Below are 72,089 nucleotides of genomic sequence, written 5' to 3' on the forward strand. Positions count from 1 at the left end.
GTCTTGTGCTGGACACCAACGTCTCCACCTCTGTTTACTTGGAGCAAATGGCTCCGGAGCTCAAAAAGGGGCTCCCTCTTAATGTTAATGTGAATGTTAAATGTTCTATTTAAGCGTTGGGTGTTCAAGTGCTATGACTTCACTGGCTCACGAGAGCAATAAACGGACATTTGATCTCTGAATCATGACATCATCGAAAGGATCGAAATGCAACATTGTGAAATATATTTGATTACTGATTTTGCTGGTTACTCGCTGAGCTTCTAGCTCACCCCAAAACTATTTTATTCCCCTCCACAGGGCTCGTGGCGAAGGAAACGTTTGTATTAAAGTTCTCCGTGTGAATGGTTGGTATCAAGGATCAGAGTGGCGCAGTGGAAGCATGGACGCTTCGCTTTTGATATGTAATTATTTATTGGAGCATTTGATGTAATATTTGAAGTTTTATCTTGTAATCTGTTTGAGGAATGTAGTGAAAGACTGAGTCCCGGCGAGAGCTGGGCTGGCGGCCCGCCGAACCCTCTGGTTCGCCTTAGGGGGAGGTGGGGCTGTCACAGTTGGTATCAGAGCTTAGGCTTCAGATCTCTGTAGTGTATCCTAGGCTTGAAGTTTAGGATGCCGGACTGTGGGTTTGATTTGACTCTTAGTGTCTGCTTGGAATGCTTGAGAGATTCTTGCGGGATATCTCGACTTGATTGGTACAAGATGGAATGTCGAGGACGACATTCTTTTAAGGAGGGGAGTTTGTGACGCCCCGAAAGAATGAGAGTGAGAACCCGGAAATTTTCTAATTTTCTAGGGTTTATTTTTTTTTTAATCACCCGCCTTTTCTACATTTCTTTATTAGAAAAAATCCCCAGATAAAGTTTATGAGCAAAGATAGTTTTAAAATGATTTTTCTAGTGTCGGTTAGTTTTTGAGAAATTAAGAGCGTATTTTGAACGTGGGACCCGCAAGTGCGGTAAATGCATGGTTCTTAAGGGAGCATTCTGTCCGTTTTTTTAGGTCCTAGATAGAGGCCGAATTGGCCTTATCTCAAAACATGAAAGTTGTAGGGAATGACATTTTAAAGGTGTCTACAAAATTTCAGATCAATCGGAATAGTGTGGAATGAGAAAAGTCGAAATTACTATTGCTGTTCTGGTTTTACCCGAATGTAAGAATTGCGCCTGTAATTGGTTGTTTTGGTCAGGATTGCTTCCGAATTGGTTGTTGAGGTCTTCTGATGAAATGTAACCCTATTTCTTAGATTTCAGCTGGTTTTGGAATTTCTGGATTTGGACTTGGCTAACCTGATTTATGATGTTTCCGCTAGAATGCGTTTTGTGAATCTGTTTTTCCGGTTCTGGTGTAGTTTCTTGCATGTTTGACCTAGTTACCCTCGAAACTGGACTGAGTGGAATTATTAAATATTGTAGCCTCTTATGTCCTGAATATATTTGCAAAATTTTCAGTCAAACGGATCTGTGTAGCTCGGGTTATAACCAAAACACTCGCACCTGTTTTGTACCCTGAAATTGTGTACGTTTTGAATTTCAGCCTCTGACCGTGCATTTTTCGGTTTTGATCCTGTACGATCTGGGTGTCGACTCCTTCATAAGAAATTTAGATCTTGGTTTTAGCTTCGAAATGGTATAAAGTACGTCGAATTCCGAGTTCCGTAGCTTCCGTTATGACCAAAACAAGATTGATCGTCAGAACTGCCTTTGATCTGGACAGTTCTGACGGGTACTTTGGCACTCAATTTTCGTTCTGTTCTGAAAGGATTCAGGTCTTGACCGAAACATCAAAGTTTTAACCTTATGTCTCATATTTCAAATGCCTTTGGAATTTTCTGATTTCGATTTGTGAGCTGGGAGTTATGGTCCAGCCAACATACCCTGTTCGTCACTCTAAAGTGCGAATTTCTTGAACGATTTTCCATACTTTCGACCTATTTCTGTTCAGATCCGGACTTAGGTGTCTTCATGAAAATAGTAGCCCTTCCTCTTAGCTTCTTAACGGTACCTCATGTACCTTGATCCGACATTCCTAGTCTAACTTTTGATCAAAACGGTTTGAGAAGGCAGATTTGACCATTTCCGTTTGCTGTTCCGCGCGGGCGCGTGCACCCGTTTTGCCGTTTCCGCACTTGCATGTGCCGATTTTGCCGTTTTGCTTGTTTTAAGTATGTTAGTAGCCGTTTGTGATATATTGTGACACAATCTTCAATTTCAGACGTTGGTGAGCTAGGTGGAGCCGGTGGGGCCTACTAGCTACTCCTCGCGGCACGAATTTCATACTTTTGCTCTTTTGTTCGTTGTGTAAGTATTCAGGCCGCTCTTATGTGTTAGTTGCTTATGTGTTTTGATATGTATGAAAAGGGTACCTAGGCGAGGGTGTACTTTATCGCACTCGACCTAAACCCTAATTTACGCACACATTTGTATATGGCATATGTATATGAATCATTTTGGAACTAAACCCCTTGAACTTGTGGCTCGGGGTGACTTTTGAATAATTTTATGAAGTTTGTGAGTTTGGGGTTGATCTTCCGACCGAGATGGACTATTCGAGCCGGTCAGGGCTTGGTCGAAGCCAGTCCAACTTAGTCTGAGGTCACCAAGTTTGTGAATCCGGTTCACTGAGAATGTGGACCAAGTTTGTGACCCGAGCTTGTGACTCAAGCTCAAGTTTGTGATTTCGTTTGCCCGGGCAAGTTTGTGAGGTGACTGGCCAGTGAGGGTGATAAGGTGTTCGGTGGGTGTACAAGTGAAGTTTCTACGGACCTTATTTATGGTCGACGGAGTGTCGACAGGAGATCACGCATGGCAAATGACTTGGCTTTGGAGCCACCTGTATCCTTATTATGTGATGTTACTTTTCTGCTTTTGCTTTACTCTTACTGTGCAATTGTTGTTACGTGAGATTTACGCTTTTGCCCCTGTTTACTTACTAAGCATATAGCTTACCCCTTTCCTTTTGTTTTCTTTAGCAGGGGCCGACGCGGGGACTTTTGACACATACACTAGTATAGTTAGGTTTGATTGTAACAGTCAGACAGTTAGGATGTTTGTTTTTGTTTTGGTGGTTTGTATAAGAACCCTCCATAGGGTCTACCTTCTGCTGGTTGTTATTCTAATGTATTAGAGTGGTTTGACTCGATACTTTTGAAGATGTAAATAGAACTCTTTTGGCGTTAGATATCTTGTGAATAGTATGCTTGTAGGTTTATTTAATTTTATTGTTTTAAAATTTTGAGTCCCGGCGAGAGTTGGGCAGGCGGCCCGCCGAACCCTTTGGTTCGCCTTAGGGGGGAGGTGGGGCCGTCACATCCTAAACTTTGGAAAATTTTATTTTTAACCCCAAAAGTTTTTTTATTTTTGCAATTTAGTCCCTAGTGAATTTTGACTCTCTTTCTTATGGTTTTTTTTTTCTTAAATAGCTAATTATGTTACTTTTGAATATATTTAATTTGTAATTTTTTTATCTGTTCTGAAATTTCTTTATGTTTGACGTATTAGTGTGAATTTAGTACTTTTATTATTATTTTTTTCAATTAAATTGGTGCCATGATTCTTTTGTTCATTTTGAGTATAAATAGAGCAATTTGACTCCATTTAGTCCCCACTTCAAAAGGGAAGTACCCCTATTATTATTATTTCAATTTCAATTATGTGCTCCTACGTGTTCCTATGTGTTTCTATATTTTTATATGCTTTATTTATTTGATTTAAATGTTCATTCAAATTTTCTTATATTTTTTTAGTTAATTTTTATAATTATTTGAGAGGCATTTAAATACCTCAAAAATGTAATAGATATGATAATTAGATTTGTTTTATTATATATTCCCATTTTAGATTTAGGTCTCCTATTGTAATAGATAGGGTAGATAGGATTTTTTTATTTATTTATTTATTTTATTTTATTTCCCCATTTTAGATTGTAGTTAGGTTCCCCACTGTAATAGATAGATTTTTGCGTGTTTATGTGCTTTATTCGCTTTTCTTAGGATTTTTGTATCTAGATATTATGCTTATGTGCTCTTATCTATTTATTTGTTTTAATTTATGCCCTATTTGTCTTACTATGTATTAAGAATGCATGATGTCACCACACCAGTTCAACGCTAGTTGTGGCTTCTCCCTCAGTTTACTTGCTAGTCCAATGCTAGTAAGGATTTTTAGAAGTAGGCTAGTTCAATGCTAAACCCTTAGATCGTTCGTGCGTTAGATTCATTTTTGTGTGATATTCATTACATTTTCATGCATATTTTTATTTTTAGGATCTTTTCTCATTTGCATGATATTGCCTATTATATTATCCCCGATCCTCTATATGTGTTAATCATATCATTTAGAATTGCATCTCATTTAAGAAATTGCAAAATAAGTTAGTTCATTTGCTTGTCTATATTAGGAAAATTATTCTTTGAACATAGAAAATGGGTGATTATAACTTTTTAGTTTAAATACCCATTAATCCCTGTATAAAAAAATTATGTCACGAGTTTTTGCCTCCCGTACCTGTGACAGCCCCACCTTCCCCTAAGGCGTACCAAAGGGGTCAGCGAACTGCCTGCCCAACTCTTGCCAGGACTACTAAGACGGTTATACACAACTCAAATCGTTCCGGAATACATTAGCGCGCTTAAACAAATCAACAATCACGAAATGAAAAAATGAAAATCAAAACGGAACGTGAATAGTGACTGCCACGTCACAATCCGGCCGGATTCTGGTCGGATTCCTGGCTGGATTAGAGGCAGTAGCTGAAATTCCATGGATTCAAAAATCCATGTCAATCCGGCCGGCAATCCGGCCAAGATCTGGCCGGATTTGCAGCCGGATTCTCCTGCACAGTTTCTCTCCAAAATTTTTCTTCTTCGTTCAAATTTCGAACCTGTCCGAAACCCAACTGAAAACAATTAACTTCATATAATCCTTGAAAATGGACATTTACAAACCCAAAATAACACATGAACATGACTAAACACTTTTATATACCATATTCGTACATTTACAAATCAAAAGGAAACATTTGGATCCAGGTACATTTAGGGTTTCCAACCACTGAGGAGCTATACAAAAATATCTAGACTAGCTCAACTCATTCTTCCAAAAATCACAGGTCCAAAAGGTTGTTCCCTATAAGGAAAACAAAATTAACGGAGTGAGCTTTCGCCCAATGAGATACCATCACTCAAGCATTCAAGGAGCACATAAACATGATGATACTCAATTCAAATACGTTCATCAAGTGAGCAAAACTAACACCACACAACAAATGAGAGTAAAAGGATACGGACGGCTCTCAAGAGCCATTTTCCTCTTTTTCCATACTTGATCTCACCTCATTGACTCTCCGTCAATGTATAAAGTGTAACCATAACCGTAGACTCCTCTTTACTCCGATTTCCGTCCACCACACATTCCTCTTACCGGGCCCGAACACCAAGCAGAACAAAAATGGTAATACTCGAGTATATCGGAATCAAGGGTCTCATACCCAAAGATTCCTCAAAACAGTCCCCATGGCTTGTCAATTTTCCTCGACCAAGTCCTTACTGGCTCGAGTCAATTGACTTCCAAAGAGGTTGAGCTCAGAGTTAACAGTAAAAGTCGTTGGATACACGTCCAAACAACATCAGTTCAAGTATAATCAAAAGAATTCCATGTGATACAGTAAACGGTCAAATAAGCCATAGAGTACGAGAGCGATCAAGTACACCCTCGTCTCATCTAGCATAAGCTGTAATCACAAACAGTTCAGTCACAGATTTCAAGTACCATAAAGCCACAAAATAACAATCATGTGAGTAGTACACTCACCAATTCAAGCAAAGCAAAGTCACAAATTTCCGCCCAACGTACGCCTTGAATCACTGGCACGTCCTATAACAATCAAGAAACACAATTGAGACTCGCACACGAGTCATAAACCTAATCAAAATGACTAATGCATGGCCAAAATAGAACGTGGAAACAAAATACGGAACATGTGGTGCCAAAGGTTTAGACAACCCCTAAAGTCACACATTTCCACACAAAACAACCCAATTCCAAAGAATCACATAGACTTAAAAGTTGGACAGCATTTCCCCTAAAATTTCAGATTCTCCATCCTACAAACAACCATTTATTTTCATCCAACACAACCACAAATACATCTACCATTCATAAGCCATTCAACACACCCTATTAGGGTTACAATACCCTTTAATCTTAGCCAATCAAGAGTTCCACAACAAACCCTAGAAAAGCCCCAAATTGAAACCCTAAAACTGAAATTTCCGCAAATAACTACAATTAACACACCAAAGTTCCACTTTAGACCATAACAAGCCATCATCCATGGCCAACCAACAATTATTATATAAAATCAGAAAAATCACTAATAAAATCAGAAATTTATCAAACTCCACTAAAAATCATGAAATCTTCCACAATACAACTTATTTAGCTACCACAAGTCACTAATAAACCATTATTAGGAACAAACAAGGAGTTTCTACACAACATACCTTGACACCTCAAGAAAGGTAGTAGCTTAGGTTTCCCTCTTCCAAAACAACTCCACCACCTTCTATAATCCTACCTAGCAAAGGATTTTTATGGAGTGATTTAAAGTTTTGGTGGTTGAATCACAAGATTTGTGCAAGAAATGGATTAAACAAGTTGAAAGTCTCTCTCTTCTTTCCTCTCAAGAAGCTCGGCCAAGAAGGATGCAAATGAAGATGATTTTTGGTCAATTTTGGTATTTAGTAAAGTTGAAGTAAGATGGTCAAAGTCCAAGGTTGAATAAGAATGTGACACATGTCACCTTTTGGGTTTAAACTTATCTTTCATGTCTCTCCAATGTTAATCCATCTAGGTAACCTCTAATTATCTTCTAACACCTAGTAATTCAATCCCTTTATGCAAAACTTAACCTCATTGGCCGAATTTATCACACTTAACGCATTAGCGGGTCCCACGTCCAATATACTCTCCTAATATCTCATGAACTAACTTATACTAGAAAAATGATTTAAAAACTATATTTACTCATAAAAATTATTTAGAAATTTTTCATAATAAAGAAAATATAGAAAATGTGTGCAAATAAATAAAATAATGGCTAGAAAATAAGAAAATTTCGGGTTCTCACAGTACCCATTGTGTTGCATTCCTATTCTTTGGCCACTTATATCTAGATATATAATTTAAGTTTTTTTTCTTTTCTTTGAATTTCATTCATGCATACTCGTGACCCCTTCAAGGAATTATTTTGGCTTTCGCAATTAATGTGATTGGTATCAATTAAACCCTTGAACCCTCTCGATATTTTTTTAGATTTACATCCATGTAGAAACATCCAAATATGATAAATTTAAGGATTAGATTAAGAAAATTTTTGACTAAACCTCGCAACTAGTTTAGACTAGGTTGAAAGGGTGCCTTAGATTCGAGTCAATCGAACATTTGCCTTCCATTTCTTCAACCGTGACTCCTGAACTCATTTTCTCTTATTTTTCAAAGATCTGGAGTTGTCGAAAAGGGTTTTATTATATTTTCATTTTTATCAAAAATATTTTTGGGTGACTTGATACACCTAAACTCAATACCAAGTGGCGACTCCTCTTTTTCTTAAAAACCCTTTTAGACTAAATTTTGGACTCAAACTGTCGCATTTTTTAAAGTCCCATTCTAGGTCCTTTTTCACTTATTTTTAAATAAAATCACATCTTTTATAAATATTTATTTTCATCGTAAAAAATGGGTCGCGACACACAAAAATTGAACTAACCTTGCAATTTGACAATATTTCTTTCCCAAACAAAACAATTCTATTAAAATTAAGAAGTCTCCTTTTATTGAACCATTTTTCCTGTATTCTCTGCTGGGTATCTAACATTTTGGACTGTTAAAAACCTGATTTAGAACTTTAAATGTAAGGTGGGCCAGTAAAACTGAAAATTAAGGTACAAAAATTGGCATACATTTTTAATTGGGTAAAAAGATGCATCATATGGAGAATAGTTATTAGCTACCAATATTATTAAAATGTGTCTAAAATAGTTTAGTAACTAGGGATAACCAGTCATACTCCAATCTAGATACCTTTGCTATTCAATCTTGCTCCATGTCAAGAACTCTTGCTCCAGCTGTTCCCAACTGTCGATGGACCCCGGAGTGAGATCGGTGTACCAATCAAACGCGTTGTCCTTCAAGGATCAAATGAACTGTTTGACTAGCAGGTCACCATAGGTTCCAGCGTTATTGTAGGTTTCGACAAAATGGGCCACATGTTATTTTGGACTACCTTTCCCATCGAACTGTTGAAACTTAGGCGGTTGATATCCCGCAGGCATTGCTAGGTGGTCAATTCTAGCAGTGTAAGGTTTGGAGTAGGTAAAACTTGACTTTGAACTACTCCCATTTTTTCCTTTGATCACGCCTTCAATAAGTTCTTTCAATTGTTCTACGGGAATAGTTCCCTCGGCGGTCACATATACTTCCTTCACCTTGTCCTTGTCTTTACCTTTGGTGCTCCTTAGAGTTCATATGGCTTCCTTCAGGAGCGTGATCTTTTTGGGTGAGCAGTTGAGCGATAAGAGCATTTGGTCCTTGATGTGTTTCATCATGGTTTCCATCATTTTGGACATGTTCGAAACTTGTTCTTCAAGGCTTAAAGTGTTTGTCATCATAGCAGGCATTGCAGCAGAAGAAGCAGCAAAATCTTCAATAGAAAATCTTGATTGAAGAGTTTCATGTGAAGAGGCTGATCAGTGCTTGATGAATCATCATCATGCTTAGAAAATTTGGATTCGGATCCAGATTCGAACATGGCAAGAGCCTTCTCAATCGAGGCAGGAACGTCTTGGATTCCCATCGTGGAAAAATAGCTCATTGGTGATGTTGAACCAAAGACGGGAGTTGGCGCCAATGGAGCTTCCATGCTACTTTGGGTGGAAGTTCTCGTCATATTCCTTGTCACAGGACCAATAGCCCGAGTATTGGTGGCAACATGTGCAGTTTCCTGAACAGGTTTGACATTAGCAGTTTTGGAACGATCAGTCATGGACTTGTTGTTCTTTGGTGCCATTGGTGATATATGTAGTTGAATATTCAAGGAGAAGAGATGGAAGGCAGAGATGGTCCCACTGGGCATACCAAAATTTTGTACACGATAAAATTTCAAGTCTGCAAAACGACAAGAGAAAGAAATACACGACAAATATGTAATATATAAATTTAAGAAAATATGTGGGTACAATCTCTGGAATTTTCTTGAACTTATAGAGAGTTTCCTTCGATTCTTCTCCTCGAACGCCAATCCAAGGGCTTCGCAGCTTGTACTTGGATCAACCACCGATTCCTTCAAATCTTGATATGAAAGATTTGAAGAATTTGAAAATATTTGAAGACTCAAGCCTTGATATATGGAAGACTTGGAGAGCTTGATGACCCAGACCTTCGTAACTTGGAGCTTCAATACTTGAGCGTATGAGATGCCTCCTGATGTGTCTCTGTGTGTCGACTTGGTAGAGAGACCCCTATTTATAGTTGTGGTATGAGGTAAAGGTTGAAACCATGTATACCACTCTACTTGTCTTGCAAGACGTGCAGTCATATTAGGACTGTGCCAGTTAAATATTATCTCTGCATTTTATATTTATTAATAAAGAGATAAGTAATTTCTCGATTGGCCAAACTCGTGGGGACACGTGACGTGGCGCCGTTTGACTGGCCAAGCTATTGTAGTATATAAGAAATATATGTGGATTAAACAATCCTAAATATTATCTCTTTAATACGAAATAAATATTTAAATATTTATCTAAAAATTTTTGAGTCACGTAGAATGATTTGGTTGGTGGAGACATCCTCGCAATTTCAATTGATTGGAACGTCCCAACTTGACACGTGACAAAATATAATTGGTCATTTAATAACCAATTTTTTTGCAAGTGTATGTGACATATGGCAATATCCGATTGGATAGAAATAAGCCACAAAAATAATTTATAGACCAATGGTAATTTTTTAGAATTTAATTAAAATTCCATTGTCAACAAAGATGCATCATATGGAGAATAGTTATTAGCTACCAATATTATTAAAATGTGTCTAAAATAGTTTAGTAACTAGGGATAACCAGTCATACTCCAATCTAGATACCTTTGCTATTCAAACCACCCCTAAATCTTTGGAACCTCAGGGTTCAATATTTCTAATCTAGTTCCTTAGTCTTTGATGTGTCTTTACAAACATAGTTGGTATTAAATAGTATGGAAGTGTGTTTACCCAAATCATTACACTAATAGGGACTGGTAAAATGATGTTATCTTTTATGCCCTATAGTTCCTGTAAGTGCTAACAAAATTTTTTGAATTAATATTCTTTTGAGATTTTAATAATAAACATTCACATGGCTATTGGCTACGTAGTTATATTGCTAAATACTAAATTCTAATAGTCAAAAAGAGACACAAAAACAAAACCTATTGTCCAATTAAACAAAGAATCCAACTATACAACTAACCATGTAAAGGAAAAAATTTTCTGCTATACAACTAACAATGTAAAGAAACAACTTGCAAAGTTAAGTTATAAAATATAGGATTTCTTTTGATATGCTACATAATAATTAAGTTTTAAATTTAGAGATCTTATTGTACATCGTGTACGTGTTGCTACCAATATGCATAAACCATCCATAATCCATCTTATGTGTGTTGGTAGGGCCTAGAAGGATAAATTGCAAAATAACGCGTTGCCAAAGAAAGCAATAAGTTCAACATCATGAGTTAAGAGCTGTAATAAATTCTCTCACGGATGATCTTTCAAAATTCTGAAACTAAAAAAAAATTCATCAATCCTATAACAATGAGTAATTCCTGATTCTAGAGCCAAAAAAACCATATAATAATCATGCATCATTTGTTGAATTCAAGGTGAGCCAATATTTTATATGTTCTGGTATGTTAGTCTTAGATTATAATAAAGCTCAAAAAGGGTAAAACTCTATGGAAACTTTATAATTTAATAGAAAAGAGATATGAACCTTAATATTGATGATGTTGTGGGGATGAATTCTTTGGAGAGAGACTCAAAGCAAAAGATCATCGAGTTAAAGGACATCAACAAGGCACATGAAGAGCAATTAAAGTGATTTTCTTAGATGGGACTTCTTCTTTCACCGATTTCTTGATTTTTTTCTAGTTGTTTATACTGAAAAAATAGAGAAAATAGAGAAACCCTGTATGCTTCACTTATGCCAGTTGACAAGTGAAAGAAATGCAGCAAAAGGTTTCTTACAGGCAAGACCCCAAAAGATGTTGTTCTTGGTTCAAAAGATGAGAAGTATGAATTTAGTTATTGTTGGTGTAATATGTTTTGGATGTGGTTTGTTAAAGAAGGGTTAGAAAGATCATAATCGTTTGTTTAGGAAGATTAGATTAGAAAGATTATTTTGGGGGACTACACAAAATATATAACAAATAATTATAATCTCTTTCAATCATTTGTTAAGGAAGATTGTAACCATGTAGGACTCAAATAGAAGCATTAGAAAGATTAGATTAGATGAGCATTATGAGGAAGGGTATCTTAGACATTACAAAAAAGGAAGAAACATCACTATATAATATGGTAATAGATATGAATTAATAATGAGATATGATCAGCATGAATAGGTCGTGCGAGGATCCGAAAATTTTCTTATTTTTGTCAAATATTATTGGTTTATTTAAATAGTTATTCACTTTTTTTTCTCTGAATTATTTAATTCGACTACTTAAAATCCATTTATATGGAAAAACACCTCTCTTATGTTTTTAAAGCGTTTTGTTAGAAAATTTACTTTTTGAAAACTCGTTTAGTTCGGAACAACGAGTACACGTTTTTTGAGGCTATATTTGAATTGAGAGTGTATTAATTTTGGAGAAGTAAGAATGATCAATAGTAGATTAAGAAAAATTAATTGGAGATTTGAGGAATTAAAACTCGACTTATGTGAGAACTCGCAAAATTTCCTATTTTAAGCCCCTATTACTAGCTTATTTCAATATTTAATTGCCCGTTTGCCTCGAATATTTTATTTCAACCTCTTTATACTCAATTACATGGAACTATGACTTACTTATATTTTTAAAATGACTCGTTTCAAAATTTAATTTTTGAAAACTCGTAAAGTGAGAATAGTGAATATGCGATTGGAAATAATAATCGATTCGAGGATACAATAAGTTTGAAAAATTGGAGACTTGTACATTAGTTTTGAATAGGTATTTTTATATTTAAGTGTTCAATTATTAGTAAGTGATACTATCGTTATAAGAATTTATTGGAATTTCCACTTTATCGCGCACAAATCGGAAGTACGCGTTTTTACGCGTGCGATTAATTGAGGGACTTAAGACCATTATTTTTAGACCATTAAGAGTGAATAATAATAGTACGAATACAAGTGCATTAGAGGTTTAGAGCACAAGGGAAACAAACTCGAGAGGAATCGAGCACGAAACGCGCGCGTACGTGCACTATCCTTAGTTGACTTTTGGAGCAATTTTGGCCACACATTCTTAAGCTTCTCATGGAAGCATCACACCAGATCAAAACCCTTCTTTTCTCACCTCAAGTGCACGGCTGAAACTCTCATTTCTCACCTCAAGAGCCGGCCAAAACAAGAAAGAAAAGAAAGGAAAGAAAACTCTTTATTTCTACCTCAAATCTTCCACCAAATCACACCAAATTTTAACCACACTTAGCTAATCACTTGGAGACCACATCGAGCTAGGAAAGAGGGCTGCTTTCCACTATTTTCTTGAGCATCTTAGGACCAAAAATTTCTGCTTGGCTCATCTAAGGAAGTAAGTGATGATCCACTACTCAAATCTTGTCTTATGGAAGTAATATAGCATTTATAAGCTCATGCATGCATGTGGGTAGTCTTATTTATGTTGACAATGTTGTGTGGGCTCTATGAATTCTCACTATGGTTGGATGGACTGATTTGATGAATTATGGTGTTATTAATGTTGGTTTAGTGCTTAATTTAGTGGAATAATGTTGTGTTGTTAGTGGAAACTCAAAGGATGTGAAGAGGGAAATTTTTTCGATTCTGCCCCTGTGAATTTCGTGCACTTTAGTGCAAATTTTTGAGGTTCTAATGACTTATTTCTGATGTATATGTGTAATATAAGTTGTGTACAAAGTTTCATCAAAAAATAACGTGATTTGGTTGGCCAAATGTTGTGTTTTCAGAAATCAGTAAAACTGGAAATTTTTCCCGTAACTGCTCTGGCAGTGTTCTTGTTTTGGCTATAACTTTTTACTCCAATGTTGAAATCGAGTTCCATTTGTAGCACTGGAAACTAGACATTCCCAAATTTCTAACAGTATAAAATGCACGTTCTGGTTCCACCTGAGCCGTCCATACCAATCGTTTGAACATGACTGTCCTGTTTCACGTCTACTCTGGGAGCTCTGTTTTGAGCAGCGAATTGATGCTCACATATGAGCTGGTTGTGGACAGATTTTGAAAACGATTTCTTCTAAGAACTTTTAGCATAATGAATCTAGTTTTCAACTCCAACACCATGCTCAATTCCGAGTTGAATTGAGTGATTAATGACCAGATTTCGAAACTGAATTTGTGGGAGAAAACCCTCATGTTGGACAGATTTGTAACCAATCTTGATTTGAGACTTTCTATTCGAAATTCTTGGTGTAAATCACCTACCAAATGTTTCTTGGATCCTTATTAGACCTGGTTATCATAAATGAGATATGTTTTAGGCATTTTATTAGCCAAAGGTTTGAGAAAAAGAAAATTAGAGGTGCAAGGCAGCTTTGCCTTGGAGATTTAGAAACTTTGAAGGTTTTGTTAACCAACTTTCCGAATGAATTTTCCTATGAAATTTGGTAGAGGAATAGCCTTTATATGGTAGGATAATATTACCAAACTTGGTACCATTCCGAGTGTATTTCGATGTTCAACCAACGTTCCAAAGTCAGCGATTTAAATCTGAAAAATTGACCCAACGGTCTCATTTTTCAGCAACTTTGAGCCGCCATATTTTGGTGCTCAAAACTCCAATTCTTGTTCCGCTTATTTTGTTTTAAACTTTGATTGTAACTCTATTTGAGTTTCAAATCTAAGAGGCTAGTTCAAAATCTGTGAATTTTGCCGAATTTCCAAACTTGGCGAAAAACTAACCTTAAAACTGTCTCGCAAGCCTAAAATAGTAACTTTGAGCCAATTTTTGAATGCTTTCCGTTGGGAATCATGGGAAAGTGTATTCTAGGAACTTTTAGTACTTTGGAATAAGTTTCCAACGGTACCAAATTTTCCAATTTTGGACATACGAAGAGTGAGATACGATTTTTCAAAAATTAAACCTCAAATCAGAAATTTTCAAACTTGACGGGAATTGAGTTTTTGAAACTCATCCCTAACCTTTGATACTTGTGATAGCCCCACCTTCCCCTAAGGTGAACCAAAGGGTTCGGCAGACCGCCTGCCCAGCTGTCGCCAGAACTCAGTCATTCACCTCAGATAAAATCGAAACAAAACCACAAGGCAAAGTATAATAACGATTCCAAGCTTAGAACATATACTTAGACATTTCTATCTCAAAAGGAATTACAAAATCAAATGTACAAAAGTTCTCAATTCTTCATACATCCAACTCTTGCCAAATGCTAGGGCGAGAACCATTACAAAAGGATCAAAAGAACTACACTAGGCTAGTCTATACAGAGCTCTCGTCCTTGCTCGCATCCCCTGTTAAGGAAAACAAAACTAACGGAATGAGTTAGAAGCTCAGTGAGGTTCCAAACACACAAACAAACAAACAGTTGAATACATTAACCATAGATAGCAAGTAATTCAAGAAACATGACAATATAAAGCGATAATAACATTCATTAAAAGGATACGGGCTCACAGGGAGCCATTCGTTCATTCTCCTTTCATTCCCTTATTCCTCCAATCATTTGAAAATACATTTCGATAAGTAAAACCATTATTTGAATTGACATTCATTCATTCATTTCATTCACCCCCTCCTGGACGTTGGCCAGGCTCCACCAGACTACAAGGTAATACTCGAGTATACCAAACGTTCACCCAGGGTCACTAAATCGCCCGACCGAGTCCGCTTCTGACTCGAGTCGATCAGTAACGAAGGGCAAGGACCCAATTCAGCCAAACGGCTTATATTCATGCGCAACTAGCATTTAATTATTTAATCATTGAAAATTTCACATTCATTTAGGTCGAGTGCAATAAAGTACACACTCGCCTAGAAAACTCATTTTAAGCAATCATTGAAAACATTTAACATGTTATCATTCGTTCATAACAAGTCATATAATCAAGAACAAGCCACATAGTCAATGAAAATATAACAAACAAGGAACAATCACCTATTTACGCAAAATAACGTCCAAAGTATCCTTTCGGATAACACCCTCAATCACCAAGGAACCCTAATATAATCAAAAGAACACATTATGCTTCAACCATCAAAGATGTAAGTGATTCAAAGAAAATTCAAATACGTACTAGTACAAGGTATAAATATGGTTTTGGTAGTGAAAAGAGTACATTTAAATCAAAGGACATAAGTAAAATATTTGTAGAACTTATGCTCATTCATAAAACTTTAAAATCTCCATTTAGTCGAAGTGACAAAGAAAACGTATTTCTATTAGTCGAAAATTTCATTTTTCCAAGGGTACAAGTTTCGGCCGAATTTTAACTTATGTACCTCAATAAAAGAAGACGCAAATACCCTAGATGGTTCACGTGGTATTCGCGCTCAAGCCTTACTCAAGTCACAAGTATATCTACCTAGTTCTTGAGCGTAAATTTGGGCAGCACGCCCTTTGTATTTACCCATTTTCCAGCCATTTATGGCTTCATTCTTTTCCTCAATCAATCCTAAATTCATACACAACATCATCTCATTTCAATAGCCATTCCATAGGCTCCAAGTCATACAAGTACAAAATCAAGCTAGGAGCATGTGCGGAAATGAAGGTTGAGTCAAGAAATAAAAGACAGATTTGACGTTGTTTTGCGTAACGGACACAACCGAGGCTACGCTTATCGGATTGGGGTGAAATTTATACCATTTCGAAGCTAAGACAAAGGCCTACAACTTTGATGAAGACAGTCAGTCTAGTTTGTAGTGTATCTAAGTCAAAATTGCCATTTACAGAACCAGAATCTCACATTCAGGCTAGTTAACCGCACTATGCGTAAACAACCATAACTCAGGCTTCTAAAGTCCAAATGAGATGATTCTAGGGGCGTTGGAAAGATAAGACATAGCACTGAAACTTTTGTGTTTTGGCTAAAGGCTAATTCAGTACACATCAGGGTTAACAGACACAGTTAGTGTTGTGAAATATCAAAATTGTCCATTGGACTAAACCTATGAGAGTTAGGGGTATGTTTGTCTTTTCACAGGCTACATTACTCCGATTGAGTTGAAATTTTGTAGAAAATTATAAAACATCATTCTCTACAACTTTCATGTTTTATACTAAGTGTAATTCGGCCTCTAACATAATGAACTGGAACCAGGCAGAACTGAAGCTACAATTTCCAGAAATCTGGAATTTTGTTATATTCAAGCTATAATTCACATTTTTACCTTAAAACTACCACTACTTTCTCCTTTACAAGATCATATACCAAATATATACAGCATATAACACCTAACCCACAAGAAATTTAAGTGAATCAATCAAAACCCTAACTCAAAATTCATCACTCCAATCATCAAAACCATTTGAAACAAGCATCACAAGCACAATTCTAATATTAATACCCAACTTAATCATGATTCATGGAGAAAGAAAGGTTGATCAACCATTATACCTCAAGACAAGAGCTTGCAAGAAGAATCCTCCACTTCTTCTTGAAATTTTTTGGTTCCTCAAGCTTCTCAAGCTTCCAAACTAGTGATTAATCGGTTTAGTTTTTCTTGTTTGCACTCAAAAGGTTGGATTCAAGGTTGAAAATTGAAAACTCTCTTCACTCTTTTTCCTCTCCTTGCTCTCGGCCAAAACAGAAAAAAAATGGTGAAGAATGAACTCAAATGAAAGATAAGAAGGTAAGACATTGGCTTGGTCAAGGAACCATAGGTGGCCAACATTTGTCACCACCAAAACCAACTAAAATTTTGTTTTTTTTTCCTTGCATTTTGGGTCAAATATTTCGGCTATAAGGACTGAGGATGAGGGAGATATTTTGCAACAATATCAAGGATATGTGGTGGTAGGGAAGTGGTAGTCAAGTGGTGTGTTCAATCGGTAGTGAGCGATACCCGCCGGTTCGAGCCGGTTTTTCTTAAATCGCGTATACTAAGGTTTGAACTTAGAATTCACTAACTTATTATTATCACCTCTAATCCCACACTTAATATCATCTAAAACTCACTTTTAATCACCACATTTATCGCACTAGCGGGTCCCACATCGATAATGTGTTTCAAATTTAACGTACACTAACTCGTACTAGGAAAATGAATTTAAAACTGTACTTGCTTGTAAAATGCATAAAAATGTTAATATTTCCAAGGAAAGTATAAAATGTAGGCAAAGAAATAAAATAATGCTGAGAAAATATGAAAATTTTTGGGTTCTCACAATACTAATTGACCATTTTGTACTTGTCTTCATGAAGGAAATCAGTTTTTCCTTGTGTTAATAAACACTACTTTTGAACCTTGAATTTTGAGCAAGTAAAACCCCATTCCATGGTATATTCTAGATTGTACGAGTGTACAATCCCTCTCTTGATAAGAAAGGATTTTCAAGTGATAGTGTGTAATAGATAACTATTATTTGCTCAGGTGCTCAAGGAGACCTTCACGAGAATCTCAAGAGGAACACCTAAGGGCTTGTTTACGCACTCACTCTCTTATTTCGATTGGTGAGTGTCAAGTGCATGAATTTGTTGCTAAGTGGTTAATTGTTTCTTATCCGTTATGTGAATTTGAAATTTTGTGACGAGTGTGTACTTTACCGCACTCGTTCTCTTTCAAATGAAATTATATTCGTATTTTGCTATGTGAATGCATATCCGACTTGTACATAGTAATGTGGATGTGATTCGTATTTGTGATTCGTATATGTGATTCGTATTTGTGATTCCTTTTGGAATCGTCGATTTGAGCTTTGCTCATCAACTTATATTCGTATTCGTATTTGTATTCGTATTCGGGGGACGCCCAAACTCGTTGGTTAACTTTGCGATTCGAGCCAGTATGGGCTTGGTCGATAAGCTTAGCAAATCATGAGATATTCGTAGAGTATGATCTATTGGAGAGATCTTGCTCGGCATTACTCGCGCAGTATTGCCATGATATACTCGAGTATTATCAAAAATTTGATGAGCGGGCCCGGTAAGGGGGTGTAACGGTGACGGGATTCGAAGAAAAGTGGTGTATCTACGGATTTAATACTTATGTGGTTGACGGAGTGTCAACATGAGTTGTGATCAAGATTTTGACTCGACTACATGGAATTTAGCTCCTGAGAGTTACAGTATCCTTGAATTGTTTCTGTTTATTTTTCCTATTCGAAATGCGAATCATTCGAACTTGATAGCTTTACTTACAATGTAATTGTTGTCACTACTTGGATTATGTGTTTGCATGTGTGTTTCTTGACCTCACTGAGTATTGGCTCATTCCATTAGTTTGTTCTCCTTAACAGGAACCCGATTGGAAGAAGTTAAGCAAATGCCGACTTGAGGCACTTTTGTATTAGTGTTTTAATTGTAATTGACTAGACACTTTTGGATGTTGTATATTTTGGGGAAAGTGATTGTAAATTTGAAATTGTGATGTAAGACTGGATATTTATGTATGGAAATGACTTCGTACCTTTATTCCGACTTTCATTGTTAGTATTAGATTAGGTTTGAATTGGATTTGTCTCGAGTCCTAACGAGAGTTGGGCAGGCGTCCCACGGATACCCTTAGGTTCACCCTTGGGAGAAATGGGGGCGTCACAGGTAGTGGTTTTTTTTTATATGATTATGCACTAATAACTATAATCACATATGAATCTTCAAATATAGGGTGCTAGAATTTGTATACTAATTTCTAAGCAAATAAAAGCATGGAGAGGAGAATTATCAATGACTGCATGGTAGGAAATCTGTAAGAAAATGAAGTTGCCATGTAAAAATGCATAAATAACATGAGCAATAAATGCAGATTGTAAGCATAAAAAGACAGGTAAAAAAGTGTGTATAAAAGACAAGTAAAAAACTATAAGCATGGCAATAAATACACTAGTATAACAAAGTTTCAATTGATGGAAATTAGATGAATAAATGCAGATTGTAAGCAAACCTTAGATGATAACTCACCAAAGAGAGGAAAACCAGTAAACAGGAGCAGTAGCTTCAAATGTGAGGCATAAATCAGAAAGAAGTGGTTTAATGAGCAACGGAAAAAATTTGGGACAAAATTCGTACAAAGTCAACGGGAAGAAATGTATTTGAAGGCTTAAACAACGAGTGATAATGAAGAAGGAAGAAAGTTAGTGGTTTAAAACGTTACCTTGGAAAGTGTCATTCGAGTAAAATGACTGGTAGGAAAAAAGTAACTTGAGATATTTAATCTGTCTAGAGAACATTTAAATGGCTACCTAATCTTGTAAAATATTGGTACAATTCAATTAATTTTAGAGGAGTTAACAAAGGAAATCTTATCGTAAATAGTTTTAGGGGAATTAACAAAGGAAATCGAACAAACAAATAGTAAGTGGAATTTTCTCCAGAGTGTGCTTAACTGTAGTCTAATGGTGCAGGATATTGGTAGAATACATATAATTGAATTGAAGATAGTATTTGTGACAGAAGTTAACAAAATAAAATAAGCCAATGGATAACAAAGGTGAAGTGGTATAAAATTAGTGTAATTTATTGGTAGAATGCAATTGAATTGAAACAAGTAGGGGTCACAATAGTTGGGAAAACAAAATTAGCCAAGAGAAATTAAGTGTAATATTGTTTTTGTATACAAATTGGAGTAAAAGTTAAAGAAGAGTCAACAAAAGGAAATTAATCAAAAAAATAGGAGCAACAAAGGGAAATTACCCAAAAAATAGTCAGTGTAATTTGATGAAGAGGGTATTTAATGGTGATATAATCCAGTAGGATACTGGTGGAAAATCAGTCAAAAGACAATAAGCATGATTTTCATATTGCACACTGCATTGTATTTTACGTACGTATATGAGATCCATTAACTTTTTCTTCATCACAAGCATTCTTCTGAAGCTTGTGTATGCTGTATCGTCTTTTTTTTTTGGTTACACGGAAAGCTCCTTTATTTTTTTTTATCATAATCCGGCGGGCTACAATATCCATGTCCAATGAGACAGAGGCATAATGGAAATAATTGCTAGGGAATGAATGGCAAATGATAAGGAGATTGAAGCAAAGAAAGGCAGGGGAAAGAGTGGAAACAAATTGGAAAAAAAATTAACCAAAGCGGAGGACAAACAAGAACCCACATTTTTTATAAGAATCACAGAAAAACCAGTATAGTAGACGATGTGCTTACGCATCTTTCAACTCAACAAATGTTACGAATCTTTCATTTTTCCTGCGCTTTCACTTTTATTTTTCTTTTTAAACGCTCCTTTCAAATGCTTTAAACCTTAGTACTTCACCCCCATTATTCTAAAAACTTAAAAATTGAAGACTAAAATGCTATATAACTATATTTTATTCCGAGGACAAAAATCACTCCAAATAGAATTTAGCACTTCAAATTTTGTGCCACAAAAATATGGTAAAGCTAAAAAAAAAAGTAATTTTGTACTTAAAAGTTGATAAACTACCTATTAAATTTATTTTGTCGTTACTCTAGAAATAAATTATTTTAAAACTTACAAAAAATTCAATAAAAATTTGTTGTAATATATTTTGTTCTTGTCTAATCATATATCTTGTATTTAAAATCATGAGATTTTATATCTAAATTAATTATAATGCCCCGTTGTGTCAACCATCCATTTACTGAACCAACAATCCGTTGAACCATTTCTTTATCGAGTTCCTCTTTAGACCCAAATTTAGTACGTATGTGAGTGATTGAACTATATTATTTGAAAAAAAAAGATTTAAATTATATCATAAACACATTTTTGAACTATATTTTTATTTATTTATTTATTTATTTTATCTCATATACATCCATCACAAAAAAGCTACAATATTATAATAAATAATTTTTTTCAAATAATGGGTAATTGGGTATCCAAGTTTTTAATATTAAGTTTAATATGAACTGCCACCCCTTTTTACAGCCAACCAAAACTAAGACAAGAAACACACTTTCGGTGTTTTTCTGAGTCAGCTGATTTTGTGCAAAACCAAATAAAAAAAACTTCGTCTGAAACTTGCTTATTTTTGTATGGAATGATTCTTTCTACACTTGTTCAGCTCTATTTAAACCATTACCCAAGTTTCTTTATCCTGTATCTTCTGTAAACCCTTTGACTATTAGTAGCTGTACAGTGGAAGAACCAAAGAAAAAGTCTCGTTGGGGTTTGGATTGGAGAAGACGGATTGATGGATTCTCAAGTATTGGTTGCTCTTGGACTCTCACTCATAGGTGGCTTAAGTACATCCATAGGTCAGCCATTGAAAAATTATTTACCTCTGCAAATTTTGGAAATGGGTTATGTAAGTTATGTATAATTGTTTCAGTTGAGGCAGCCTGGGGCTTGTGTGTTGTTGGATTTCATAATTCGAATTGAAATGTAGACTTACATGTTCAGTTGTTGATGAATGAAAATTTATTTACAATATCGGGAACTGTTTCCACAATTTGTTTGATTTCAAATTGCTTTTACATTTGTGTTATGCATCAAAAGTTAGAATATATGAAAAATTTTGTTTTTGTAGGTTTAATTATTAGTTTAGAATATGAGTTTCAATATTCGGGGGCATTGCTTTTCTGTATGGCAGAATCTAGGGAACATGATTAACTATTCATCTGCACTTCTGGGTAAGGATAGTGGTTGTTTCCGGGGCAGGGTATGATACAGGATATTCCTCTCGAAGAAGAAACTACTGCACATAAGAAAATGCTTAACATTACAGGCGAATGGCATCTGGTTATTTGCCGTGGAACCAAAATTCGGTTGTTTACGGATGTTCTCAAAAGGATTGTTTGCATAGGAATAGGCTTACAAATAAGACTGGTGAAAGAATGTTCGGCTGCTCATATAGGGGTATATGTTTCTGGTACAGAAGTCAATGAGCTGACTGATCTCTGTGTTATGCAACTTGCATAACCTCTTTCTTGGCATTGCATGCCTGATTTCCAAGGTTTGATTCATGTTGCTTCCTTTTTTCTTAGCTTGATTTGGCGTTGCATGCCATGGTCAATTAGTCATATTAATCTGCTTTCTGATCCTCTGATGTATTTCAACTTCACCATTATATTCACATTCAAATAGGTATATGGTGCTTCTGAGTTCGTCTTAAATGGACAGTTATCCTTCAGGGTGATTTGACTGTGTGATTCATGAATGACATAAATTACTTGTTAGATTTATTTTAAACTATATCAGATGCAAAGTTGCTTACCTGCCATTGATATTGCAAGAGGCATATTCATATATGCTGTGCAGTTTGACATGAGCACATAAATTTGTGTAGTTTTAAGATGTAAACTTGCTTTTAACTTTACAAAAATTGTGATGAGATTGCATATTAAGGATTTTGTACACCTCTTGGAAATTAGAGTTTGTTGGGTGGATTAATCCAACTCCAAATGAAAGTTAAGGGAGTGATATGAAGATTCCACATAGTTCACTAGGGATGTGCGGCAGGGCTGCAGCGGAATGGGTTTGACACTTATAAAATCTCAAGTTAAAGATCCTCAGAAACTATGAAGTCTATACTTCTTGACCCAGTACCTAATCAGACTGAGTATTTCCTTCTGAAATTTGTACACAAAATGATGTGGTTTCTCCTCATTGGGTTTTTTGGCTATAGAAACAAAGATTAAGTGTGTAATTATTATGGATGAAGGATTATTGATGGGCATAATCACCTCCCAGTCTAACAATATGGCATAATTATTCTAGGACAGGCCTAGGCTAAGCTTATTCTGATGTTTTTCTCCATTCTAATCATCTTGAGCCAGCTGCTAGTTTGCTTCTCATGCAAATCTTATTGGCAAAACAGCTTGTTTCTGGTACTCAAAGTTTTGTCAGCTATCTGCAATGCAAAATTTAAGTTACATTAAACAAAAGAAAATTGATATTTGGCTCCAAAAGAGTTGAAGAGAGGTATGATGAGTTTTGCTAGTGATTGTCAGCTGAACCTTTATACTTGCCATATTACTGGCTGCATTTGTCCCTTACATGCCAGAAACTTAACATTGTAGGGGGGGCCTTTCAGTGCCTTGGATTAGCTATCATTGTAGGATGAAGCAAGTATTAGATTACATTTGGAGGTTTTCCTGGAACATTGGTAATGTGATCTGATTCTTAAAAAATCAAATTATATATGTGAAGCAAATTTTGCATGTGAAAGACTCTGAGTTGACTATGTGACTTCCCTAGGCCTTAAAAGTAGTTTCTTCCCTACCTTCCAGATGATTGATGATAAGCCTTTTAATTTTTTCAGTCATACAAAAGTTAAAATTTTTGGCAAGATTATGTCTACTTGTCTGGTAATTTTTCTATTTTGTTCTGAACAGAGAAACTATGTCGTCAAATGCGGCTTCCCTTTGTCCCTCGTCAAGTGCGATTCCTGTAACTTGATTTTGTGGAATTAATAAAGGAGCAACATTGTAAATATGGTCCATGAGCTACTGGCTCAGGGAGTAATGATAATCATTGCTCAATGAAGTCTAACTAAAAATGCTTCTGTTATTTCCACAATCAATCATTTGAAATGCCTAAACTTTATACAGACATCTTTAGAATTCATGGATTTGAAGCCCACAATTTCCGTGAGACAATCTTGGCAAAAAAATACTTTTTTCATTTTTCTTTTTCTTCTTCTTTTAAATTTTGGTAAGTAGACAAAGCAAACTCTACCAAATTGTAGACTACATTTGGAAAAAAAATATTAGTTATCCTGAAAAAGATACTGTTTGGATTAAGTTTTCTCAAATAATATTTCACTTGCATCATAAACACATTTCCCAACCTTTTTATCTCACATACATAACATCACAAAAGTGCTACAGTAATTATTCCAAATGATATTTCAAATAATAGTCTATCCAAACACAAATATTTGATGGCAAATAGAGTGGTTTCCTACTGCCAATCCTGTGTTTTTATTCATTTAGATTTTGTTTCATCTACTTGATTGCACCCAGGCATTGCAGTCATTTTTTTGCTAGTGCTGTGAATGGGTATGATCTATCCATAGTACTGCAGTTCGTTTATTTGATTGTGATAGGAAATTGTCTTAAACATGCATTGCCTCTCTTTCTCTGGGATTGTGTGCTGTAGTTTATGTGTTTTGTGACTACAACTCTCTATAAACTCACTACAATTTATAATGTCATGTTCTTGTCATACTCTTGCCATGTGGTAATAGAATTCATGTGGGTTTAGGTATGCCCATTGGGACATTTGCAGGATGCTTTTAAGTTTGGCTACTCCTGGTGATTTAGGCATAAAGAACTGATGATTCTTGTGTTGAAATAAGAAAACAATAAATGCAAAAGACTGCATAAGAAGAACTCTGACAAGGGGGTCATCGTTGTTAAAGTATCTTGATTTTGCTGTTTTGTTTATTTCTGGAGCTCATCTTCATTCTTTTGAGGATAAACTTCTGTTTTTGGGTATCTCTTTGCTAAGCTCCTATTTAAAGCAACATTTTGAACTGTGATGATCTAGTCTTTATCAAATGGCAAGGACCTTAGTACTAACTAGTTTTCATTTTTTCCAATTTTGATTTCACTTGTTTTAGGAAAATTTTGTGATATATTCCTTGTGACCTTGTACTCTATTGCCTCAATGTCAAACTGTGCATTTTAATTTGCAGCAAGAGCTCAAACTGTATACTATTTTGAAGAGCAAACTAGGAACCATGATTATTTAAGTCTAAATGAGTGGAGACAACACAAAACCTCTAACCTTTCCGCTAAAATAAAGATTTATTTGAAATGGAAACTGGTACTACTTTTTTAGTATGACCAGTAGGATATCTATTTTGAAATTGAGAAGGTCTTTATTTTCTTGTCTTCCATTTTTACTGTAGTAAGAAGTGACAGCCTGGAGGTCTATTGGGGAAGTTACAATGAATAATCTGTAGCTTGATTTGTTAAAATTTCCTTTACTAAAACGCCTGATGTGGTTTGCTTCTGCAGCTGCCATCTTTGATATTGACTTGTGAGCAACTGAAGTGCTATTGTTGGTAGTCCATTGTTAATCTAACTATTTTCCGTTTACTGGACAGGTGCACTGTTTGTGGTTGTGAATCAGGCTCCAAATGTGAAGATGCTTGGGCTTTTACAGGTAATGATTAGCTGCTACTATTTTCTTAAGGAAAATTGGTTGTCATTTTGTCTCTCATGGTTATGATTCTCGGTTGAGCAATTCTTGTTAAACTTGCTGCATATGGATTCCTTGTATGATTGATTATAATACATTGGAAATGCACATTAACATACATAATGTTTTCAAATTCTTAATTTGTTACTTCTTTATTTTCTTTAGTTTTCCTGAGTCATTTATGAAATTAAAATGGCATACTTGTGATCTCTGTGCAGGGTTTTGCTGCAGGTCTTATGTTGAGCATATCATTCCTGGATTTGGCCCATAATGCTATGAACTCTATTGGTTTCTTAAGGGGAAACCTCTGGGTAAGCTATCACCTAATGATTGTCTTCTCTTTCCTTGTTTCACAAAAATTATTTAAGTTAATAATTGTTACCCCATTTGTTGCTCTTAGTTCTTTGCAGGTGTAATATTCTTTGCAATTGTTTCTGGTTTCATCCCAGAACCTACACTTGCTCCAAGTTCAGATGTGAAAAGCAGTAAGGTAAGGTATTCTCTCCTAAAGTTTTCTAGTGGCATTTTTCATTCTAAAGTTTTCTAGTGCAACTGGTGTGTTTGGAAATTCATTTTAATACATAATATATTTTGCTTGCAAACAGAAAAATGGGGATGAAGGGGGCAAGGATATAATGAAAAAGCACCGACGCCAAGTCTTGTTTAGTGGCATTGTTACAGCAATAGGTCAGTCTGCTGTGTATTTTTGTTCACTTTGACTGAAGATTTCCTTAGCATATTTGTTTGCACGGCTTTCTGCGTGAATGCATTCAATTATGCCAGCTGGTTGCACCACAACTGTTTCCTTTGTTTGGCTTTTAGTGTGCGAGCTTACTGTTGACAGAAGACATGATTTGAATGAACTTATGATGGTCTGAAACATTTTTAAATACCATGAGTGCCTTTCGGGATTTGTTCACTCCCAAACTGTTGGAGAAGCATTTCTTAAGGAAAAATATTTTGCTATTTAGTGGCTCTTTTTGGTCACGGAGGCTGCTAATTCGTGTATTAATGATATCAATTTTGATAGCTTGGTTGTTTGATTGGACCTCAAATGATAAGGCCACACTGACAGAGAAATGGTTTTTCTCCCAAGAAAATTTGAATGTGCACAAAGGGTGGTTAGAAAATTCATTTCAGTATCACAATTGAAGCAATGCTGGATTTAGGTTGGCTTAGCAGTTAATTGGACAATTATGGACTTGCATCTCATAGCCAGGTGAGACTTAGTATCTTCTAAGTGTGTTTCTAACTATGGACATTATGAGACCAAGCATTCGTATATTAAATTGCAGTATAAGCAGTAAGGAGAACTGCACATTTAATTAGGTGGTCTACATACATGACAACATGATGAAGTATTGTGGAGGAATTTAGTCTCCGCCCCCCCCCAAAAAACACAAAAGAAAAAAGCAAAACAACAAAGACAATGCTGGTAACAAGCTTCACTAACATATTGGAGGGGTGCAACCTGGGCATAATGTGGGTTTTGCATTGTCTCATTTTTTTTAAATTGAAAAAGAGGTTTGACTTTTATGTTTGTTGGAACACAGTTTAATTTTTGTAATCTCCGTCATGTAAATAAGGTACATTCTCATGTAAAGATGAAAGGCAAAGACAGGCAACTTGGTACTTGTACACTTTCTGTGAAAACAACCATGCACTATTCTCACTGTTTTATTTCAAGTCAACAATTGATGGGGTCAAAAGTTTCCTATTTATGCTAACTCCAACTACACTTTTAAGGGTACCCATGTGTTGTTTTATGTAGGTCTGCTAATCTACTATAAAGCAGTTGATTCTCTCTCTCTCTCTCTCACACAAAGATTGTATATACCACTCATGATTATCATCAGAACTTAAAAATCCTTGAAAGTATGATTTTACTTAATTGGGTGTATCATCTGAAGCTGAAAACCTAATTAGTGAAAACCTCAAGATGACATTGTGGTGTTTGGATGATTCTCCATCATTACCGAAAAACTTGTGTCTTCTTGTTGACCCCTCATTTAGTTGCATCTTATAGTTAAGTCAATGAAGCAGACAAACAACATTGCCCTTTTCTTGGATAAATATACATGAAGAGTTGTTCTTTTGTACCTCTAATCTTAAATGGTGAAGTATTCTACAGCATTTTCTTTTGTCATTGATCTATTGTGATTAAGTAGTACCAGTAGTTTGAGACTTCCATTCTTTGTGTCACTGTTAAAACAATAAGTTATCCTCTTGGAGGTTAGCCATGTATTCATAAATGTCTCAATTGGGAGTTGCAGTAATCCTTCACATCAAATCTCTCACTGAAAGTTCCTGGTTCTGGTATATCTGTTGGTTATAAATGGGAAGATTCAGTTTTATTTCTTTCTTTCTCTCTGTAAATAGGAATTAGCTTGCACAATTTTCCAGAGGGAATGGCAGTCTTTCTTGGATCAATCAAGGTACATTTGCTGCTGGATTATACGTTTTTTTTTTTTAATGATTGACTTCTTTCCTGAAAGATCAGTTGATACATATCAATTTTGTTATCTTTTGTATGTTTTCTTAGGGTCTTCGAGTTGGTCTAAATCTGGCTCTTGCTATTGCATTGCACAATATTCCGGAGGTACTTACATGTGTTGCTCATGCTGATTCTTTACTTTGTTTGATACTAGATTTGCTTGAAAAGCAATCCATAGAATCTTCTGAACGTGTGTCACTAAAACAAGTTCATTTGGCGATTTATCTGTGATACTAATCTCCCACTAATGCTTTCTTTTATTGACTCTATTGATGATATTTCCCATGAGTAAGCGAGCTTATGTCTATAACGGACTATCATACGTATGCCAAACAATCTCTGCTTCAAAGAAAGGCTAATAGTGAAATTTGAAGCTTCTGTGGATAGTTCTCATGTCTCACTGCATTCAGGAAAATGATATGGAGCGAAGCTACTTCCTAAGCTACCTGTAAAAGTCATTGTCGATGCAGTAGATGTTTATCTTCAATGTAAATAGAACACAAACTGAGGAGCTACTCACTGATCCTAATGAAAGCTTATGATTGTACTGCCATTAGGATCCTTATTGATAAGGTTGATGATAGCTAACACCAGTCCACGCTGCTACTGATGCATGCTGAAGTGACACGGAGTTTTGTTGGTGCTTTTAGTAATAGAAATGTTTTTAATTTCCTAGTTGCAGTGATTCGATTTGATTTTTGATGTCATCAAAATATATTAATGTTTGTCTTCAAAACAAATCTTTCGTTGCCAGTTGGTGGATTTAGTGTCTGTCTTTCCATTTTCCAAGCTGCTTGTGTGATACAATAATGACGTGGCATATCATGCTGCCTGTTGGTTTTGCTTCTGCTGTTCTAATATCCATACTGCTTTTTAAACATACATGCTCTAGACTTCGAATGAAGTTATGTTAGTCTCTCAAATCTATCATGTTGTGTTGTTGTGGATGTGTTTGGTACACATTATCAACACACTTCGGACAGATATATCTGGTGAAAACAAATTCTAAATTAGGTGATGTCAACAAATGAATTTGCCAAATTTAAATTGAACTGGTACTTTAGCTTGAGCAACCTAAAGTCAGACAAAAGCCCATGAGTTTGGATTTGATATAGGAGTAGATGTAACAATATTTCTCACTTCCTTTTGTTGAAACTGATGGTATATCCTAATATGATGTCCTTAAAATGTCATTTCTGCTTTCCAAACTGAGGTTTTCAATTTTCATTTCCATTGGCAGAAATATGCTTTTAGTAGTGTGATTACCTGCATAGCCATGTTTCATTAGTAAAACACAACACTGTCTTAAAGTTGTCTCTTGGGCCCTGTACTATTTTCTCGGATGGTATCGTGTCTGATTGTCTATCACATGTTTTGCCTATAATATGTGAAATATTATACATCTGAGAGTTTAGAAGTTGATGTTTTCACCCTTAACCTTTGTATATTTTGCACTGAGGGCTTGTTTTTTTGTTTCTTGTTTTGTTTTGTTTTGTGTTAGAAGAGATTGGATTCCTCCACTTACAGGTTTTTTAACTTAGAATACTGCATGACATTGCCTAGGCTGCATACCTTCCCCATCACCCCCTAATTTTGGAATTAGTTCCCTTTGATTATGCTTAACATGCGTTAAGACCTAACTTTGTAAATTATTGCAGCAGACCCTCAACCAAAAAACAAAAATGATTGCAATTGCATCACCGCAACCCAAAAGAGGTTGGCTATCGCATCCAAATAGAAAAATGATATGTTTTATAAGTTGAGTCCAAGTAGTTAGTTAGTAAAGGAAACAAAAGCTTACTAGTAATTAGGGAAAAAGCAAGCACATCACAAGGTGCTAGCAACCAGGAAAATATGGACATAAAGAATTGGGCTTGAAGGAAAGAGGAACACACCAAAGAAAGTGGAGAGAGAAGATAATGGCAAGAAATCCAAATATTTTCTATAAATTATGCTTGGAGTGATATAGAATTTTGTTTGTTTGGGCTTTAGTTTATGCTACTTCTCATGGCATCAGTTTGGGTTAGTTTCGGAATTCCCAACGAGTTGTAATCAAACAAATGGGTCCTTCTCATTGACGGTGGTACCTACTTATCATGGGAAGGTGTTGTGCTTGTGCCAGCTGTTTGGCTGTTGGGCTGTTGTGCCCTATCAATGAGGTCTTGGCTTTGCCACTGCCCATGAAACTCATTTTTTTACTCCAAAGTGGACCTTTTTTTGTTTCAATTCTGCTGTGGCAGGAACATATCAAATTGGGTCAAACAATCCTTTATCTAATTCAGTTTTTTAGGGTAGTTTTCATTCCTTACCAGCAGATGCTTGTTAAGATGTAAATTATGATCTTCCATTTTTGGACCTGTAAGCAATTGAAAAAAGGGTTTCCTAAATTACTTGATTATATTGATTCTTTTGTGGTTCTGATGACTATATGAAAGTTACCATTGTTAAATAACTATCTAGTTTCCAGCAATTCTACTCAACCTCTAACTGCAGGAAATTACAGGTTTCGTCTCTTTCATACTGAACACTTGTTCAAAATTCTGCAATTTGTTGAAAGCCCCTACTCAATCCTTTAGAAGTCACTTGGTCACATAGTAGTTCTCTGGAAGATGGGGCAGGACCTTGTTTTGAAGATCCTAATAGGCCATACCCATTAAACCATCCATGATTCAGGATTTTTCTTGTAATCTGCCTTCATATGTTTTTAACAAACTGCAACATTAAAATTTCCATATTCTGAAATATGGTATTTGTGAAATTTGTTAGAGATGTTCATATTGTTATAATTTATGTAATGTGAATTTGTTCATTAGGTCACATAGACACAATTTCTTATTGCAGGCTAACAGTTTGTCTCAATATTAAAAGGATTTTACATTGGAGTTTTAGCTTGTGCTCTGAAGACAAATACTTAGGAATGACAAAATTTGGGTTTTGGATTCTAGCATGATAAATCATGGGCTGAACACTGGGGTTGCATGTTGTATCTGCCTATTCTGTAAGTGATGCAACCATGTAGTATTCTCAAGATTGATACAGTGATCCTATTACCCTATTAGCAAGAATTTTACCAGATCTTGGCAGTACTTGGTCATGGAAAGTATTAGTCTGTGCTCAAAATACTTGAATAGTACACAAAATTTAAAAGAACTAAAATTTGGAAAGATAAAACCCAAAAGAAAGAGTAAAGCTGCGTGAAAGAATATCATTAATGTTTCTTGGCACTGGACTCTCTGTCTCTCTCAAAAAATGAAAGAGGGAAAATATTGGGAAGGGTGGTATTGATGTATCTGTACTAACCTAAGAAAGCATAATTTTCTCACTTTAATCAAAGGATTCTGAATTCATTCTTTTCTATTTTTACAGGGTGTTGCAGTTGCACTTCCAGTTTATTTTGCAACACATAGGTAAGATGACTGAATGTGAACATTATGGTTTTATTTTAGAAATGGCAGATAAAAGAGATTGCTAGTTTCTCAAATGCATACTTCTATGTCATTAGTATAATCCTTGGAATTCTGTCATTTCTGTTTAAGTTGCATAGTTTTGTCTTAAATTCAGCAAATGGAAGGCATTCAAACTGGCTACTCTTTCTGGCTTCGCAGAGCCTCTTGGTGTAATTATTGTAGGTTGGTTCCGTTCTTGTTTGTGAATTGATTAATTTAATAATTTTCTCTTCTGAAGTAGCAGAGGAGTTAAGACATTAGAAGTTTCTTACCTTTTAGCTTAGTGCAGCTTACTTATTCCCTAGCAGCTTAAATCCTGAAGTTTTGGAGGGTCTTCTTGGATCAGGTTCTTATGCTGTTCCTGGAGTATTTTTAACTGGTTGAGGGATGACATGTGATTACCATCTAGCATCATTATTTTCTGTTAATTCTTGTTATTGCAGTAGGGGGAGTGATGGCCTTTCTTACCTTGCATGAGATGCTGCCTTTGGCATTTGACTATGCAGGGCAAAAGCAAGCTGTTAAAGCTGTGTTCTTTGGGATGGCGTTCATGTCTGCCAGGTAACAAAGTTTACTATTAAGACTAAAAGCATTCTGAAAGGATAGCTACTAGACCTTGTTTACTTATAATGTTCCTTTAGTTTTGCTCCTGTTTTGAAATTGTCAGAATTCTCGTGTGACAATTCAGTTATACTTGTCTAGACAATAGAGAAGAATCTTAACAAATTGTTAACAAGTCTAAAAAGGAACAAATAGTTAGACGGAAATACTGATTCTAAATGACTGGAAAAGAGATAATAAAGTTGCACAAGATTCAAGGATTTGCATGCCTTTATTTGTCTTAGCTTTTGATTTTGACATCCTCTTTCGGTATGTGTTCCTTGCATTAATAGAAGATATGATATAAATGTCTCCACCTCTCTTAGCTCTTGCTTTAGACACTAACTTCATGGAGCTATTTATTGCTTTGGTCCAAGCTCTGGTAATGCCTCTTGCTTAAATTAGATTGTAAAGTAATTGTCAAAAAATGAAACATGCAATTATGCAAAGTTCTCAAAACATGGTTTGCCTTTGTTCCATTTGTCCTATTATGATCCTCCGTTAGAAGGCATTTGAAGCTTTAAAGTGCCCAGAAACACTGTATGGCCAAAGCCTATGGGATTTCTATGGATGATTTCCCCTTGTGGCACTGTAGACATTAGGATGGCACTGTTAGCTTCTGGTTTGCGTGTCCCAAAATCTAAGTAACAAACATAAAAAGAGATAATAAGTCATGCATTGAAGAAATAAAAGACTTGCATATTGATAACATCTTCCAGAGATGGTTAACCAGAAATTACTGTAGAAAACTTTAATTCACTTATTTCTGGATTTTTTTAATCTTCTATGTATCCTGCTTATACATCATTTTGAAAGTCCCCTTCGGTATATTACATAGATCATCTTTTAATTCTTATATTGCAGCCTGTATTTTCTTGAGATCAGCTTGCCAAAAGACATGAGTTTGTAGCAGTTCATGTGTAAACTTTGTCAGCTCTTTCACAACACTTTCTATACTAAGTTGTTGGCAGAGGAGGCCCCTTTAACAGTATAATGACATAAACTGGATTATTGGGAATACGGCACACAATTGCTGAATTGCTGTTGCACATAATATGAAGTGTTTTGCGGAGAACGTTTGGACCGTAAGAGAGTAGCGGCACTGTAGGGAATTGTGCTTCATTGATCACTGTTTATTCGAATGCTTGTACAAGCGAGTACAATGCCCTGAAATAACTAGTGCATATCTCGATCAACTTTGCTCTGCTTATGAGAGCCTTAGATGTACGTTCAGGAGATTTACCTGGAATCAATTGTTCCCCATAATAGACATGGAACGGAAAGTGTATTTAGCCTCGTCTTATTTCTGCATTTTCCAGGTAGTTCGCATTGATTATTTTAGCTGATTTAGATTTCATTTTGAATCATTTGGGTTTTTTTTTTGGTTGGTGTTGTAATATGTGTTATCGGTTGCTTTTACATCTAGGTTCTAGATTTTTTAATGGCAAAAAAATGTTGAATGTAGAATTTATCTAATAATAGCTTTGATTAATTTTGAATGATTACTCTTTTGCTAATTCTGAAGCAATTGAGAACTACTGAACAATCCAAAGGACTGGATGAATTACCTCGACTAGTTTCTGCAATGCAATTAGGATGATAGAAATAAACGTGAATTGGGGATTAATATTAGGCCTAATTGTTCAATAAATTATATTGAAAGAAAAAATAAATCAGGAACTTAGGCGAGGAAATTATCATTGAAAATATTGACTAAAAAGTGCTAAACGGTTGCCTAGCTGCCAATGTGGTTGACATGTACCGTTCAGACCTATGATGGTAGGTTTTTTTCCCCTTATACTTGATTTGTATTTATATAAATTAGACTTTGCAAAGCATTTTGGGACAACTGCGCAACCGATAATCTGTGCCCCACGGATAAGCCACGAGGAAAGTCCAATTTTCATTAAACATCATAAATGAGTATTGATACGAGCCGTCGGTGTGACGAAACTTGTGAATAATAAGCCCCAGATTTTGGTGATTGACACAAGCTTAGCAGTGAAATTTCCTACGTAGATCCTTCTAATTCTTCTAGTTACGAATGTTGGTACAATCTTGATCCACAATTAAACGAATTAGTGAACCATAAGAATGGTAGTTGGTGCTACAATTAAGTATGATTTTTTGATTGATAAGATGGAATAAACACTTGAGAGATTTTCTAAAGTGTTCAAGGGTGCTCGCAAGAGCTAAGGCCTAAGAGAGCCTTAGCACTCGAAACTGTGAAGTTGGAATTTTTTGTGTGATGTTATTGATAGAAACAAGAGTTTTTATAAGTTTTGTAAAATGAAATCCTAACCACACTTGGAAAGCAATAACGCACGATTACCTAATATGGGCTCACAAATTCGGCCCTATCATATGTGGATCTAATCTTGCATAAAATGGTCCGTTTATTGCTTACTAACGATTAATAACACCACAAAAGCGCCATTAAAGTTGGTCAAGTCGGTTGGACAGCTCGGCCTTCGTGCCTCCAACTCTGGTTTGATTTGAACAGTAAAGTTGGTCAAGTCGGTTGGACAACTAGGCCTTCATGCCCCAATTCTGTTTTGATTTGAAGCAAGTTCACTAATGGTAAACTCTGTTCACTAGGCTCTTTAAACGCACTTGACATCCCAATCGAATCTTGAACAGCTCGAACCATTGCTTGAAGCGATTCCTTGAGATTCTTGGTACGAGATGTGTCATTGGGCCAACTGGAATGGTCACAGGATTGACTTCAGCTTCTCGAACCTCTTGGACAGCTTGCGCGGCTCCATCAAGTATGGTGGCAAATTTTGCCAAAGTATGACTTACACTATTGTCCTTCATATTAACAGAAAGGAATTAGCACTTACATAATGAATCCTTCAGCTTTCATACATCCCGTAGTATGCTAGATAGCATGGACTAATCATTTATTGTTGATTGATCCTTTCTACCACAGTTTGTTGCTCGAGAAGATGCACATTGAGGCCCAATTTTTGTCAATGGCAAAAGTGAGTGTAGACCTTATTCCCATGGCATCAATGATTATCGAATTAGCTATTTTTGACGAGGATTGCCTAAGTGGTTACTAGTTTTTCTGCACCATTCCACACTACTACTAATCTTCCCTTTTTCCCTTTATCAATGGCTCCATCTACATATAATTTCATTGCATCTTGACCTGGTTGACTTCCTGTTGCCTGGCTTGTTGCAGCAGTATGAATCTCCTTTGCTATCGAGCTCTCTACCCCAACAGCATTTTTGTATTCACTCCATTGTTGCACAGCTAGTCTAGAATTCTAGTATGCCTTTTAGAGTTAAAAAATGTCTTATTCATATTCTTCCATCTCGCCTGGCTGCTGCTTCTTGTAGTCTCATCCACCAAGTCCAAAAATTTCAATCCATCCATGTTATAGCGGAAAAATTTTCCATATCTCCTCGACTGTTCTATAATAAAAGAACAAATGCTGAGTGGTTTTCTTCACACTTTTAGCTAAAACGACTCTCTTTCCTAGTTCTTCTATATGCAAAGTCTCATTGTTGGGTATCATGTATTGTAAACATTTCCATAGAAAGTGCTTTTTCTTATGCCTGACATTAAGTTTCCACAGATTATTCCATACCGATGACTTGCTGGTGCAGTTGCTAGGGTTGCACCCATCATGACATCTCTTTCTTTTGTTGGTATTCGTGTTTTTCTCTAGCTCCTATCCTGATTTGATAGTGTACCAATGAGAAATTTTACATTGGTCATTATCATTTGCTGGACATGTTTAATAATTGGTCGACAATTGATGTGTGCACGGACCTTAGCCCAAGTAATGATCCAATTCGAGTTCCATTGGACCCAGTCACACGTGCACGGGCCAAGCACTTCAAGGAGTCCCTTCAAGCTCTTGTGCGAAATGTTCAAGACCAACAAGAAGTCCATCGGGATATTGAAGGTTTGGAAGGAGATAATCAAGTTGTCTACACAATGATCCAAACCCACGAAGAGAGCCCATGAAAGGTTGGTTGACCAGGCCCTAGGCCTAGTGTTAGGTTCACTTGTTTAGAGTTGGATTAGATTATTTAATTTGAGTCATGGGCCGGCCCACCTTGTCCAAGGAGTGGCTGACCCTCCTTTAGCTAGTTTCCTAGGGTTTCATTAGCCCCTTAGCCTATATAAAGGCTCACTTTGTACGGTTAACGGGTACACAATTTTTATAATAAAATTCTGGTTTGTTTCTCTTCAAATTATTGAGAGCATTCGATCCTTTCACTTGCTTAGGCAAGGGTTCTTGAGCAATCTCGCGGATTGTCCTAAATTGTTCTACCGACCTATCCACTAGAGTAAACACCTCAATTGGAGTCGTCGTTCTACCACCTTCAACCAATTCGTGTCGTCCGTTTTGGTTTTAGGTCCCGCAATCCAAGCGTTGGACAACCTCGCTAGATCCTTGGGCAAGCGTGCTACGTGTCTCGAAACGTGTCGATCGAGGACCGTATCAGTTGGTATCAGAGCTTAGGTGGAGGTATCTTTCGTTATATTCTTGTTTTTCGTAGTTGTGTCGTAGGATTTTTGTGTTATTTTCCGCTGCATTGTTTAAAAAAAAACAAAAACAAAATCTGTCCGTACTTGGTCTTCCCTTGTCGTGTTAGTCGTTTGGTTCAAATCTGACCGGAGTCGTTTGTTGCTTCGTGGCCATCAATTTCTGTTCGTGTGGTTGTGTCGTGCATGCTGCCCGGATCATCTCCACGTGTAGCTGCACTTGTCCTTGTTATTGAGTCGCTAGTGTTCATCAAAAGAGAAACAAAATTCTGTCCGGGTGTTGCTCAAGTTATCGAGCCAAATCTGTCCATGCATGCGTCGGTTGTTGCCTTGACAATCTGACCGTACTTTGTGTCCTTTGTTGCATCAAAATTTCTGTCCAACTCGTGTGTTATTGTTGTTAGTTCCAAACTGTCCGTGAGCGACAAGGAAACAAAAGAGACTCTAGTAGTGGTGGCTAGGGTTTGTCTTGCGCTAGGGTCTTTTCTTTGTTTCAAATCTGTCCAAGTGTTGTTTGCTTAATTTTCAAAACTGATTTTTGTTAAAACTAGTTGGTGTTTGTGAATCTTGAAGGAAACCTACAAGAATCTAGGGTTTCTTGAGTCTCTTGAAATCAAACTGGAAATTCTTGAAGTTCTTGAAATTTGCGTGGGAATTCTTGAGGGATTGTTGATCGTTACTTGTGCATTGTGGACCGAAACAAATCTGGAATTTTATTCCAGTTCGGTCAGGCTGTTTGTGTTATTCGTTTGATACGATAAAAAAAAAACAGAAACGAAAAAGAAAAGAGAAAGGGCATTCGGGTGGCAAGAAACAAAGCAATACCATAGAGTAAAATTCTTGGGAAACTCTGGAGCAGCCCGTTGGGGGGAAGATTGAGTGACATTGCTTGCATCTTCTTGAGATGCCATCTTCTTGCCTTGACCAATAGCAGAATTATCTTGAGCACTAAGACCAGAAATTCCGAATTGCACTTGGTCTTCTTCGAGAGTGTAAGTGACAGCTATAGTGGAGGGCTTTAATAAGCCATCTCCACCGACTTGGGAAGAGGGTTTAGGGGGAGGACCGAAATTTACTAAGAAAACCCGACTTGGGTTGCGATTTGGAAGCTAATCAAAGTTGTTCAAGAAAAGGTTTTCTAAACGGTTTCCAAAACTAACTTGTTTTCCAAATCAATTTAGGAAACTAAGTAAAACACTTGGATAACTCCTTTGTTTTCACTTGGCTACTCTCCTACATTCTATCCTACATTTTAGGAACACTCTCCTACATTTTAGAAATACTCTCCTACATTCTAGGAACCCACTCATACATTTTAGAAAGCTAGGGTTTCTTTCTTTTGTGTTCCCATTGGCGCACTTCCATTTCTGTCCGCCACTATTGGCCTTCCAAATTCGTCCATTCCCACTTCATTTTGCACCCACATTAGTGTCTTACCTTCTTGGTTACTCTTGTGGAAAAAGTTGGTGACAATTATTGGACTTGAGCGGCCTTCTCAATTACCTAACCCAACAGGTAAAGGTATTTGGTAAGTCCATTAGAGTGCTTTTGAGTGATACACAGGAGATTGAGTGATACACTAAGGGAGTGAAGTGAGGATATACTTGTGTTGTTGTTACTAACCTTTTACAGGGCATAAAGAGGGACATGGAGCAAAATCAACCGACCACAGACTACTCGTTGATGTTCACCGCCATGAAGAATGAGCTCAGGCGAATTAGTGAGCAACAAATGGAGGAGTTGCACACTCGCTTTGTGGAACTATCCAGGAGTCTCACACGAGGCTCTCGTTCTCGGTCTCACCACCGGAGTAACCATGGCACCAAGGAGGCAAATTGTGAAGACTACTCGGCTAGTGAAGATGACGAGAGAGTCGAGAGGCTTAGAAAGGACACGCCTAAGAACGAACTCAAGGGATTCAAAATTCAAGTGCCCGCGTTCAAAGGCAAAAGTGATCCTGAGGCTTACTTGGAATGGGAAGGCCGCATCGAAATGGTCTTCGACTGTTATGACTATAGCGAGGAACAAAAGGTGAAAGTTACCACCGTTGAATTCACCACTACTCCCTAGTTTGGTGGGACGAAGTGAGGACCCATAGAAGGAGAATGGGAGAACCACGTGTCCGAACTTAGCGAGAACTCAAGGCATTGATGCATAAGAGATTTGTTCCTAGCTACTACAATCACGATCTCCACTCCAAACTTCAAACCCTCACACAAGGTAACATAAGTGTGGAGGACTACTACAAGGAGATCGAAATGGCCATGATGAGAGTGAACCTTCAAGAAGATAGTGAAGCAACCATGGCGAGGTTTCTTAGAGGTCTCAACCCTGACCTTCAAGAAGCCTTGGAGCTCCAACATTATTTGGACATGCATGATCTTCTTGAACTCGTTATCAAGACCGAGAGGGGAAAGAAATTGAGGCGAGGAGCCCGTACCTTCCAAACTTCCAACTCGACTTCATGGAGGGGCAACCAATCACGGAGAGCGACCCACGAAGCTGGAAATTCGGCTACACCAAATTCATCTAGCCGAGCTCAAGGTAATGCTCCTAACCGAAATTCCAATTTTACCCCTAACAAAGTTGTTGATGCATCCAGGTCCACTTCTAAGGCACCTCATGAGACTCCTAAGACTAGGAGTAGAGATATCAAGTGCTTCAAGTGCCAAGGGTTTGGACATATCTAGTCCCAATGTCCAAACCAGAGGATCATGTTAGTCACTCACAATGGAGAGATCGTCTCCGATGACGACGATTGTGAGGATATGCCTGGATTGATCAAGGACGATTGCTTGGAGGATGACTTGGCTGAGGAAGAATGTTCTCCTACTCAAGGGGAAATAGGGTGTTTGGTGGCCCGACGAGTGCTAACCGCCCGAGTCAAGGAGGACGAGCAATTGCAAAGGGAAAACTTATTTTACACTCGTTGTAAAGTAAGTGATAAAGTATGCAGTCTCATCATTAATGGTGGGAGTTGCACCAATGTGGCAAACTTACTAATGGTTGAGAGTTTGGGCCTTCCTACCACTAGACATCCACATCCATACCGCCACCAATGGCTAAGTGAAGAAGGTGAGGTACGTGTCTACAAACAGGTACGTGTTCCTTTTTCAATTGGCAACTACATTGATGAAGTTGTGTGTGATGTTGTACCAACGCATGCGACACATATCATTCCAGGAAGACCTTGGCTATTTGATAAACATGTCACATTTGATGGTAGGGCAAACAAGTACACTCTTTTGCACAATGATAAACGCATGGTCCTAACACCCCTCACACTTGCACAAGTATATGAGGACAAACTTAAATTGCAAAGGGAGTGTGAAATGGGCCGCCAAAAGAGGAAACACAAGGCTGCCGACGCTGGCAAATGCTCCACTTCTACAAGTGAGCAATCGACCATGGGTCAAGTGAGCACACCTAGTGTTACACATGACCGTTCACTCATTAAACCCACCACTAGGAAGCAAAACATGATCATTAAGGTTAAGAATGTTAGAAAGATTGTGAATTCTAATCAGCCTGTACTTCTCATGATTTGCAAACATGTGCTTTTAGATGTTGCTGAGCTCGATAAGGCATTGCCTTCGAGTATGGTTGCTCTTTTGCAGGAATTTGAGGACGTGTTCCCTGATGAGGTCCCTGATGGCTTACCACCCATTCGAGGGATTGAGCACCAAATAGAACTGATTCTTGGAGCACCACTACCCAACAAACCGGCTTACCGCATGGGTCCTGAGGAGACAAAGGAGTTTCAAAGGCAAGTTGATGGCCTATTAGGTAAGGGTTGGGTAAAGGAAAGTCTAAGTCCTTGTGCTGTGCTTATGATACTTGTCCCCAAAAAGGATGGTACTTGGCGCATGTGCACCGATTGTAGAGCCGTTAATGCTATTGCTGTTAAATATCGTCATCCCATTCCTAGGCTAGATGATATACTTGACAAACTTGATGGTGCTGTTATTTTCACTAAAATTGATATAAGGAGTGACTATCATTAAATTAGGATGAAAGAAGGCGATGAATGGAAAACAACTTTCAAAACTAAACATGGTCTTTATGAATGGCTAGTCATGCCCTTTAGGTTGACTAGCACCCCTAGTACATTTATGAGATTAATGAACCATGTTTTGAGACACTTCATTGGGAAGTTTGTGATCGTCTATTTTGATGACATCTTGATATATAGTCGAAATGAGCATGAGCACATGGAGCATTTGAGATTAGTTCTTAATACACTTCGAGAGGCGCGTCTATACGCCAACCTTAAGAAGTGCACCTTTTGTACTAATGAACTTGTGTTTTTAGGCTATGTTATGAGTTCACAGGGCATCAAAGTAGACGAGTCCAAGATTGAGGCCATCAAGAAATGGCCAACTCCAACATCCGTCCCTGAGGTGCGCAGCTTCCATGGATTGGCGGGCTTCTACCGGCAATTTGTCAAAAACTTCAGCACCATTGCTGCTCCATTAACCGCCGTGACAAAGAAGAATGATAAATTCCATTGGAGAGAAGCCCAAGAACAAGCATTCCTTACCCTCAAGGACAAACTCACACATGCACCTGTTTTAGCATTACCAAATTTTAACAAGACCTTTGAAATTGAATGTTATGCTTCTGGTGTAGGTATTGGCGCCGTTCTCATGCAAGACAAGAGGCCTTGTGCCTTCTTTAGCGAGAAACTGGAAGGTGCTGCCTTAAACTACCCCGCGTACGACAAGGAGTTGTACAAACTGGTGAGGGCTTTGGAGACCTGGCAACACTACCTCCGCCCTAAGGAGTTCGTGATACACACTGATCACGAGTCATTGAAGTTTCTCAAGGGGCAACCAAAATTGAGTAAAAGACATGCCAAATGGGTAAGCTTCATTGACACCTTCTCTTATGTCATTAAGTACAAAACTGGCAAATCGAATGTGGTAACTGATGCCTTATCACGTAGACATTTCTTGCTTGTTTTTCTTGATGCTAAGTTATTAGGGTTTGAAATGATTAAGGAACTCTATGCACATGATCATGATTTTGGTGACATATATGCTGCTTGTGTTAAGAACCCGCATGGAAAATACTTTTTGCATGATGGATTCCTCTTCCATGTAGATAAGTTGTGTGTGCCTAATTCTTCCATTCGTGATCTTTTGGTTAGAGAGACACATAGTAGCGGCCTCATGGGACATTTTGGTGTTGTTAAGACTTTAGCAATGTTGCAAGAACACTTCTACTGGCTCCATATGCGTAGGGATATTGAGCGCATGATTGGTAGATGTGCCACTTGTCACAAAGCCAAGTCTAAAACAAACCCATATGGCTTGTATACCCCATTGCCCATTCCACGTCATCCTTGGGTTGACTTGTCTATGAACTTTGTCTTGGGCCTACCTAGGTCACCAAGGGGTAATGACTCCATCTATGTGGTAGTTGACAGATTTTCTAAGATGGCTCATTTCATCCCTTGTCACAAAACTGATGATGCATCTCGTATTGCTAACTTGTTCTTCAAAGAAATTGTTCGCTTGCATGGTATGCCTCAAACCATTGTTAGTGATAGAGATGTGAAGTTCTTGAGTTATTTTTGGAAGACTTTGTGATCTAAACTTGCCACTAGATTATTATTTTCAACCACAAGTCATCCTCAAAGCGATGGCCAAACTGAGGTTGTCAATCGCACACTTGGAACATTACTCAGGTCTTTGATTAAAAAAAATCTTAAATCTTGGGAAGAGTGTTTGCCACATGTAGAATTTGCTTACAATAGAACTTTTCATAGTGCAACACACTACTCACCATTTGAGATTGTATATGATTTTAACCCCCTGACTTCCCTTGGCTTGGCACCCTTACCTTCCTTTGAGCACACAAGTTTAGATGGGAGAAAGAAATCTGATTTTGTACGCAAGTTACATGAAGCTGGTCGTGCAAATATTGAGAAGCGTACACAGCAATACATCCAGCAAGCTAACAAGAACCGTCGCTAGATGACCTTTGAACCTGGCGATTGGGTGTGGCTACACTTGAGAAAAGAAAGATTTCCCAAGCAACGCCAAGGGAATCTATCCTCAAGGGGTGATGGATCCTTTCGAGTGCTCCAACGCGTCAATGACAATGCCTATAAATTAGAGCTACCAGAGGAGTACAATGTTAGCGCGACTTTTATGTCGCAGACTTGAGTCCATTCCTTGGCGTCCTCAAGTGGAGGGGACCGATGTGTGCACGGATCTTAACCCAAGTAATGATCCAGTTCGAGTTCCATTGGGCCTAGTCACACGTGCACGGGCCAAGCGCTTCAAGGAGTCCCTTCAAGCTCTTGTGCGAAATGTTCAAGACCAACAAGGAGTCCATCGGGATATTGAAGGTTTGGAAGGAGATAATCAAGTTGTCTACATGATGATCCAAGCCCACGAAGAGAGCCCATGAAGGGTTGGTCGACTAGGCCCTAGGCCTAGTGTTAGGTTCACTTGTTTAGAGTTGGATTAGATTATTTCATTTGAATCATGGGCCGGCCCACCTTGTCCAAAGAATGGCCGACCCTCCTTTAGCTAGTTTCCTAGGGTTTCATTAGCCCCTTAGCCTATATAAAGGCTCACTTTGTACGGTTAACGGGTACACAATTTTTATAATAAAATTCTGGTTTGTTTCTTTTCAAATTATTGAGAGCATTCGATCCTTTCACTTGCTTAGGCAAGGGTTCTTGAGCAATCCCGCGGATTGTCCTAGATTTTTCTACCGACCTATCCACTCGAGTAAACACCTCAATTGGAGTCGTCGTTCTACCACCTTCAACCAATTTGTGTCATCCGTTTTGGTTTTAGGTCGCGCAATCCAAGCCTTGGACAACCTCGCTAGATCCTTGGGCAAGCGTGCTACGTGTCTCGATACGTGTTGATCGAGGACCGTATCAGTTGGTATCAGAGCTTAGGTGGAGGTATCTTTCGTTATATCCTTGTTTTTCGTAGTTGTGTCGTAGGATTTTTGTGTTATTTTCCGCTGCATTGTTTCAAAAAAAAAAAAAAAACAAAATCTGTCCGCACTTGTTCTTCCCTTGTCGTGTTAGTCGTTTGGTTCAAATCTGACCGGAGTCGTTTGTTGCTTCGTGGCCATCAATTTCTGTTCGTGTGGTTGTGTCGTGCATGCTGCCCGTATTATCTCCACGTGTAGCTGCACTTGTCCTTGTTATTGAGTCGCTAGTATTCATCAAAAGAGAAACAAAATTCTGTCCGGGTGTTGCTCAAGTTATCGAGCCAAATCTGTCCATGCATGCGTCGGTTGTTGCCTTGACAATCTGACCGTACTTTGTGTCATTTGTTGCATCAAAATTTCTGTCCAACTCGTGTGTTATTGTTGTTAGTTCCAAACTGTCCGTGAGCGACAAGGAAACAAAAGAGACTCTAGTAGTGGTGGCTAGGGTTTGTCTTGCGCTAGGGTCTTTTCTTTGTTTCAAATCTGTCCAAGTGTTTTTTGCTTAATTTTCAAAACTGATTTTTGTTAAAACTAGTTGGTGTTTGTGAATCTTGAAGGAAACCTACAAGAATCTAGGGTTTCTTGAGTCTCTTGAAATCAAACTGGAAATTCTTGAAGTTCTTGAAATTTGCGTGGGAATTCTTGAGGGATTGTTGATCGTTACTTGTGCATTGTGGACTGAACCAAATCTGGAATTTTATTCCAGTTCGGTCAGGCTGTTTGTGTTATTCGTTTGATACGATAAAAAAAAAACAGAAACGAAAAAGAAAAGAGAAAGGGCATTCGGGTGGCAAGAAACAAAGCAATACCATAGAGTAAAATTCTTGGGAAACTCTGGAGCAGCCCGTTGGGGGGAAGATTGAGTGACATTGCTTGCATCTTCTTGAGATGCCATCTTCTTGCCTTGACCAATAGCAGAATTATCTTGAGCACTAAGACCAGAAATTCCGAATTGCACTTGGTCTTCTTCGAGAGTGTAAGTGATGGCTATAGTGGAGGGCTTTAATAAGCCATCTCCACCGACTTGGGAAGAGGGTTTAGGGGGAGGACCGAAATTTACTAAGGAAACCCGACTTGGGTTGGGATTTGGAAGCTAATCAAAGTTATTCAAGAAAAGGTTTTCTAAACGGTTTCCAAAACTAACTTGTTTTCCAAATCAATTTAGGAAACTAAGTAAAACACTTGGATAACTCCTTTGTTTTCACTTGGCTACTCTCCTACATTCTCTCCTACATTTTAGGAACACTCTCCTACATTTTAGGATTACTCTCCTACATTCTAGGAACCCACTCCTACATTTTAGGAAGCTAGGGTTTCTTTCTTTTGTGTTCCCATTAGCGCACTTCCATTTCTGTCCGCCACTATTGGCCTTCCAAATTCGTCCATTCCCACTTCATTTTCCACCCACATTTGTGTCTTACCTTCTTGGTTACTCTTGTAGAAAAAGTTGGTGACAATTATTGGACTTGAGCGGCCTTCTCAATTATCTAACCCAACAGGTAAAGGTATTTGGTAAGTCCATTAGAGTGCTTTTGAGTGATACACAGGAGATTGAGTGATACACTAAGGGAGTGAAGTGAGGATATACTTGTGTTGTTGTTACTAACCTTTTGTAGGGCATAAAGAGGGACATGGAGCAAAATCAACCGACCACAGACTACTCGTTGATGTTCACCGCCATGAAGAACGAGCTCAAGCGAATTAGTGAGCAACAAATGGAGGAGTTGCACACTAGTTTTGTGGAGCTATCTAGGAGTCTCACACGAGGCTCTCGTTCTCGGTCTCACAACCGGAGTAACCATGGCACCAAGGAGGCAAATTGTGAAGACTACTCGACTAGTGAAGATGACGAGAGAACCAAGAGGCCTGGAAAGGACACGCCTAAGAACGAACTCAAGGGACTCAAAATTCAAGTGCCCCCTTTCAAAGGCAAAAGTGAACCTGAGGCTTACTTGGAATGGGAAGGCCGCATCAAAATGGTCTTCGACTGTTACTACTATAGCGAGGAACAAAAGGTGAAAGTTGCCACCGTTGAGTTCACCACTACGCCCTAGTTTGGTGGGACCAAGTGAGAACCCAAAGAAGGAGAATGGGAGAACCACAAGTCCGAACTTGGCGAGAACTCAAGGCATTGATGCGTAGGAGATTTGTCCCTAGCTACTCCAATCATGATCTCCACTCCAAACTTCAAACCCTCAGTCAAGGTAACATGCGTGTGGAGGACTACTACAAGGAGAACGAAATGGCCATGATGAGGGCGAACCTTCAAGAAGATAGTGAAGCAACCATGGCGAGGTTTCTTAGAGGTCTCAACCCTGACCTTCAAGAAGCCTTGGAGCTCCAACATTATTTGGACATGCATGATCTTCTTGAACTCGCTATCAAGGCCGAGAGGGGAAAGAAATTGAGGCGAGGAGCCCGTACCTTCCAAACTTCCAACTCGACTTCATGGAGGGGCAACCAACCACGGAGAGCGACCCACGAAGCTGGAAATTCGGCTACCCCAACTTCATCTAGCCGAGCTCAAGGTAATGCTCCTAATCGAAATTCTAATTTTACCCCTAACAAAGTTGTTGATGCATCCAGGTCCACTTCTATGGCACGTCATGAGACTCCTAAGACTAGGAGTGGAGATATCAAGCGCTTCAAGTGCCAAGGGTTTGGACATATCCAGTCCCAATGTCCGAACCAGAGGATCATGTTAGTCACTCACAATGGAGAGATCGTCTCCGATGACGATGATTGTGAGGATATACCTGGATTGATCAAGGACGATTGCTTGGAGGATGACTCGGCTGAGGAAGAATGTTCTCCTACTCAAGGGGAAATAGGGTGTTTGATGGCCCGACGAGTGCTAACCGCCCGAGTCAAGGAGGACGAGCAATTGCAAAGGGAAAACTTATTTTACATTCGTTGTAAAGTAAGTGATAAAGTGTGCAGTCTCATCATTGATGGTGGGAGTTGCACCAATGTGGCAAGCTTACTAATGGTTGAGAGCTTGGGCCTTCCTACCACTAGACATCCACATCCATACCGCCTCCAATGGCTAAGTGAAGAAGGTGAGGTACATGTCTACAAACAGGTACGTGTTCTTTTTTCAATTGGCAACTACATTGATGAAGTTGTGTGTGATGTTGTACCTATGCATGCGCGACACATGTCATTCTAGGAAGACCTTGGCAATTTGATAAACATGTCACATTTGATGGTAGGGCAAACAAGTACACTCTTTTGCACAATGATAAACGCATGGTCCTAACACCCCTCACACTTGCACAAGTATATGAGGACAAACTTAAATTGCAAAGGGAGTGCGAAATGGACCGCCAAAAAAGGAAACACAAGGCGGCCGACGCTGGCAAATGCTCCACTTCTACAAGTGAGCAATCGACCAAGGGTCAAGTGAGCACACCTAGTGTTACACATGACCATTCACTCATTAAACCCACCACTAGGAAGCAAAACATGATCATTAAGGTTAAGGATGTTAGAAAGATTGAATTCTGATCAGCCTGTACTTCTCATGATTTGCAAACATGTGCTTTTAGATGTTGCTGAGCTCGATAAGGCATTGCTTCGAGTATGGTTGCTCTTTTGCAGGAATTCGAGGACGTGTTCCCTGATGAGGTCCCTGATGGTTTACTACCCATTCGAGGGATTGAGCACCAAATAGAACTGATTCTTGGAGCACCACTACCCAACAAACTGGCTTACCGCATGGGTCCTGAGGAGACAAAGGAGTTTCAAAGGCAAGTTGATGGCCTATTAGGTAAGGGTTGGGTAAAGGAAAGTCTAAGTCCTTGTGCTGTGCCTATGATACTTGTCCCCAAAAAGGATGGTACTTGGCGCATGTACACCGACTGTAGAGCCGTTAATGCTATTACTGTTAAATATCGTCATCCCATTCCTAGGCTAGATGATATACTTGACAAACTTGATGGTGCTGTTATTTTCACTAAAATTGATTTAAGGAGTGACTATCATTAAATTAGAATGAAAGAAGGCGATGAATGGAAAACAACTTTCAAAACTAAACATGGTCTTTATGAATGGCTAGTCATGCCCTTTAGGTTGACTAGCACCCCTAGTACATTTATGAGATTAATGAACCATGTTTTGAGACACTTCATTGGGAAGTTTGTGATTGTCTATTTTGATGACATCTTGATATATAGTCGAAATGAGCATGAGCACATGGAGCATTTGAGATTAGTTCTTAATACACTTCGAGAGGCGCGTCTATACGCCAACCTTAAGAAGTGCACCTTTTGTACTAATGAACTTGTGTTTTTAGGCTATGTTATGAGTTCACAGGGCATCAAAGTAGACGAGTCCAAGATTGAGGCCATCAAGAAATGGCCAACTACAACATCCGTCCCTGAGGTGCGTAGCTTCCATGGATTGGCGGGCTTCTACCGGCAATTTGTCAAAGACTTCAGCACCATTGCTGCTCCATTGACCGCCGTGACAAAGAAGAATGATAAATTCCATTGGGGAGAAGCCCAAGAACAAGTATTCCTTACCCTCAAGGACAAACTCACACATGCACCTGTTTTAGCATTACCAAATTTTGACAAGACCTTTGAAATTGTGACGCCCGAAAGAAGAAGAAAAGGAAAAAATTTCTGACTAGAAATATTTTTGGGGAATCCGGCCGGAAATCCCGCCAGTTCTTGGCCGGATACCTGGCCGGATTGTCTTGGAGTTTTGAAAAAAAATTTGAATCGCCACTGCCTTGAATCTGGCCTGGAATCCGGCCAGATTTTGGCCGGATTGTGACGTGTCACTTCTGCAGCCAGGTTTGACTGGCTATTTTTCCTTCATTCTTATCTTGTTTCTTGGCTGAAATATCTTCCATTCTTGCTCATTCTCTTGGCCGTGCATCATAGAGAGAAAAGAGAGAAAGTTCTTCATTTTTCTAGCTTTAATCTTTGCTCAAATCTTGAGTTTTAACCGGTGAAATCACAAACTATTCCGTACAAGTGTACACTAAGGAGAAATAAAGGAGTTGGTGGAGTTGTTTGGAAGGGGGAAAACTCTAAGCTACCATATTTTTTGAGTTATAAGGTAAGTTATCAAGAAATTCTCTCTTTGTTCCTACTAATGTGGAATTAGTGGTTTGTAGAGGTTAAATATGCTATTTTGTGGATAATTTCATGGTTTAGGGTAAAGCTTAACCAATTTTGGATTTTATTGGTGATTTTTATGATTTTATATAATAATTATTGGTTGGCCATGAATGATGACTTGATATGGTGTAAAATGAAGATTGTGTATATTAGTGTGATGGTTTGCGGAAAATTTTAGATTTGTGCGGAAAATTTCAGTATTAGGGTTTCAAATTTGGGGCTTTCTTATGGTTGGTTGTTGAGCTCTTAATTGGTTAAGATTTAAGGGTGTTGTGGCCCTAATTAGGTGTGTTTTATAGCTTATGATTTGTATGTGAATATGTGGTTGAATTGAGATGGTATTGGTGTTGTTGTAGGATGGAAATAAGAAAATTTAAGGGGAAGTGCTGTCCAATCTTTGAGAACATTTGATAGTTTTGTTATGTGAAATATTGATGTTATATGTGCTAGTTTCACTTGCCTACGGAAATTCTAGCTTGTGTAGGTCCATATCAATGTTAGGGGTTAGAATTGGGCTTAATTATGATTGGTTTTGGAACTATCAATTGGCTCATATTGAAGGGGCATTGTGGCCTAATTAGATATGTGGTATATCTTCTATTTCATATGTGTACTTGTGGTTCTATACAAGGGTTAGTTTAGAAGTGTAATTTCCGTTTACCATGTTTCTGGACTCAACTTGGACCGCACATTTCTCCATGTTTTAGACCAAATCAGTTGTTGGACTAAACATGAGAGTTGTAGATATGTGAGTTAGCTACCTGCCTATAAAATTTCTGATCATTTTGAGTACTGTAGCATGTGAAATGATCGAAATACCCTTGACTGCTTATAAGCCCAGTTTCACGGCCAGTTTTCCACTTTTCTCTAAGATCTCGGTTTTGACCATGAATATGTACGATTTGACTTTGGAGGTCTTCATAAAAAATATTGGTATATGTCTTAGCTTCGTAACGCCATAAGATTCGTTTCAATCAGATAAGTGTAGCTTCCATTATGATTAAAATGCCAAAAGGTGGTAGGAACTTGATGCTTTTAGAATTCCTCTTGCTTGACATGATAATTGTGATCTAGGGTTTGGACTTGATCCAGGCAATGATCTATGATGGATGGTTCCTGAGCCGTGGCTGGTGAGTGATTCCTCAACCATTTGCAAAGTTACTTTTCAAATTATTTCTTGCATTGCATACTCGATTGCATATCATGAGTGCTTGCATGTGGACCATGACATATTTTGGCTCAAATGAGTACTTGAAATTCGTGTGCTTAGAACCAACGTCTCCACCCCTGATTATTTGGAGCAAATGGCTCATTTGTACTGTTTGACTAACTGGATCCATTTGAGCGTTAGAGTTCTAAGTACGATGATTTCACTGGCTCACAAGAGCAACATATATACATTTGATCACTGATTCATGCTTTCATTTAATGCATTATTGTGAAACTGGTTGATTACTGATTTTATTGGATACTCGCTGAGCTTCTAGCTCACCCCAAAAATATATTTTCTCCCCACAGGGCTCGAGGCAAGAGAAGCGCTTGTATTAAGTTCTTCGTGTGGTTGGATGGATTATCTCGTGTATAGTTTGGATTTGGAATTCATCTTCTGTAATAGTTAGGATTGTATGTATGTTTGGAATTGAACGAGTGTATGTGTACGTTCCGCGCTTGTGATATGTATTCATGGAGGATTTGGTGATGTATATTTGGGATTTACTTTGTAATTTATTTGAGGACTGTAGTGAGTGAGTGAGTCCTGGCGAGAGCAGGACAGGCGGTCCGCCGATCCCTTTGGTTCACCTTAGGGGGAGGTAGGGCTGTCACAGAAATTGAATGTGATACTTTTGGTGTAGGTATTGGCACCATCCTCATGCAAGACAAGAGGCCTTGTGCCTTCTTTAGCGAGAAACTGGGAGGTGCTGCTTTAAACTACCCCACGTACGACAAGGAGTTGTACGCACTGGTGAGGGCTTTGGAGACCTGACAACACTACCTCCGCCCTAGGGAGTTCGTGATACACACTGATCACGAATCATTGAAGTTTCTCAAGAGGCAACCAAAATTGAGTAAAAGACATGCCAAGTGGGTAAGCTTCATTAACACCTTCTCTTATGTCATTCAGTACAAAACTGGTAAATCGAATGTGGTAGCTGATGCCTTATCACGTAGACATTTCTTGCTTGTTTTTCTTGATTCTAAGTTATTAGGGTTTGAAATGATTAAGGAACTCTATGCACATGATCATGATTTTGGTGACATATATGCTGCTTGTGTTAAGAACCCGCATGGAAAATACTTTTTGCATGATGAATTCCTCTTCCATGTAGATAAGTTGTGTGTGCCTAATTCTTCCATTCGTGATCTTTTGGTTAGAGAGACACATAGTGGCGGCCTCATGGGACATTTTGGTGTTGTTAAGACTTTAGCAATGTTGCAAGAACACTTCTACTGGCCCCATATGCGTAGGGATATTGAGCGCATGGTTGGTAGATGTGCCACTTGTCACAAGGCCAAGTCTAAAACAAACATATATGGCTTGTATACCCCATTGCCCATTCCACATCATCCTTGGGTAGACTTGTCTATGGACTTTGTCTTGGGCCTACCTAGGTCACCAAGGGGTAATGACTCAATCTATGTGGTAGTTGATAGATTCTCTAAGATGGGTCAATTCATCCCTTGTCACAAAACTGATGATGCATCTCGTATTGCTAACTTGTTCTTCAAAGAAATTGTTCGCTTGCATGGTATGCCTCAAACCATTGTTAGTGATAGAGATGTAAAGTTCTTGAGTTATTTTTGGAAGACTTTGTGGTCTAAGCTTGGCACTAGATTATTGTTTTCAACCACAAGTCATCCCCAAAGCGATGGCCAAACTGAGGTTGTCAATCGCACACTTGGAACATTACTCAGGGCTTTGATTAAAAAGAATCTTAAATCTTGGGATGAGTGTTTGCCACATGTGGAATTTGCTTACAATAGAACTGTTCATAGTGCAACACACTACTCACCATTTGAGATTGTATATGGTTTTAACCCCCTGACTCCCCTTGATTTGGCACCCTTACCTCCCTCTAAGCACACAAGGTTAGATGGGAAAAGAAATCTGATTTTGTGCGCAGGTTACATGAAGCTGGTCGTGCAATTTTTGAGTAGCGTACGCAGCAATACATCCAGCAAGCTAACAAGCACCGTCGCAAGATGACCTTTGAACCTGGTGATTGGGTTTAGCTACACTTGAGAAAAGAAATATTTCCCAAGCAACGCGAAGGGAAGCTATCCCTAAGGGGTGATGGACCCTTTCGAGTGCTCCAATGCGTCAATGATAATGCCTACAAATTAGAGCTACCTGGGGAGTACAATGTTAGCGCGACTTTTAATGTCGCAGACTTGAGCCCATTTGTGATAACCCGTGGATTTTCTTATTTTCTATACTTTATTTTATTTAATTGCATGCCTTTTCTATATTTTCTTTATTAGAAAAATTTTCTAGATAATTTTATGAGTAAATATAGTTCTAAAATTATTTTTCTAGTATTAATTAGTTTTTGAGAAATTAAGAGCGTATACCGGTTGTGGGACCCACTAGTACGGTAAGTTTGATAAAATGCGGCCAATTTGGTTAAGTTATATAGACAGAGATTATATTACATGGTATTATGAGCCAAGTAGAGGATGCATAGAGGGATTAACCTTGGAAGACAAAAGGATAAGCTCAAACAAAAAGGGGTGACAAGTGTCACCTTGTGACTTGAGGATGGTTTGACCAACTTTTTTACTTTACCATTTAACCAAAAAATTGACTAAAAACATCTTCATTTTTTCCTCACCTTGGCCGAAATTCTTGAGCAAAGAAAGAGAAAAAAATCTCCAACTTCCTTCTTCTTAATCTTGCCCAATCTCACAACTTAACCGTTTATACTCCAAAACTCTCCATAAAATCCCTTTGCTAAGTGGTATTGAAGTAGTTGGTGGAGTGATTTGGCAAGAGGAAGTGCTAAGTTGCTATCTTTCTTAAGTTGTAAGGTGAGTTGTGAAGAAATCCTCTCTTTGTTCTTAATAGTGGTAAATTAGTGGCATTGGTGGCTAAATAAGATGCTTTCTGGTGTGTTTATGGTTGGAAGTGAAGCTTTGATGAATTTTATATTTATTCTTGATTTTTCTATCTTTATATGTTTTATATTGTGTGGCCATGGATGATGGCTTGGGATAGTCTAGAATGAAGCTATAGTACGTAAATTGTAGCTAAATGCGGAAAATTTCCATGTTGTGCGGAAAATTCCAGATTAGGGTTTCCATTTCTCCTATTCTGCCTGGTACTTTTACCCCTAGTTAGAGGCCGAATTGGCCTTAGTATAAAACATGAAAGTTGTATATAATGATGTTTTATAGTTGCCTACAAAATTTCAGCCCAATAGGAGCAACATAGACTGTGAAAAGACTGAAATACCCCTGCTGCCCTGTTTCTGTCCGAAACTGATAATCAGCTTTTGTAATTGGTTAGTTTGGCCGGGAATACTACTGATTTGGTGTTGATGTCTTCTTAATAATTATAGCCTTGTATATTAGCTTTCAAATGGCTTTGTAATTACCTGAATCGGAGTTGTGTGTGCTGAGATATGATTGAATGAATCAGGACTGCTAGTTGAATTTCACAGTGAGCTTCGAACTGGAAAATCTGGGGTTGTTTTAATAACTTTGACATATTTAGGATGAGAACTGGACTAAGTAGTCTTCATCAAAGTTATAGCCCTCTATCTTAGCTTCGAAACGGTATAACTTTCACTTCAATCCAATAAGCGTAGTTTCGGTTATGTCCGATAGGCTAAGTAGCGGTGAATCTGCCTTTTTGGTTCCTTAGCTTAAAGCTTATTTCCGGTCATTTTCCTAGCTAAATCTTGTACTTGGACGACTTTGAGCCTATTGAACGGCTATTGTGATGAATTTATATTGTGTATGACTTTGGGATTGATTGAGGAAAATAATGAAGCCATAAGTGGTTGAAAAATAGGTAAATACAAAGGGCGTGCTGCCCAAATTTACACTCGAGGATTAGGTAACGATTTGAGAGCAAATACCATATGAAACATCTAGGATATTTGCGTCCTCTTTTATCGAGGTATTTAAGGTCGAATCTGGCCGAAACTTGTACACTTGCAAAAAATGAAATTTACGACTAATAGAAATACGTTTTCTTCATTTCTTCAACTCAAATGGATATTTCAAAGTTTTACGAGCGAGCATGAGTTTTCCAAATATTTTACTTATGTCCTTTGGTTTAAATGTACTCTTTTCACTTCCAAAATCATATGTCCAAAATACTAGTAGTATTTGAATTGTCTTCGATTCACCTAACTTTTGCTGGAGGAACTGTAATATTTTCTCTTGATTAATCTTAGGGTTCATCGGTGATTGAAAGTGTTACCCGGAAAGATATTCTGAACGTTATGTCGCCTTAATAGGTGAGTGTACCACTCCCCTGAATTTTTGTTTGATTGGTTCATCTATACTTGAAATGTGTGACATGGATAACTATGAACTCTGTTATTCTGAATGAGACGAGGGTGTACTTTATCATACTCGTTCTCTTGCCTGAAATGATTGAACTGGAATCTCTTACCTGTACTTGTTATGAACTTGAACTTGTGACCTGCGCTTGTTATGAGATCGTTTGGAAGTGAGTCCAACGATTTTCTTGTTAACTTGAGCTCAACCTCATGGGGAGTTAATTAAATCGAGCCAGCAAGGGTTTGGTCGAGGTAATTGACAATCCATGGGTGCCTGTTCCTGGGGAATCTTTGGGTATTAAGACTCTTGATTCCGGTATACTCGAGTATTACCATTCCTGTTCCTGTTTGGCGTTTGGGCCCTGTAAGGGGTATGTTTGGTGAACGGGACTTTGGCGTTAAAGTGGTGTTCTACGAGATTGGTTCCTTCATTTGAACGTTGACGGAGGGTCAACGAGACTGGATCAAGTATTGCAACGGGGATTTGGCTCCTGAGAGCCACCTGTATCCTTTACATTGTGGTGTTCTTTCATCTCTTGTATTTGATGTGAATATGTGCCTTAAAAGTTATTTTTCATGAGTTCTACTGTTCCTACCATTTATACTTTTGGTACCTCATTGAGCTTTTAGCTCATCCCGTCCCGTTATCCTTGTTTTCCTTACAGGGAACCATCTTTTGGACCAATGATCATTTTGAAGAATGAATTGAGCTTGTATAAACACCCTTTTGTATAGCTCCGTGGAAGTTGGAAACCCTAAATGTATCTTAATACAATGTTTCCTTTTGGTTTGTAAACTTACTACTATGTATATTTTGAAGTGTTTTCTCAGGTTTATGTGACATATATTTGGGCATGTACATTCTCCCATGTTAAACAAAGTGTACTAGTACCCTAGGGCTAGTTTCCTAGGGTTTCATTAGCCCCTTAGCCTATATAAGGCTCACTTTGTAGGGTTAACGGGTACACAATTTTTATAATAAAATTCTGGTTTGTTTCTCTTCAAATTATTGAGAGCATTCGATCCTTTCACTTGTTTAGGTAAGGGTTCTTGAGCAATCTCGCGAATTGTCCTAGATTGTTCTACCGACCTATCCACTAGAGTAAACACCTCAATTGGAGTCATCATTCTACCACCTTCAACCAATTCGTGTCGTCCGTTTTGGATTTAGGTCCCGCAATCCAAGCGTTGGACAATCTCGCTAGATCCTTGGGCAAACGTGCTACGTGTCTCGAAATGTGTTGATCGCGGACCGTATCAACAATCGATGACCGAGCTCCATTTGGATACTATTTGTCACATCATATTCCATGCGAGTAGCTAACAGAAATTGTTATTGTTATATATGGCAATTGGAAAACAAATGCAAAATTGAAAACTTTCCTGTTAATTGTCGAATTAAAACATGCACAGTGGCGGTAAATTGGCAATACAGCTTTTCTCTTTCACTCCCCATTTTTCACACTCTCTCAGCAAATTCCACCAACAATTTAGATTTCTTCGTGATCGTAGGCTCCTAAGGGATTTGATTCATGCGCTGTTATTTGTGGTTTTACATCATAGGTCATATTCCTTTCCTTTTGATGTTTAAATACAATACAGAGATTGCTATTTGTGGGTTTTACATCACGGGTCATATTCCTTTGGTATCGATGTTTAATTAGAATATAGAGGCATTCTTGATAATTTTTCTTTTAACACTTGCCTTTGATTTTTTTTTTTCAGAAAAAAAACTTTCTTTGTTATCCTATGGGTTTCTCATTTGCCAAAATATGTTTGCAGATTAGAGAAGAAAATGTCTAAGTCGCTTAGAGATTATCAGAAGTTAGACTTCAAAAAAAAAAAGTATTTGTTCCGTACTCTCTCTTTGTTCATTCCAACTTTGTAATTTGAGTAAATGATAAAGATCTACTTAAGTACTCCATATATATATATTTTGTACTTTTCACATGGTTGTTTATTTTGTAGATACAAGCCATGCTACCGGTTTTGAACAACCCATTAACTCAATGTAGTATGTGACAGCCCCATCTCCCCCTAAGGCGAACCAAAGGGTTCGGAGGACCGCCTGCCCAGCTCTCGCTAGGACTACGGAGTCGAATCTCACAAACCCTATATTGCGCGTGATGGAACCCAAAGAAAATGAACAATTGGAGACCACCAAGACAAAATATAACTTACCAAACCATACGGTGATACGGAACTTCGATGAAACACCTCAACAAAAAAAAAAAAACAGGAAAACGAAAACGAAAACGAAACGAAAATGGCCACGTCACAATCCGGCTGGAAGTTGGCCGAATTCAGGGCAATGGCTAACCCAAAATTTTTTCAAATACCGCGCTTGCCCGATCGTCCAACGGTTACAAGAAACGTTCACCAAAGTCATAGAAGCATAACATCTCAAAGGAATACACTTTTAAAAAATAAGGTTAAATACTTATATACATCGGAGTCTTGAACAAATTAACTAAAGTACAAGCTAAAGTATTCATACAATTAAAAATACAATTCGGGTTTCAGTTACAAAAGAGCTTAACAAAATAATATTTACACTAGCTCAACCCTTTTTTCCAAAATCAAGGATTCAAAGTTTGCCCCTGAAAGGAAAACAAAGATAACGGGAAGGGGGTGAGCTTACGCTCAATGAGGTACCAAAATAATAGCAGTCAAGAGTCATGGAATTTCATGTTCAATTAGTCACTTGTGCATATCACATAGAGAAATGAACAGACACCTTAGATAGAAAGGATACAGGTGGCTCTCAGAAGCCAAAATTCCCATTGCCGTACTTGAACCAAACTCGTTGACTCTTCGTCAACGTATAAAGAACAACTATGTTCGTAGATCCCACTTTACACCAAATTCCGTCCACTGAACATACCCCTTACCGGGCCCAAACACCTCAACAGAAACAGAAGTGGTAATACTCGAGTATACCGGAATCAAGAGTCTCAATACTCAAAGATTCCCAGAAACGGACTACCGTGGTTCGTTATCTAATCGACCAGACCCTTGCCGGCTCAACTCGAGTAACTAACCACAGATTTTGAACTCAGAGATCACCGAAGTGTCATTGGATACAAGCCTCCAAACGACATCAGAACAGACTCAGATGCAGATAATAGAGTCAAGTATATACAGTAAGTAAGCATACAGTCAACCAAGAGAACGAGTGTGATAAAGTACACTCTCATCTCAAACAGAATAAACAGATAGTACAGTCATTCAAATCACAGATTTCATGTACAGAAACCAAGTTAAACAACAAATGAGGGGAGTGGTACACTCACCAGTTCCAGTACACATACTTCAAAATTTTTTACCCAAAGTAGCTTTAATCACTAAGAAACCCTAAAATAACCAAGATAAAATAATTATAGTTCCCACATCCACAAACCCAGTAAATGGAATGCATAAATGAGACTCGACTACAAGTCGTATGCCTTCCCAGGTTAAGTACTAGTACAAAAGAATAACATATGACTTTTGAGCAAAAAGATAACAGTTGGTCCTAGGGTTACAAACAACCCCCAAAACCCTTCATTTTTACCAAGATCAATTCAACTTGAAGGAATCGCATAGCCCTAAAATTTTGGGCAGCATGGCCTCTGTATTTTGCTATATTCCAGCCATTTATGGCTTCATTATTTTCCTCAATTAGTCCTAAAGTCACACACAAAATAATCTCATTTCAATAGCCGTTCAATAGGCTCAAAGTCGTACAAGTACAAATTCAAGCTAGGAAAATGTCCGGAAATGAAGTTTAAGTCAGAAAACAAAAAACAGATTTGACGTCGCTTAGCGGAACGGACACAACCGAAGCTACGCTTATTAGATTGGGGTACAATTTATATCGTGTCGAAGCTAAGACAGAGGGCTACAACTTTTATGAAGACTACTCAATCCAGTTCATAGTATATCTAGGTCAAATCACAAAGTACAGAACCAGACTTTCACCATCAGGCTGGTTAACAGCACTGAGTTCAAATGACAATAACTCAGGCTACACAAGTCCGATTGAGGCGAATCTTATGGAGTTTCAAAGCACCTACATTTCTTATGAAGGCCTCCAAAGCTAAATCATGCATTTTCAGAGTCAAAAATTGAAATCTCTACGAAGACAGAAAACTGTCCGCGAAACAGGGCTTATGGGCAGTCAAGGGTATTTTGGTCATTTCACATGTTACAGTTCTCCGATTGAGCTGAAATTTTACAGGAAACTATAAAACATCATTTCCTACAACTTTAATTTTTTGTACTAAGCCTAATTCAGTCTCTAACATGGTCAAACAGGACCGGGCAGAACAGGGCAAATTGGAAACCCTAAAACTGAAATTCATGCACTTTAGCTGAAATTCTTTGAAGGCAAGCAAAACTAGCATTTTCAAGCTCAAAATTACTCATGACAACTACCAAATCATGGCTAAACATCAATCATCATATGAGGACAGAAAATTTACTATAAAAACTGAAATTCACCTTGCCCCTACTTCCAACCATAAACTTGTCCACAAAACTACATATTTAACCTCTCCAATCCACTAATTGACAATTATTAGAAACAAAGAGGGATTTTACAAGCAAAGTACCTTGGATCCTCAAGAAAGATGGTGGCTTAGAGTTCTTCTTCCCAAATTAGCTCCACAAACACCTTGAAAACTACCTTAACTAGTACTTTTATGGAGTAGTTCGCGATTTAATCGGTTGGAACTTGAAGTGGAAGATGAAGAACTCTCTTGGTTTCTCTCTCACTAATTTCGGCCAAAGGAGACAAGAAAATGAATGAATTTTGGTCAAAAATCTGATTTCAGTAAAGTTGCTAACCTTGGTCAAAAGTCCAACTTCTAATAGCCTAGTGACACTTGGCTCCTTTTTAGGGTTTTAATCTTATCCCTTTTGTCTACCAATGGTAATTTATCTAACTAACCTCTAATTGTCTCCTAACACCTTGTACAGTAATATTCCTTAATACAAAACTTCAATTAATCGGCAAAAATTTATCGCACTTAGCGCACTAGTGGGCCCCACATCCATAATACGCTTCAAACTGAATATGAACTAACTTAAACTAGGAAAATATTTTAAAAACTCTACTCACTTATAAAATGTCTGGAAAAATCAATATAATAAGGTATAATGAAGAAAATGCATACGAGAAAATAATATAAAAATAAGGAAAATTTACGAGTCCTCACATAGTATCAATGAGAATTTAGAATTGGAATGACCTTCAAATGTGAGGATTAGGCAATATGCATATAATGTATATCCCATATCAAAAGGTTTTGGGGTAAGAAAAGTGAAAAAAATATGGTCTAAAAGTGGGCTAATTTCATGCTATTTTCTTCATTCATGTGAAGGATATTTTGAAATTCGGTGTTACAAATAAGGAGAGAAAAAGAGTAAAGCTCTGGCCAAAATTCAAATTGTTGATGGTTTATGGGGAGTAGTTGTTTTTGATGATAATCATAAGTATCCTCCGATCGATGATAAACAAAAACATTTCATTTCGTCTACTTGAAATTTCACACTTATCGTTGGGAAAATGCAGGCTTCATTATTCAATTCAGGTGTAGGAGAAAAAACAGCTTACAGAGACATGATGCACCAAGCTCGTGGAATTGAAAATGTCAATTTTTTAGAGCAGGATGTCCAAAATAAGCAATCACTTAGAAAAAGCCTAATTGATGTTGGGGAAATCTTTGCTTGACAAATTTAAGGTTCATCAAGCTAATGATGCACATTTTTTCTGCACATTTCAACTTGATAAAGATGGTGGGTTGTTGAATGTGTTTTGGAGAGATGGGATGCCTAAGATGCATTTTGAAAGCTTTGCTGATGTGATGATTTTGATACCACACATGGAACAAACTAGGAGGCACAATATAACTATGGGTTAAATGCCCTAAAAACCTTTTGAACTTTACTTCTCTGAACTTATTAGATAAGCACTTTGTCCCCTATTTGATTTTAAGACAAAAGTTCCTTTACTATTTTATTTTGTTTCCTTTTTGTTTATTCATTCACTTATTTTTCCTTTTCCAGTACTTTCTTTTATTTATTTTTATTTTTTCTTATTTTAATATTTTCTTTTTTCACTTCTCTTATATCACTATTTTGTTTCATTTTCTTATTAGTATTACTAATATGTATATTTATTATAATATTATAATTAGTTTTACTTATATTTTTATTCTTGTTTTATTTATTACACTGTTAGAAAATTCAAGATAATCTGTATAGAGCAAAAAAATTAATATATGCATTTCAAAATAAAAAAAATGTATATTACTAGCAATTTGACAATTTAAAAAGATATAAGCTAACTAGAATTTTAAATTACTTAGTATTTAAAAATATATCCCAAAAACTAAAGTAACTAGTATTTTAGTTTTTTTTATGTATAGTTGATTAACCACGTCTGAAGGCATGTTTACGGCACTGGAGCAAGCAGCGTTTTGGAAACATCTTCCAGGCTGTCCGACAGAGTGAGTTTGAGGTTCAGCAAAAGGAAATCTTGTTCGAGGCTTCCCCGACGGATGAGGCGAGGGCTGACCTTCATCGGGCACAGGCCTGCCTATTGCAAAGTCTCCGGGTTGAAGAGGACTACTGGCATCAAAAAGCGCGCTTGCGTTGGTTAAAGGATGGGGACGCTAATACAAGATATTTCCATGCATCGGTTAGAGAGAAACGTACAAAGCTGGCCATTCACCGCATTAAGGATGAGGGGGGGACTTGGCTCGAGGATGACGACCGGATTGGCCAGGCAGCAGTGTGTTTTTTCCAGCGTCTTCTTACAGCTGAGGAGGTCAGCAATGTTGATGATCTTCTCATTCACATACCGAACCTGGTGTCTGCAGATCAAAATGGAGTCTTATTAAGGGAGGTTACAATGGAGGAGGTCAAGGGGGTGGTTTTCGAGCTTGACGAGGATAGTGCCCCGGGCGCGGATGGTTTCACTGGCATTTTTTTCCGCCATTGCTGGAATATTGTGGCCCCTGATGTTTTAGCTGCGACCAGGGATTTTTTGGCTGGGACTCCGATCCCAAAAGGAATTGCTAGCACTCTGATTGTGTTAATCCCGAAGAAGCCGAATCCATTTTCAGATTTCCGGCCCATTAGCCTGTGCACCTTTGTAAACAAAATTTTTACAAAGGTCCTTGCCAATCGGTTGCAGGGTTTTCTCCCGGGCATTATATCTCTGGAGCAATCCGCGTTTTGCCCTGGTCGCGATATTGCTGAGAATGTTCTACTGGCACAAGAAATGATTGCCTCCCTTAACAGGAAGGCCCGCGGACACAACTGCATCTTCAAATTGGACATGATGAAGGCTTTTGATAGGGTGTCATGGTGGTTTCTTCGGCAACTCCTCTGCAAGTTCGGCTTTGACTATCGATTCATTTTGCTTATTTTGAATAACCTCTCCCACAGCTGGTTTTTTGTGTTGGTCAATGGCAGGGCCAGGGGGTTTTTCCAGGCGTCCCGCGGGATCAAGCAAGGGGATCCTCTGTCCCCTCTCCTCTTTATTCTGGCATCCGAGGCTCTCAGTAGGGGACTGAATGCACAAGTAGCTGATGGCAGTGTGGCTCCCTATGCAACACCACGTGGATGCGTACGGGTCACACATTTGTCTTTCGCTGATGACATCATAATTTTTGCTCGGGGAGATAGGAGGTCGGTAGGGAATTTGGTTCATTTCTTAAATATATATCAGAATGCAGCTGGACAGCGGGTTAACAACCAAAAGAGTTTATTCATAGCATCGCGTCGGTGTGGTTCTGGCCAAATTCGTAGAATTCAGCAGATGACCGGTTTCGGGCATGGATCTCTGCCTCTCCCTTATCTGGGATGCAATCTATATGCTGGACGTCGGAAAAAGGTGTACTTCCAATTCTTAATAGACAAATTTATTACTAAACTTGCGGGCTGGCAGAAAAAATTTCTCTCCCAAGGGGGACGGCTCATACTCATTAAACATGTACTTTCTGCCATTCCTACGCACGTGTTAGCTGTTATGGACCCTCCTTCCGGGGTGCTCAAGGATCTTGAGCGAATAATGGCAAATTTCTTCTGGGGTCAGACGGAGTTGGGACCTAAACATCACTGGCGTGCCTGGGGAAACCTATGCTTCCCAGTCGAGGAAGATGGCCTGGGCATTCGATCCTTTACTGACATACAGGGGGCGTTTAGCTGTAAACTGTGGTGGCGATTCTGCCATTCGTCCTCCTTGTGGGCTCTTTTTATGAGATCTCGGTATAGTGAGGATAATGGGGCAGCCCGCGGGACATCCAGAGTCTGGCGACGAATGCTAGCCGTTTCTGATACGGTGGCACAGTTCACCCAGATTATAGACTTCGAGGACAGGGCTCGGCCAGTTTGGACGCTAACATCCTCTGGCGATTTCACTATCTCTTCAGCATGGGAGGCCTTGCGATCAAAACGGGCTTCCCTTGGATCTAGGAAATGTGTATGGAGTGGTCGAGTGCCTTGCAAGATCGCCGTCTTTATGTGGAAGTTACTCAATAAGTTCCTCCCTTTCCCTGATGTCTTACAGAGGTTTGGCCTCCACCTCCCCTCAAAGTGCCCGTTCTGCCTGAATGGAGAGTCTCAAGATCATGTCCTATCCGGCTGCTTCCTGGCATCTGGGGTCTGGAGTTTCTTCGCCAAGGCCAGTTGGGTTCCCAATGCACCTTTGACGGGCGTCCTCTGCCGCATGCAGCAATGGTGGCTTTGTCACCCTCTGGGGTCCGCAAGGGGAAAGCTGTGCAGGGTGCTGCCGTCGCTAATCTGTTGGGAACTTTGGAAGGCTCGAAACTTGGCGGTTTACGAGTGGGTTATTTTAACAACTTCGCAGGTTTGCTGGAATGTTCAAGCTTTGCTTCGTCAAGTGACCCAAGTCTGGCCTCTCACTCAAGTGACTCGGGATGATGGGGAGTTGGTTCACTCGGGCTTGTTACTTCGACTTACACCACGTGAGCGGTTGGCCCCGCGCTGGGTCTTTTAGGAAAAACCTCCGTATGGGTATGTCAAACTGAATGTTGACGGCTCATCTTTAGGGAATCCAGGCTCCTCTGGTGCTGGGGGGTGCTCCGTGACTCGGGGGGTTGTGTCCTATGCGGCTTCTCCTCCTTTTTGGGATCAAGGACAAATATGGAAGCGGAAGCCTCGGCATTACTGGAAGGTATGCTGCTCTCCACTGATTTCCATTTTCTACAGGTTGAAATGGACTCTCAGGTTTTGCTGGCTATGGTGAATGGCAATGGAAGAATACCTTGGAAGCTATGGAGGACTATCTCCCGCATCCAAAACTTAGCACTGGGCCGCCAGGTCACTTTTACTCACGTTTATCGAGAGGCAAACGGGGTTGCCGACGCGCTTGCAAATCTAGCTAGTTCCACAGGAGTCTGTCAAAGTTTTAATGTGTCCACACTTCCGGGCCATATACGGGGGCTAGCCCGCCTAGATAGGATGCACGTCCCTTATGTACGTTTGGCTTAGCCTTCCTGGCAAGCGTTTAGACCATTTGCTGTATGTGGTGTGTTCCTTGAATAAATTTTGGAGTGGCGTCCCCCCTCGTGTACGAGGTTAGCCAAAAAAAAAAAAAAAAAAATTTGTTGCTATTGTTTTTTAAAATTAATTTTTTTAAATTCTTGATGTATTGATTTAAGTAATATATGAAATAGTTTATGCGCATAAATGACATATATTCTATTGTAGCATAGGCTTTATGATAATTCTTACTTCTAATAACAAAAGTAAAAATATGGAAATAAATAAAAAAAATAAGTTTAAGAGGATTAAAATTAATATATGGATAATAATTGCAAAAAGAGACAGTAGTTGATCACATCAGAGAAAAGGAGAAAAATTAAAAAATATACATATATAAAGACAAAAGACAATTAGAAAAAGGGCAAAAAAGGAGAAAAAGAAACAAAATAATAATTAATATGGAACGGGTTCTTTTGTCCTAAAACATAAAACAAGGGGGGAAGTGCTTATTTATTAAGTTGAGAGGGGTAATGTGCAACTACGGTTAAAGTTCAGTGGGGTTTACTGCTTTTAACCCTATAAATATCTATGATTCCCATACCAACAAGTTCATAGCTATGGAAGAAGTAATAGCGAAATAACTAAATGGGAAGAATGTTTATAGGGAAGCAACATGCACTAACCAGATGCAAATTACATTAGATTTTTCAAAGAGAAAATTAATAATACCATGGATGCATATTTTAAATTTCCTTTCTATTAAATACAACAATAATAACAAAAGAATTGCTGGATTGAGGAACAAAAAAATATTTTGCCTTCTTCAAGAGAATGATCAGCCACAAAAGTATTCTAGTTTGATGGAAACTCTTAAGCATTCCAATGGAAAATGTTTTGTTTTTAGTTTGCAATATTATCATTAGAGTCTTGTTTCTTCCAGGGACTAATCGGCATACTTTGGAACTTCTATAAGAAATGAATTTATAAAAGTTGTGATTAGATAAAAAAAATTAATGTAGAGAATTTAGAATACAATATATAGAAACACACTAAACTATACTTAGGCATAGGATTATAAAACTGATAAAAAATAATTAAGAGTTATGCAGATGACGTAATTATCTTGGAAGGTGTTTGTAGATCCAGGTATCCTACAACCGAACAATAAGATGGAAAATTCCCTCTTAGAATAGGTAGTAAAAGTCTAAACGCAATTGTGTATGTAATCAGTGACTTTTTTTTTGGTAAAAGGAGATTTACTTGGCAGCATTAGCAAGGGAAGTGACTATGGCATTGTAATTAGGCATTGTATGGTGCCAAAAGATAGAATATCATAGTTTTGATTCCCTCTTTGTTGAAAGAAGATCATGTTATATTCGCTAATGAGATTGTCTCTACAAAAGGATTCCCATCCTTTGCTAAAGAACACATCTTTTATGATCATTTTTTGTTTAGCAATGGCATGATAGAATATAACTTCTTGTCTGTCTTTGAAGCCAATAGCATTAAAAAGTGTAGTAGAAAGCTTCTAAAATAAGGCAAGAGATCATTTATAAATGCATGTTTAGAGAGAAACCATGCTATTTCTTAGTGCAAGGATAGTGACCTGTTTCTAAGTACTACTGCAGAATAAGATAAAGCACCATGAAGTCCCTTCTAATAATATCTGGTTTTTTGTTGATATTTGCATCTATCCGACAAAAGATAAAAAAGATACTACTTCATAAAGGTACTAAAGAAATGAATAGATACTTGTTTCTGCAAATGCTGTAGAGTCTAGATTAATAATATTTTGTAACCATTGTTCAACCGAAGCAAGAGAATATAAGGATGGCTCATCCATGTATTTCATCGATATTGGATATGATTCAAACATGATTCTTTTATGTAATATACAATATTTCTTGTATGTGGTGTGGTAACAATTGCAGCATGCACTCTACATTTGCTGAAGGTGCCCATGACGTTCCTAATCTTGTCCTTTTGTTCAACAGCCTCCTATTTTTTGAAAGAATTTTTGGACTTGGCCATCTTTTGGAACAAGTTGCTATTCACAAAGAATACTATGCTATAACAAAGGAGGACTCTGCTATAGCAAACAAAATAAAGGAGAACAAAAATCGGTGATAGGAGTTGGAGGATAAGAGCCCTATATATAATGTATAGACGTTGCTACATTTACATATTATTTGACTTGATGTTGTTAAAATAGTAATGAGTACAGTAGTTTGTAGGCTAACGATTAATTTGTTGAGGGAATACTAGTTGATGGCTATTGAATAAATAGATCACTCATACTGCTAACATGAAAGTAGACAACTAGGTAGCAAGTACAATTGAGATGTTATAACTTAACTGATTCTCTAAAATCAATAGCATAGAAAAGTAAAGTGCTGGAAATCAATAAAGATATAGGTAGAATGATAAAGACATCAATTTCTATTAGAATTAAATAGCACAACACATTAAAGTTTTATGCTAGTAGTTGTTAGCATGGATGAATCACTAGGGAATCAATATGTTAAAAGCAAGGGAATCACTAGGGGATCATTAATAAAGACACATATCACTCTTGGTTCATAATTTGGTATCTGTTCAAATTCTTCAAATTTCTTATTAAGAGAAATTCTTATTTTGTGGATGAGATGCATTCTTTTTCTGCACATTGTAAGAATAGTCTAGTATTATCATCAGATGCTAAAGTAACATATACATTACAAATACCTGCAAGATGTATAATACCTAGAGTTTGAATTGGAGCAATCTGGCTATTAGTTTACACATCTGATGATTGGTTGTTACTTTTTTCTTGATCATGAATGAAGTCTTCTCTAGAAGTCTCTTCAAAGTAATAGACAATAGTGTATTACTAGTAGGAGGATCCATCATCTCTAGTGTTTCTTGGTTTCAGTTGAGTTATGAAAACTTTTGACTTTAACTCCTCGTGAATAGTCCCTAAAGGCAAATCGTCATTCTATGAAGTATGAAATCCAAAGATAGTTATTACTGCACACAATATCAGATTATCATGTTTTAGCACCAGATTTTTTCAGTTTGTTTTTTTGTAGATAACTTGGCTTACCATATTATTTTCATAAAATTTACATTTTGTCAAAGCTTATATGGATATGCACTAAAGTTTGTTTTGTTACCATGTATAAAAGCCTTGTTTAAAACCCCTCGGTGAGTTCACCAAAGATTGATACTGTTAGGGTATCACTATCAATAGCCACATCAGCTTGCAATGAATGCATTCTAGAGGAATAACACTGTAGGAACCATTCTACTATACAAGCAAACAAATTTAGTTTGCTTTAAAGTAGGGAATAGGCTTAGTTTAAACCAGATATTTAGTAAGAAATAAGCTAACAAACTTCAAAAAATAGCGTATTCTGCATTTACAATCCATAATTTTTGCTCATATGATTCTTGAAAATCCCTTTTGATTGGAATGATAGTCATCTTATCAATGTCCACTCCAATAATGTCTGCAACAATATAAAACAATTTGAAAAAAAAGAGCAAAATAGCTTATTTCAACTAATATATTTGTATTACAAATAACGTTTAAATCAGATTTAGAACTCACCAATAGTCTAAACTTTTGAATCAACATGAGGGCCTAAGGTCCTTAAAACGGGTAAAGTCAAAGTGGGAAGATATCATATTGGTTTCTTCATCACTTAGCTCCTGAACAACTATCTAAGTGCTTATAACACATTGAACAGTAACGTTACCAACATATACTTTTCTTTTATTGGTCTAACTTCAGCATTCGAGATGTGATACTTTTTGTAGACTTGCAAATTTTGCCCCATTTTATCAACAGCACCATCAAACATTATTCCTCAACTCTTGACCTTTCGACAAATTATATCAAAACATTCAATTCATGAAATCAATTGTAAAAGAAAACTTGTTGATACCAAAAAAATAGAAAAAGAATAAAGGAATAGAACAAGAAGATATAACATATATAGAGAGGTATCGAGATAGCCATACTGCTAAATTGGCCAAGACAAGTTTCAGGTATCTAACTAGACTGCATGTGCTTTGTTGAGATGTGTTTTCTCCTGAAGAGTCACTTCAGCTGATAATCAACGTAGCCTGTGCAAATACTGAAATACCCCTACTGCCATGTTTCTGTCCGAAAATGATAATCAGCTTCTGTAATTGGGTCGTTTGACTGGGAATACTACTGATTTGGTTATCGATGTCTTCTTAAGAAATATAGCCTGGTATATTATCTTTCATGTGGCTTTAGAATCACTTGAATTGGAGTTGTATGTGCTGAGATATGATTGAATGAATCAGGACTGATAGTCGAACTTCGAACTGGAAAATCTGGGGTTGTTTTGGTAAATTTGACCTAGATATATTGCAAACTGGACTGAGTGGCCTTCTTCAACATTGTAGCCCTTTCCCTTAGTTTCAAAACAGTGTAATTTTCACATCCATCCGATGATCGCAGCGCCGGTTGTGTCCAATACGCTAATCGACGTCAAAACTATTTTTGGGTTTTAGGGCTTAACTTTCATTTCCGGACTTTCCTTAGCTTACTTTGGTACTTATACGTTCTAATGGAGCCTTATTTTTGGTAGTATGTGGATTTGGTTTATGACTTGTAATCGAGTCTTATTGTGCTTGTTTGAATGTTTTAGGGAGTGACGGTGATTCAAGACGCTCTTTGGGCGGAAGTGTATGAAATTTCATTTGCTTGCTTGGTGAGTGTACTACTCACTTGCTTGTTACTATGTGGCTTTGTTATACTTGAAATTGATGCCTTGAATGCTTATTTGTGCCGTTGACATTGATTAAAGCGAGGGTGTACTTGATCACTCTCATCCTTTTGTCCTATGTATGACTGTTTACTGTGTTACTTGAATGGTACTTGAATATACTGGATTTGGTGTCGTTTGGACGAGTATCCAATGGCCATTACTGTTACTACTGAGCTCAACCCTATTGGTGGTCGATTGAATCGAGTCGGCGAGGGCTTGGTCGTGAAAATTGACGAGCCATGGGGACTGTTATATGGAATCTTGTAGTATGAGACTCTCGATTCCGGTATACTCGAGTATTACCAATTTTCCACTGTTTGGAGTTCGGGTCCGGTAGGGGTATGTTGGGTGGAAGGAATGGAAGTAAAGTGGGGTCTGCGTTTGGTTACTCTTTAAACATTGACGGAGGGTCAATGAGTTTCGATCAAGTATGCAAGCGAGGAAAGGGGCTCCTGAGAGCCGTCCGTATTCTTTTACCCATTTCTATTGATGTGTGATCTTGGCTTACTTCCTTATTGAATGATTTGGAATGAAAGGCTTCATGCTTTTATGAACTTCGTTGCTTGAGTGATAGTATCTCACTGGGCGTAAGCTCACCCTATTACTTTTGTTTTTCTTACAGGAATTTGAACACTTTTGGAAAGGCTAGGATTGTTGGTTGCCGAGTTGAGCTAGTTTTAAATACATTTTTATATAGCTCCTTAATGAATGAAACCCTAGATGTATTTCGATCCATCCCTCTTTTGAATTGTAAGATTTAAACCGTACATGTGTAAATGAGCTTGGTAACTTTGGTATGTTATTTTAGCTTGTAAATGTTAAATTTCAAGGTGTATATGGTTTGTTTATGTTTGGAGGGATTTCGAACGGATTCGGTTTTCAAATGGCAAAAGAAAATTTTTGGAGGGAAAGGACAGGGTCGAATTCGGCCAGGAATCCGGCCAGAATCTAGCCGAATTGTCGGCCGGATTGCCCTGGGAAAATATGGATCCAGCCATTTGCTCTCTGGCCAGTATCCGGCCGGTAATCCGGCCAGATTCCGGCCGGATTCTGCCGTGTCTGGCACTATTCATGTCGGTTTCGATTTTTTTTTCATTTTTTTATTTTGTGATTTTGGCTTGTTTGAGCGCGCTTTTATTTTCCCGGAACGTGTTAGACAGCGTGTAACTGCTCGTTAGTCCTGGCGAGAGTTGGGCAGGCAGCCCGCTAACCTTTTTGGTTCGCCTTAGGGGAAGGTGGGGCTGTCACAGTAAGTGACAATGAACCTTGCAAATCTTGACTTATGGAAGTTGTTTAACACTTATGAGTTCATAATTTCTTATGGGTAGTTTTAAATTGTTGAAAAATTGGTGAGTGGGCTCTATGAACTCCCACTATGGCTTGATGGACTGATTTTGTGAGTTTTGATGTTAAAATGTTGGATTAGTGCTTAAATTAGTAGAAATGAGAGATATTATGGATGAAAGCTCAAAGGAAGTGAAGGGGGGAATTTTTCCATTTCTGTCCCTGTGAATGCCGTGACCTTCAGAGCATTTTTTTGAAGTTATATTGACTTGTTTATGATGTATATATGTTGTATGGGCTGTGTGGAAGGTTTCCACAAAAAATTACGTGATTTGGTTGGCCAAATGTGGTGATTTCGAAAGTTCATTCAAAACTGGAATTTTTCCCTTATTGCACTGGCAGTGTTTTTCAAACAGCTATAATGTTTTGGTCCGACATCGAAATCAAGTGCCGTTTGTGGCACTAGAAACTAGACATTCCCAGATTTCCAACGGTATAAAATGTACATCCTGAATCCACCTGAGTAATCCATACCAATTGTTCGAACGTGACTGTCCTGTTTCGCTAATTCGCTGGAAGCTCTGTTTTGAGCAGCGAGTTGATGCTTAAATGTGAGCTAGTTGTGGACAGATTTTGAAAATGATTTCTTCTGAGAAATTGTAGCTTTATGAATATAGTTTTCAACGCCATCATCCACACTCAATTCCAAGTTGAATTGAGTGAGTTGTGGCCGAAGTTCGAAACTGATTCAGGGATTGAAAACCCTCTTTTGGCTAGTTGATGCCTTAACCTTGATTGGGACTTGTTGTTTAGAAATTCTTGGTGTTAATCACCTACCAAACACATCTTGGATGCTTCTTAGACATTGTCTACCTAAATGAACCAGATTTGAGATGTTTTCTGTCGCGCCCCATTTTTTAAAATAAATGAATGGGATTTTTGATTGAAAATGTGATTTTTGATTTAAAAGGAAAATGGGTAAAGAAAATGAAATGGGCCTAAATGGGACTTTGAAATGCGACGATTTTGACCCAAAATAAGTTTAAAAAGGGTTTTGAAATAAAAATCGGAGTCGCCACTTGGTATTGAGTTAAGGTGTACCAAGTCACCTAAAATGAATTTTTCGAAAAAATAGAAAACCCTTTTTAAACGACTCCTAGTCTACGAAAATCAAAGGAAAGGTTTGGGAGTCACATTTGACGAAGGGGAAGGCAAGGAAAAAAATCCAAGGCACCCTTTCGACCTAGCCAAGGCTAGTTGCGTGATTTAGTCAAAGATTTTCTTGTTTTAACCAAAGAATTTATCACATTTGGATGTACTATATGAATGCAAACCCTAAACCTAGGAGGGTATCGGGGGGTCAAAATTTCTCTTCAAAGCTCAATTGGTGCCAATCACATTAATTGTGATACCTAATGCGGACTCTTTGGAGAGGTCACGAATAATGTAAAAATATGAGATTCTAAAAAAAAGGCAAGGAAAAAATAAAAATAATAATAATTATACAAATATACGTGACCTAAAGAAATGCATCATGTCGGGTACGTGGGACTAATGTTCGTGACTCAATTTTCCCTTTAACAGAGGGAATACGAGCGTGCTAAGGCCAGAGGGCCAAACTCGTCCATATCCCATACTCAAGGGGTAATCTCTAGTCTAATCAGGCAAAATGCACTAATCTACCCCCTAATTTCCTAAATGAGATGCGAATCTAAATGTTATATATACATAGGGGTAAGGGATATTTTATTAGAGGAAATATTATGTGAAAATGATAAAGATCCTAAAAATGAAAAAATATGCATGAAGTGTAATGTAATCATACAAACATGATCTAGCGAGGGAGGTCCCTAAGGGTCTAGCATTGGACTAACCCATGTCTATAGATCCTCACTAGCATTGGACTAGTGGACAATCGGAACAAAAAGCCACAGCTAGCGTTGGACTAGTGTGGTGACGGGAAAGGAATCACAGCTAGCATTGGACTAGTGTGATAACATGCATTTATTATAGTCTAGTAAATCAGATAAATCATAATAAAGCAAATAAACACATAAATCACATAAAGCACATAGCACATAGGCATGATATCTAGATGCAAGACCCTAAGAAAGCGATTAAACACATAGGTAGACAAACATGCAAGCAAAATGAAACAAACAAACAAATGAAACCCTATCTGTCGCGCCCCATTTTTTACAAGAAAAATAAATAAATAAATAAATAGTTTAAAAAGTGAATTTTTTGATTTGAAAAATGATTTTTCATTTACAAAGAAAGTGGGTCTAAATGGGACTTGAAAATGCGACGATTTGACCCAGAATATAGTTTAAAAAGGGTTTTTGAAATAAAAATCG

The 72,089-nt window shown here is 37.9% G+C and overlaps 1 protein-coding gene across 1 annotated transcript; it reads left to right on the top strand.

Moving 5' to 3' along the window:
* The first annotated feature begins 21,327 nt into the window (after positions 1–21,327).
* On the top strand, positions 21,328–33,452 carry LOC113765310 (zinc transporter ZTP29). The gene is made up of 12 exons (XM_027309445.1): positions 21,328–21,640; positions 25,438–25,496; positions 25,751–25,843; positions 25,933–26,022; positions 26,138–26,219; positions 27,912–27,967; positions 28,075–28,131; positions 31,393–31,433; positions 31,588–31,655; positions 31,762–31,818; positions 31,916–32,033; positions 32,937–33,452. The coding sequence occupies exons 1-12, from the start codon at positions 21,577–21,579 to the stop codon at positions 32,980–32,982; spliced, it is 831 nt and encodes a 276-aa protein (XP_027165246.1). The 5' UTR covers positions 21,328–21,576; the 3' UTR covers positions 32,983–33,452.
* The last annotated feature ends 38,637 nt before the right edge of the window (positions 33,453–72,089 follow it).

The sequence above is a fragment of the Coffea eugenioides genome, chromosome 1 (genome assembly GCF_003713205.1).
Source record: "Coffea eugenioides isolate CCC68of chromosome 1, Ceug_1.0, whole genome shotgun sequence".
NCBI lineage: Eukaryota > Viridiplantae > Streptophyta > Magnoliopsida > Gentianales > Rubiaceae > Coffea > Coffea eugenioides.

Bases quoted from the DNA above. Each gene is read 5' to 3' on its own strand.
- LOC113765310 (XM_027309445.1), top strand. From the start codon at position 21,577: ATGGATTCTCAAGTATTGGTTGCTCTTGGACTCTCACTCATAGGTGGC. The intron at 26,023-26,137 runs GTAAGGTATTCT...GCTTGCAAACAG, and splicing joins CAGATGTGAAAAGCAGTAAG to AAAAATGGGGATGAAGGGGG. The intron at 26,220-27,911 runs GTCAGTCTGCTG...CTCTGTAAATAG, and splicing joins TGGCATTGTTACAGCAATAG to GAATTAGCTTGCACAATTTT.